Here is a 72,089-nt window from a genome sequence, read left to right on the forward strand (position 1 = left end):
GGCTGAAATAGGAGGATAGCAAGTTCGAGGCCAGGCTCAGCAACTTAGCAAGACCCTCAACAATTTAGGAAGACCCTGTTTCAAAGTCAAAAAAATGAAAAGGGTTAGGGGTATAATTTGGAGATAGAATGACCCTGGAGTTCAACCCCCAGCTCCCCAAAAACAAAGCAAAAATTATAAGTCTTGCACTTACTGAGTATAGCTTATTATGATATAATCCTTAATTTTCTTTCTTTCATTTCTTTTTTATGTGTGTGTGTCTGTGTGTGATATTGAGAATGGAACTCAGGAACATTCTATATCTAAGCTACACCACCAACCCTATTTTTAAATTTTTATTTTGAAACAGTCTTGCTGGGTTGCCGAGAGTCTTATTACTTGCTGAGGCTGTCCTTGAACATGTGATCCTCTTGTCTCAGCCCCCAGGACTACCAAGTACTGGTATTACAAGCATGCACCACCACAGCCATCTCATTTTTTTTTTTTTTATAAATGTAGCAAGGGTATACTCTGCGCTGCACTTTGTCCAATGAAAACTTAGCCACGTCTTTCCTCCTATGGCTTTCTGCTGGGTTCTCAGCAGGGTTGGCCCTCCCATTCCTGCCTACAGAGGACAAGGGACTTCTGGAGCTCAAGGACGACTCACCTTGCCACCCTCCCCGTGGTTCTTGTGGGGCTAAGATCGCAGCTCCCTCTCCAACATTTGCTCTCCTGCTCCCTCCCCCATAGTTTGTTTTTCTCCTTAGCCTTCATCATTGTCTAATATACTGAATATTTAATTTACCTATCTTGTTTGTCACCTGCCCCCCTACCAGGATATACACTCCTCAAGGACAAGGCTCGCCTCTAGCCTCACACCTGGGCTGGGTCATGGGAGGTGTTCAATAAACATCAATGATGATAAATGAACTTCCAGGAAAGGTCCAGATGAATGACCCCTTGGAATGGACCCTCCAGCTCCAGGCCAGTCTCCACCCATCTGGCAGCTGTGCTCCTGATGGCAGACTCACTGGCACAGTGACTCCACCCCTGCTCACGGTCTGATACTAACTGTCCTTTGACCCAGCTGTTTCCTCTCCCTTCTTTCTCTCCTTCCCACAAGCATCCAATGAGAACTTGGACATTTTTGTTCCAGCATGAAACTTTCTTTAAAAACAAATCCTGACTTCCGTGAAGATGGCGACCAAGAAAAGCAGGGCTTAAGAGCCCCACTAACAACCAATCTCTATTACCACAAAATCAGCGCCTTTCATAGCCAGAAAACACCATCACCAGAGAAACAAAAAAAAATCACCAGCCCCAGAGAGGAGGGGGTCTCATAACAGAGCTCAGAGCCACAGAGGAGGTACACCAGCCTCACAGCCGAGGACACAGCAGCAGTGCCTTACTGCCGGCGGCAGCAGCGAGCTCACCGAACGGCTACAGCTACAGACCAACGCGCTCATCAGCCCACCAGGCTCCAGAGAGGAGCAGCAAACAGTGAGCTGAGGTGAGCCGCTGCGGAAGAGCCCAGACAGCGAGCCGAGGTGAGCCACTGCGGAAGAGCTTGGTGGGATTTGGCAGATTTTTCGGCGTAGGGAGCATCTAAAGCTCCCAGCGGCTGGGCTCAGCACACGCTGCAGACTCAGAGTGGAGTTCAAAAACAGAGAAGAAATACGCCAGCCTCACGGCCGAGGGCGTGGCAGCAGCGCCTTACTGCCACCAGCGGCAGCGGCAGCAGCAGCAAATTCACTGAGTCCACTACAGCTCCATCTGCGTACTCAACAACAGTGAGTCAAATTGTGGGCCACAGAGGAGAAATCCCAGTACTGACTCCCAGGGACTTGACCCAGTGGGGGAGTGGCGGTGGCAGAGATATCACACCATAGGAGAACGCACAACCTGGCACCACCCATAGTCTAAAGCAGCCTCTATTGACTCCCTGGGTCTGAGACTTTGCAATACAACCCAGTAAAGGAATAGTGGTGACTGAGATACCACAGACTCGAGATCCAGAGCACCTTAAGTGAAGTCATAGTGACCCAAGGGAAGAACCCAGACAAGGCACAAACTCCCGAAATCATGGGAAAGAGGAAAAACAATGGAGCAATGAATGCCCACCATCCCACAACATCAGAACCCGATAAAACAGAAATTCAGAGATTTCTAGAAGATCAAATCAGGAAAATAACTCTAGAAATAATAGAGGTGTTTTGAAAAGAATTCAGAGAGAGCCAAAAAGAGATAAAGGATGCAATTAATGAAGTAAAGGCCTCAATTCAAAGCACAAACAACCGATTAGACCACATGGAGAATAGAATCTCACTCTTAGAAGATGAGCAATCCAAAAATGAATGCATAGTTTCTAATCTAGAAAAAAATATCCGACAGCAGGAATCTGACATTGAAGAAATATGGGCCCATTTTAAGAGAGCTAACCTAAGAATAATTGGAATAGAGGAGGGAAAAGAAAGTGAAACCAAAGGGATCAACAATTATCTTAAAGGAAGTAATAGCAGTAAATTTTCCAAACATAGAAAAGAGGTCGATACACAGGTCCAGGAAACTTATAGAACTCCCTTTAGACAGGATCGGAGAAGAGGATCCCCACGCCACATAATTGTCAAAATGACCAATGTGGAAGCCAAGCAGAGAATCTTAAAGGCAACAAAAACAAAGGGCCAAGTGACATTCAGAGGCAAGCCAATTAGAATCACTCCAGACTTCCCAAACCAAGTCATGAGAGCCAGAAGGGCTTGGAGTAACATATTCCAAACTCTGAAAGAAAACAACTTCCAGCCAAAAATTTCCTACCCAGCTAAACTTTTTATCAAAGTAGATGGAGAAATAAGAAGCTTCCATGACAAACAGAAACTGAAGGAATTTATGTCTTCAAAACCAGCACTAGAGAAAATACTCAAAGAGATTAACTACAAAGAAGAAATAGGTAACATACACCAGAACCAGAGAAACAAGATTTTCCATCCAACAGACAACTAAGATTAGTTATCTGTGGAGATTCATTATTTATGTTAGTCTTATACCTATCACTAAATTGTATTGTTTGCTTTTATTGTTTTTAGGATTTCTAGTTGGAATATTAATATACCTTCAGATATAGCATTTGGAAATATTTTATCCCATTCTATCAGTAACTTTTAACTCTGTTTACATTGTCTTTGGATATACAATATTTTATTTTTTAGGGAGTTTGTATACTCTTCTGTTGCCTGTGCCATTGAAATCATATCCAAGAAATCACTGCCAATTTCAATGTTGTGAGGTTTTATGACCCAGATTTTCTTCTAAAAGTTTATAGTATTAAGATTTATATTTAGGTCTTTTATCTATTTTGAGTTAATATTTGTATATGGGATTAGGTAAGGGTCCAATTTTATTCTTTTTCATGTAATTATTATTTTTCAACAATATTTAGTTAAAAGATTATTATTTCCTCCACCAAATGTTCATGGAAACCTTGTCAAAAATAACTTGACAATATATGGAAGAATGTACCTCTAGGCTTTTATTTAACTCCAATGGTTTATATATCTGCCTTTAGAACAGTATTACACTGTTTCAATTATTGTAGCTTTATATGGTTTGAAATTAGAAAATATATATCTTCTAGCTTTGTTCTTTTTCAAGATCGTTTTGGGTATCTAGAGTCCATATTCCATATTAGGATAGTTTTTTTCTGAAAAATAAATATATAAGTATATGATAGTTTCACCTAAAAAAAAAAAAGAAAAAAAAATATTCTCTGGTAAGAAAGAAAGCAAAAAGAAATATTAAAATGTTATCTTTAAGTTATCAAAAGCTTGGTATCAGACAAATGAAACTGTTATGTGAGATTATCATTTTTAATTTTGGATAAATTGCTATAATACTAGATGTCAACCACTAAGCCAAGCATGGGAAGGAGGGATGGGGAGGGAATGGGGTGGGGATCGGGTGGGGGCTGACTGGGCGATGTGTGCATGTATGTCTACAAAAGTTTTTTGTATCCCACTATGATGTATGAATACAGTGCACCAATAAAAAATTTAAAAAATAAATAAAATGAAAAAAACAAATCCTTAGCCAGATGTGGTGGCGCACGCTTATAATCCCAGCATTTGTGAGGCTGGGACTGAACCCAGGGAACTCTACCACTACATCCCCAGTATTTTTATTTTTTTAATTTATTTACTTATTTTTGGCACTAGGAACTGAACCCAGGGTCATTCTACATCCAGGTTATACCACTAGCCCTTTTTACTTTTGAAACAGGGTTTCTTTAAGTTGCTGGGAGTCTTTATAATTGCTGAGGCTGGCTTCAGAGCTGTGATCCACCTGTCTCAGTCTCCAGGTACTGGAATTACAGGCATGCACCACCGCACCAGACTCCTTTTCACTTTTTATTTTGAAACAAGTTCTCACTAGGTTGCCCATCCTCCTGCCTCAGCCCCCATGCCAAATGTCTGGGATGACAGGCATGTACAGTTGTACCCAGCATCTCTGTGTCTTTAGGTGGTGGGAAAGGGCAGTATATTAGTAAGCAGGTTTGGAGAAACATGACATGCTGGGATTCAGAAGGCCTGAACTTCAGTCCTCCTTGAGCCCACTGGTCTTGGCCAAAGCCGCTCAGCCCCTCTGGGAGATGACAAAACAATGAACACTGGTGTGCTCCACTCAATGTCTATGAACAGATGGGTCAGCTCTGAGTCCTGTGGAAACCCATCGATTTGTGAAGTGACCACAGCTACCTCTGGTCTATACCTTGCCTTGGCACAGATCCAGGTGAGGGTTGGATTTCAGTGGTACTTGTGCCAGTACTGGAAAATGGCTTCAAAATGTATTTGAAAATAGCTTTGGTGTTAATGTGCCGGCATTGGAAAATGGCTTTGGTATTAATGTATTGGAAAATGAATTTGCTATTAATGTATTGAAAATTAGTGTAAAAATGTATAAAAACAGTCAGGGCCTGGTTACTGCCAGGCACTCAGGCAGCTGTTATGATGCAGGGTTCCCTCACTAAAAGCAATTAGCAAGTAGACAGAAGAGTTGGGACCTACGACCTTCATATTCTAAAAACAGGTTTACATAATAAATAACTTAGAGCAGATAGGCTAGAATCCCCCAAGATTCTGGGAGAAGGGTACAGGCCTCTGTCAAGAGTGGACAGATACCCCTGACTTTGTTAATAATTCTGGTCCTAACAAAGATGTAGGCTTACACCTGCATCCAGGCAGGAAGGTTTTTAGACCCAGCAAGAAATCCTCATAATCGTAAAAAAGGGCCTGCACAGAATTAATAGGCGGGCTCACACCTAGGTCAGAAGAGTATTGGTTAAGCAAGATGAATGATAATGTATCTTTATAAAAACTGTTCTGTATCCAAAAACTTCAGTAACTTATTTTTAAGTTACTCTCCTACACTTTCCCCTTTGAGTGTAGGGCTTTATTAATCTGTCCCTTCTTTCTGTCTTTGTAATAATTTTAAGTTCACAGCAAAAAAAGAGTTTGGGATATTGTTTTTCTAAAGTAGCTCAGAACAGTGATTTCCAGGAAGATGGCAGCCGCAGCAACAATAGCTGACAGCAGCCAAATAGGACAGGTATTCCTCTGAAAAACCCCGGACATCAGATTTTGGTTTAATATCCGATTGGGACAATATATAGAGACATTTATAGCCACAAATTCCTAACTAAAACATAAGAAGAGATGAATCAAGATGGCAGAGACAGTCGAGGCATTGGTGGCCAGTATTTGGGAGAGGTAGATAAAACCAATCCAACTCGCCTTGAACTGTTGGAGAAATCTCCCCAAGAAAAGACTGCTCCTGCCCCTCATGCTCAGGAATTCTGAACAACACACTATGTAAGAAAAATGCTCAGGAGGAGGGCAGCAGCAATGGTCAGTATCGGGAAGAGGCAGGTAGATTCATTCTAATCCATCCTGAACTTTAGAGGAAATCTCCCTGAAAGTAGACTATACCTGCCCCACATGCTCAGAAACTCTGGACAACATACTATGTAAGAAAAATGTTCAGGGTGCATCAGATGGAGCCCTGCATAAGGGGGTCGGCCAACACCGCACGTCCCAGGAGCCAAGGGTGCTCCTGGGTTCCCCCCTCCTCTGCGCTGTGCAGCGCTGGGGCTGGGTGTGCTCAGAGCAGCAGAATCCGCTCTCCATGGTGAAGCTGTGGGCCTCCGCTCTTGGCGGGGAGATAAAACACATTGCTACTAAGTACTTGGGCCCCCAACTCCTGAAAAAGACATGTACTGTCTTCTTTTATTAAAAAATATTGAAGATGGCCGGGCGTGGTGGCACACGCTTGTAATCCCCGCACTTGGGAGGTGGAGACAGGAGGATCGCGCAGGTTTGAAGCCAGCCACGCTGGCTTAGGAGACCCTGTTTCTCAAATATAAAAAAGTATAAAATAGGTCTGGGAGTGTAGCCTGGAGGTAGAAGGGCTTCCAGGAACCTCAGTACCACCAAAAATATAAAATAAAATAAAGTAAATATTGAAGATGGAGGAAGATGGCGGCGGCTGCAGCCGCAGGTGACCACGCCCAGAGCAGTGTAGATTGGTGGTGACTGAATAGGACACGCATCCCTCTGAGAAACCCTGCACAACAGATTTTTATTTAATAGCTGATTGGGACAACACACAGAAACATTTCCAGTCATGACTTCCTATCTGAAATATAGGAGATAGAGTGGAAAATGGCAGAATTAGAGGCAAGATGGCAGCACAGTGCATGCCACTGCAAGAAAAGTGATTTTTGGAGGGATAACCCAGAAGAGATCAGAAAGCAGACTGTTCCTGCCACACATGCACAGGAATACTTAACAACAACATACTCTAGGAAAGACCAAGAAGGCAGCCGCCGTGGCCAGTATTTAGGAGAGGCAGACAGATCCAACCAAATCCACCTTGAATTTTGAAGAAATCTCTCCAAAAGTAGACTGTTCCTGCCCCACATGCTCAGGAACTCTGAACAACATACTATGTAAGAAAAAGTTTTGCAGAGATGGACCAAAATGGAGGTAGCGACAGCGGCGGCCAGTATTCAGAAGAAACAGACAGATCCAATCCAATCCACCTTGAATTTTTGAAAATACCTCCCCAAAAGTAGACTGCTCTTGCCGCAAATGTGCAGGAATTCTGGACAACATACTATGTTTTCATTAAGTGGGAATAAGTGTGGAGAAATAGAAGTTCTAATACATTGTTGGTGGGATTGCAAGTTGGTGCAACCATTTTGGAGAACAGTATAGAAGATCCTCAGAAGAAGGAAAACGAACTTACCATATGATCCAGCAATACCACCTCTGGTATCTACCAAAAAGGATGAAAACCAAAATACCAAACTAATGCATGAACAACCATGTTCATAGCTGCACAGTTCATCATTGACAAACTGTGGAGCCAGCCAAGATGTCCTTCAATGAATGAGTGGATTTCAAAACTATGGGATATGTACACAATGGAATTTTGCTCAGCCATAAGGAAGAATAAAATTATGGCACTTACAGTGAAATGTCACACACACAAAAAAAGAAATCAGATGCTTTTCTTAATGTGCAAAATATTAGGAAGAAATGGGTAACAGGAGGAACTCTAGATGAAGAAGGGACCCTATAGAGGAGCAGTGAAGGTGACATATCTGAGGGGATAAGAGGGAGGATCAGGGAAACTCTTTAAAGCACATGATGTACTTAAACATATCAAAGTCAGGAAGCCAAGCATGGGTAGGAGGGAGGTGGAGGGAAGGGGTTAGAGATTGAGTAGGGGCTGACTGGGTGATGTGTGCATGTATATCTCCACAAGTTTCTTTTTTTTTATCCCATTGAGACGTATGACTACAATGCACCAATAAAAATTTGTTTAAAAAAAATAGCTCAGGACAAGAACCCGCAGCTATATCTCACACTAGTACTGTACCAGTGTGCCATACTGTACACTGTACCACCATAACAGTTTTACCATAACAGTCCTTATGCTCTTAAGCATAAGGAACAGCATGAACAATCAAACCTGGCCTGTAATGAACTCCCCTAAAATGCAATCTGTGGAAGGGATAATTGAACCCATGCTTTCACCTGGAATGTAGAGAGGGATTGCAAATGAGAAAGAGCCAAAGGGGGTTGGGGAGGAATGCTTTAAGGGCCCAGGTGAAACAGGAAGTTTCAAATGCCTCCGGGGCAAGGCTGGGGTGGTGTCTGAGCTCCAGTCACCCCAGCCAGCCTGCTCCCTCCCAGAGTCCACCCTGGAGCGGGAGAGCTCCTTTATGAATCCGGCTGCAAAACAAAACATGAAAATTAGCTGGCCATGGAGGCTCAAGCTTGTAATCTGGATACTTGGGAGGCTGAGACAGGATAGTGGCAGGTTTGAGAACAGCCTCAGCAATTCATTTATTATTTATTTATTTATTTATTTATTTATTTATTTTTATTTATTTTGGTGATGCTGAAACGGGGGGTTTCTTGAGAAGAAACCCAGTGTTTCATCAAAGATGAAATGGAGTTTCTTAAGAAACTCAGCATTTCCTTACTGGGTTTTTGTCTGTGGTGAGTGAAGAATGATACCCGCAGACCACAGGAAGGGGAGTAAATGGCTTATTGGAAGCAGCAGGGAATAGGGAAAAGTGGCCAAACACCCCAAAGGGGCTGTCGGAACTCTGGAGTCCAGCAGCTGCCTTCAGGACAATACTTAAGGGTATCCCAAGCCGAATGCCTTCAGTTGCAAACTGCTTTCTCCCAGGATCCGCGCGATCTGCCAGAAAAGAGGTGCAGGTCACCCCTAGGGGCCCTGGTCAGCCTTGATGTCCAGCAGAGGCCTTCATGTCACTACCCGAGTGTAGCCTGGGCCACGTGGCCATCAGTTGCACTCCACCTTCTCTCAAGGCTAATGTGACCTGTGAGAGAGAGAAAAGCTCCCCAAAGCGGAGGGGTTCCCTGAGAGGGTAAAAACCGTCTTGGTGACTGTGCTAGAGGTTTATATGCCTGCATGTCCTCTGTTGGTTGTGGTGAGTTTGGGATTCTGGGAATTCTGGGAAGCAGCTCTCAGATTTTGCATAGGGTATTTGCATGTCCTTTGAAGGGTCTCCTTTCAGTAGAAGTGTCAGACTTGCTCCAGTGATGTCTCCTGGGTTTGTTGATTAATAAACAGATGGTTTTGTGAAGCTTTGGTCCTTCTTATCTCTGAGCCTTGGAAGTTCAGATATTCATTGTCCCTCAGGAAATTAACATTTTTTTCTACCGAGGCCTCTTCCCTATCTACCTATTTCCTTTCTATCTTCTCAGTTCTGGGGATGGAACCCAGGAACATCCTACTTCTAAGCTATACCCCCAGACCTATTTTATTCTTTTATTTGGAAACAGGGTCTCACTAAGTCTCACTATAGGTCTCACTATAGCTCCTGTCTCAGCCTCCCAAGTACTGGGGTTACAAGTGTGCACCACAGCAATCTAGAAAGACTCTCAGAAACCTAGAAAGACTGTTTCAAAAAAATAAAAAGGAGCCAGGCATGGTGGTGCACACCTGCAATCCCAGTACTTTGGAAGGCTTGTAAGAGGATCACAAGTTTATGGTCAGCCTCAGCAACTTAGTGAGACCCTCTGCACTTTAGTGAGACCCTGTTTCAAAATAAAATATTGAAAAAAAATTTTTTTGTTTAAGAGGTAGAATGCCCCTGGGTTCAATACCCAGTACATAAATAAATAAATAAATAAATAAATAAATAAATAAATAAATAAGCTGGGCATGGTAGCACATGCCTGCAATCCCAGTACTTGGGAGGCTGAGACAAGAGGATCACAGGTTTGAGCCTCAGCAAGTAGTGAAACTCTCATCAAATTAGTGAGACCCTGTTTCCACATAAGAAAAAAATTGGCTGGAGGTATAGCTCAAAGTTAGAATGCCTCTGGGTTCAATCCCTAGTACCAATAAATAAAGTAATTAATTAAAGTAACAAAATTGAGCCGGGTGTGGTGGTACACACTTGTAATCCCAGCATTCAGGAGGCTGAGACCGGAGGATTGCGTTTTGCGACCTGAAATTCTCCTGTCTCAGCCTTCCAAATCCTGGGATTGCAGTTGTGCTATACCATGTGAAGCTTATTTTTTATTTTTGAAACAGGTTCATGCTAGGTTACTGAGTCTCACTAAATTGCTGAGGCTGGCCTTGAACCTGTGATCTTCTGGTCTCAGCCTCCCAAGTGGTGCCCTATTACACCACTCCCTGCTGTTGCTATATAATCATCATCTAATAGATGATTAAACAAAAATCCCAGAGTGATTAGGTATCTTGCCTAAATTCACACAGCCAATAAGGAGCCAGTAGGATTTGCGCCTAGAATTCTCAACTTGGACTACAAAGCTCTATTCCCTGTTAGAAAACTTTTAGGGAGCAGAGAGAGAGTATTTGTGAGCTAGGGCCCCTTCTCGTAGCATTCTCCCACTCAGGAGCGCCTGCCTGGCTCCTGCATGTCCACAAGCCTCGTTTCTATACGCACATCCTCTTTACTGGCTGCTTCATCCGTGTATTTGCATGTCACACTGTAGGAGTTTGAAGGAGCCGGATTTCAAGGCTGCTGACACCAGCCAGAGTTCTTGCCCTATTACTGACTTGCAGGGTGTCCTTGGGCATGGCCCTTGAGAGTCCCCATCTCTCACATGAATAATAGAAATCAGTTTTCCTGTGGTTCCCAAGGAGATCAAGTGCACAAGACCACCCAGATAGTTTAAATGCCTTGTAATGTCGAATGTAATGCTACTGAGTTAGCTAGAGGCAGGAATAATAGGTATAAAATGCACTTAAAATGTTTAAAGGCAGCCAGGCATGATGGCACATGGTTGTAATCTCAATACTTGGGAGGCTGAGACAGGAGGATCTCAGATTGGAAGCCAGCCTCAGCTACTTAGAGAGGCCCTCTACAACTTAGTGAGGCCCTGTTTCAAAATAAAGAATAAAAAGTAGGGCTGAGGGTATAGCTCAGAGATAGAATACCCCTGGGTTTAATCCCCAGTACTGATAATAATAATAATAATAATAATAATAATAATAATAATAATGATGATGTTTAAAAGGCACTTGATGCTTTAGCTTTTGAGAACATGCACAGGCATCAAGTATTTGATTGCACAGGCATCAAATATATTCCTACTCAAGAAGGAGGGTTAGTCATGGATCAGGAATAGGTAAATGCATATGGATTAGAAAATTTACCTGACGTGTAAAACCAGAGCAGGTAGGTTCCCTGTGGTAGTGGAGGGGAAGGCTGGACCCTTGAGGTGGGGCTGAGAGGGAGGGGGTCAGGAGAGTCCAGGCTCAGGGCAGAATCCCCACTTCTTAGCTGACCCTTCTCAGAAGAGACTGAGTCCAAGATTCTGGTCTTTTACTGGGGAGTTTGGAGGGTTTCTGGAATCAGAGAGACACCTCACAAGTTTTGCCTAAGAGCCATTTAGATCTCTTTGGACCACAAAAAGACTAACCTAAGAACTAGAGAGAGTGGGCCAGGGCTATTCTTGGGAACTTAAAACCCAGGTACAGGTTCTTCCATATTTCTGTATTGAGCTTGGTCAGCCTCACCAATCCAGAGCCCTGAAAATCAAGCTGTTCACTTGTCCACCGCATGAGTTTCTTGATCTAGTGCCCTGTAAAACGGCCAGTTGCTGCAACAGGAAGAAGCACTGTTCGGTTTTGTTTTTTTTCTGGGCTTTAACAGGCTCTTAAGACAATGCCCTCACTGTTTCCGATAATGGTACCCTGAAATGACATGCCTACAGCTTCTCACGTGTTCCATCACTTATTTATTTATACTGGGTATTGAACCCAGGGGCATTCTACCTCCAAGCTATGTCTCTACCCCCTTGTTTTTTATTTTGAAACAGGGTCTTGCTAAGTTGCTGAGGCTGGACTCAAACCTGTGATCGTCCTGTCTCAGCCTCCCAAGTAATAGGATTACAGATGTGCATGACTGTGCCCAGCTTTTCATCAGCCATCTTGGACCGACTTCCTAGAGATGTCACTGAAGACTCAATTCTAGGTTGGGCCTTGGGGACACTCAGAGGATAACTTTGTCCCTACCTTAAAGAATTTAGCCTCTAAGAATTTAATGGTGTTTGGTGGCTTCAGGGCTCACCATGAACAGAGAAAAATGGTCCTGGAAATGTCTTCCTTAAGTGTCAGCTGGAGCAAAATAATGCCCCATGATACCCGCTCGTGTCTGGAAGTATTTACTCGGGTCTCTCACTGTATAGATTCGCCTTTGCAGGTGTATTGCATAGTTCCAAGGGATGGGAACGGGAGGTGAGGAGCATCAACCAGTCCTACTACAGCAGGTGCTGTACCAAATGCTCCTCTGACAACGGCGGGCTGGCAGGGGGCTGAAGCTATGGCTCCAGAGCTCAGAGGCTGTGTAAGCAAGTAAGGGAAGGGGCAAGGCAGCCAGCCGGGCTCTGGCTTGTGAAACACCTGGGTGCTGCCTAAGGAATGGGACTTCCTCCTCAAAGCCCCAGGGTGCCATGAAGGATGGAGGACCACTGATCAGATCTGTTGGAAAGCTCACTGTGGGCTGGTGGGGAAGGGGAAGCAAGGACCACGGGACTGCTCCCAGGCAGTAATCCCTTATGTTACCTTATGCTTTAACCTTATGCTTTAACCTTATGTTACCGGGTGGTAATCGCTTTCTCCATTCTTGTTTCTTCCAAGAGAAAGAATTCAAACTGAAGGCAGAAATAGAGGAATATAAAAGATTTGCTTAGGGAAATGGGGACCAGCATAAATGAAGGCTGTGAAGTTACATTCCAAAAAAGGGGGGGGCTTTCTGGAATGGAAACTGTGGGGGCTCTTCATGTGGGAAGCCTTATGTCTCCCTCAGCCCTTTCCCCCAATGCATATGCATCCATGGAGGTCACTATCTCTTTTTGCACCATAGCGTAGCTGTTTCTACCATGTTGGAAACTCCCATGGGAGTCCAGGTGAAACCCTGCAGGTGGTTATGCAAGCAGTTTTCTTTTCTTTTTTTCTTTCTTTCTTTATCTTATGGTAATGAGGATTGAACCCAGGGGCTTACTACCTCGGGGTATACCCCCAGACCTATTTTTTATTTTTATTTGGAAACGGTCTCATTAGGTTGCTGAAAGCCTCATTAAGTAGTGGAGGCTGGCTTCAAACCTGTGATACTCCTGTCTCAGCCTCCCAGGTCCTGGGATTACAAGCATGCGCCACTACACCTGGCTATGCGTGCCGTTTTCTAACTGTGATTCTTTAACTGCAGCTAGGAGGGACTCCTGTACTTCCACCTCTGCAGGCCTGCTTAGCTTTCCTTCAGCTGCACCAGGTCCCTCAGGCCTGTCCGAATTTTGCCCACCTGCTCATACCTACCTAAGAAAATGAAACCAAAGAGAAGGCTCCAAAAAGGCAAATTCATTGTCTCTTCTCTCTTCCCCATGCACATAGAACAACAAGTGTCTCTGGAGTTAAAGCTGGAAGTTTTATTTTATTTTTATTTTTTTGGGCGGTACTGGGGATGGAACTCAGGGGCATTCTACCTCCGAGCTACACCCCCAGCCCCATTTTACTTGGATAATCAAAAGGTGGCTACTTGAACCAGATGACTAAGAGAGGGTTTGGACACAGCTGTAGCAGGTGGCTGCTAGGAGGACACACTTAAAAGGATTTGCCATCATAACATTGCACAGGGTTTTGGATTTAGGCAGCTGGAGTCAGAATTCTGGCTAAGCCATTTACTAATTGTGAGACATTGAAAACTTCATTTAATTTCTCTGATCCTCGTTACTTCATCTTTAAAATTGGTTTTATCATTCATCTCTTGCATGGCTGTTGAATTAGAGTATTCAAAGGGACAAACACAGCCTGGTGTGGTGGTGCTCACCTATGATCCCAGTACTTGGAAGGCTGAGACAGGAGGATCCCAGATTCAAGGACAATCTGTTTCAAAATAAATAAATAAATAAATAACCCTGTTTCCAAATAAAAATAAAATATAGCTGCGGATGTAGCTTGGAAATGGAATACCCCTGATCAACAAACAAACAGCAAAGGGACAAGCACATTATTGGTTCTTAATAAATGCCAGCAAGTGTCACCACTTGGACCTATTAGCTCCCACCAGCTCTCTCCTCCTAGTGGATCAACACTGCCATCCAGTGGCTGAACAGGGAACGACATGTGTGCAGTGTGCTGCCCCACCCTCCTCCCAAAGGGCAGAAGAATCAACCCCTCCTGCAAGCAAACCTCCAGGACTCTCAAGCCCTATCCAGGCACAGTGGCTCATGCCTGTAACATCAGTGTGAGGGGTTGAGATAGGAGGTTTTGAGTCCAGCCTCAGCAACTTAGCAAGACCTGACAAAATAAAAGGGTAACTTTTATTTATTTTAATGCTGAGTGGAGCATTCTGGTCTATGAAACCCCAAATCATCCTTAACACTGAGCAAATGTTAAGGGTTATTTATTTATTTATTTATTTATTCAATTATTGTGGTACTGGGGATTGAACCCAGAAACACTCTCCCTCTGAGCTATACCCCCAGCCCCACTGTGCTTTATTTTATTTATTTTACTTTGGTACTAGGGATTGAACGTAGAGACATTCTACCTCCATGCTACACTCCTAGCCCCTTTAAATTTTTTTTTATCTTGAAACAGGGTCTCACTAAATTGCTGAGACTGGACTCAAACCTGTGACCCTCCTAAGTACTGGGATTACCGGTGTGTGCCATTGTGCCTGGTTTAAAGGTGATTAGTTTATGATTCCCCCTCCAGCCCCAGCTCACAAGGCCCAGCTGCCTGTCAAGCCAGAAGCCATTCAGTTCTCTGTTTCTCAGTCCCCATCATCAGGGTTTGTCCAAATCTGCCATAGGGGCCAGGGAACCATTGCCTCTCCTTGGAAAGTTTTTAGAGAAAATTTTAAAGAACTGTTCCTAATACGCGGGAAGGAGTTTTAACTGTGCTTTTCTTTTCATCTAAAAATTTTCCCATAGAGCCAGGTGTGGTGGCACATGCTTGTAATCCCAGTACTTGGGAGGATGACATAGGAGGATTGCAGGTTCACGGCCAGCCTCAGCAACTTGGTGAGGCCCTCTTCAACTTAGTGAAACCCTATTTCAAAATAAAGAATTAAGCCAGGCTTGGTGGTGCACACTTGTAATCCCAGCATTTGGGAGGGTGAGACAGGAGAATCGTGGTTCTTGGACAGCCTCAGCTACTTAGTGAGGTCCTCCCCAACTTAGTGAGACCTTGTTTCAAAAATAAAATAATAAAAAATAGGGCTGGGGATGTAGCTTGGAGATAGAATGCCCCTGGGTTTAATTCCCAGTACTACAAATTTCCAGTACCACAACCCCCCCCCACACCCCCCCGCCCTCCCCCCCCCCTTAAAAAAAATAGGGCTGGAAGCTGGGTGTGGTGACACATGCTTGTAATCACAGCATTTGGGAGGCTGAGACAGGAAGATTGCAGTTCAGTTCCTGGACAGCCTTAGCTAATACTTAGTATTACAGGATCTCACTGCAACTCAGTGAGACACTGTTTCAAACTAAAGAATAAAAAATAGGGTGTAGAATGCCTCTGGGTTCCAGTCCCAGTACTGTAAAAGAGAAAGAAGAGAAAAAGAAAGAAAGAAAGAAAGAAAGAAAGAAAGAAAGAAAGAAAGAAAGAAAGAAAGAAAGAAAAAGAGAGAAAAAAGAAAAAAATCTTTTTTACTTTTTTTTTTTTTTTTTTGGTGGTACTGGGGACGGAACCCAGGGGCATTCTACCTCTGAGTGACACTCCCTCCAGCCCTATTTTTTCTTCTTTATTTTGAAACAGGGTCTCACTGAGTTGCAGAGAGCCTCACTAAGTAGCGGAGGCTGTCCGCAAACCGCAACCCTCCCGTCTCAGCTTCCAAATGCTGGGATTACAAGCGTGCACCACCACACCCAGCTGTTCTCTTCAACTTTTAAGTGAGGAATTGTTCCCAAGCTCTCAGCCACCATTGGCTGCATGCAGCAGTTTTTCATCTATTCTCATGAAAAGTTGATGAAACATCTTTAGCCACAGCCCAACAACTTTAGATTCCATATACACAGAATTGAAAAGTGTACCCTCTGCTCTAGCCAGGACCAACTACCTACCTAATTTTTGAATCTCTGCACAGAATGAAAAGTATGGGGCCCCTTGTTCAAAGAGCAAGGGAGAAAGATGTCATTAAAAGCATGAAAATAGAGGGCTGGGATGTAGCTCAGTGACAAAGCACTTGCCTGGCAAGTGTACCACCCCAGGTTCAATCCCTACACCAAAAAAGACAAAAAAAAAAAAAAAAAACTCCTTTAAAAAAGCATGAAAATGGAAAACCTTCTCCTCCCTTCTCCTCCATCATCTCTTGCCCTCTCGTGGAGTTTTTTACTTGCTATTAATAGCATTCTTCGTTGGGCTCAGGAATATTTCAGGGTGTATGCAGACCTTTACAGGCACTGGGGACTGAGGGGTGAGAGTTGGGCTGCCCCGTCGCTGCAGTACTTGTGTAGCTCAACCACCCCAGGATGCCTCCTCTGGCTGGCCTCCAGGCTGACAGTCTATGCTCCAACCCGTGAGCCTGCAACCCCTGGGCTTATCTCCATGCCAGAGCAGGCTCAGTGCCTAGATCAGGGATGCATCAGAGGTTTTTCTCTGCTCTTGCCCACCACCATGCCTCCATGCCTTTTTCCTGAGATGCAGCAAGGTGCACGGCTCAACCTAATGCTCCTGCGCTCACACCCAGCCACCTGCAGTAGTGGAGAATGGCAGCAATTGTGGGGTAAAGGAAGGGAAGGGAAAGTCAGACATGGCCTGAGGTGCCCAGACTCAGGCAATGGGCAGCTTAGGAAATTGAGGAGATAGAAAGGAAATAGGCAGATAGGGAAAAAGCCTTGGTAGAAAAAGTTAATTTCCTGAGTTTCCTGAGGGGCGACAAATGCCTGAAATTCCAAAGGCTCAGAGAAAAGAAGGCCAGAGCTTCACAAAGCCATCCTGAGTTTCCTAATCAACAAACCCACCCAGCAAGTCTGGCATTCCTGAAAGGAGACCCTTCAAAGGACTTGCAAATGCCCTATGCAAATTCTCCTTGGAATCTCAAAAGTCACCCTAACCACAAACGGACTTGCAAGCGGTCAGGCATTGGCTAGTCAGATGGCAAAGCGGGGGACTTCCCGCTCGGGACCCTCTCCCCTTTTGGGGAGCTGTTCTCTCTCTCTCGCAGGTCGTGTTGGCACTGAGAGAAGGCAGAGTGCATCTGAAGGCACGTGGCTCGGGCGACTCTCGAGTAGTGACCTGAAGGCCTCTGCTGGACATCATGGCTGACCAGGCCCCTAGGGGTGACGTGTACCTCTTTTCTGGCAGATCGCGTGGACTCTGGGAGAAAGTAGTTTGCAACTGATGGGCACTTGGCTCGGGCGACACTCAGGTAGTGACCCTGAAGGCAGCTACTGGACCCCGGAGTTCCGACCGCCCCTATGGGGTGTTCGACCGCCCCTATGGGGTGTTCGGCCACTTTTCTCTATTCCCTTCTGGCAGATCGTGCGGACTCCGGAAGAAAGCAGCCTGCACCTGAAGGCAATTGGCTTGGGCTACTCTCAAGTATTGTCCTGAAGGCAGCTGCTGGACCCAGAGTTCCAGCCCCTTTTGGGGTGTTCAGCCACCCTTGCCCCATTCCCTGCTGCTTCCAATAAACCTTTTACTCCCCTTCCTGAGGTCTGCAGGTGTCATTCTTCGCTCTCCGTAGACAAGAACTTGCCGGGGTTTTCTCGCAAGAAACCCCCGTTTCAAAATGTCCCAAGGAGAAGCAGACCATGCTTGCGTTGAGACTCTCAGCCTCACTGCCTTGTCCCATGGACTTCACCTACAAATCATAAGCAGGGGTAAGTTATTAGGAATTTCCAGACAGTAACCACAAAGCATTAAACTGCCATTCGGGGCTGCTTTTGAACACGCAGCTCTTCTGTGTGGGGACCTATGAAACTGGCCTTAGCTACAACTTCCAATGCAAGCGGCTTACAGTTTAGAGCCTCGGCAAAGTCACCTGCTCCAATAGCTGCTAGCCGAGCTGAGATGTTTTCTCAGCCTGAACTTAGGAAAAGTATGAAATCTTCTTCTGTAGTGATAAAAACATCAGTGAAGGTGTAAGGAGGAATCCGGAGCCTCCTCAGATTTAGAGCAGTCACCTTACCAGCTGTTCCAGATGCTACAAAACACCTCAGGGTCTCGGGCCTCCAGTTTGTTTGCATCACTAGAAGTAATTTGCATTTGTTTTGGTCCTAAAACCTAGATATGCTTCTATTTGTCAGGCTCTAGAGTCAGACCTATGTTTATAGACCTTTGAGAAAGGTCTATAAACCCAGAAACATCTTCCTTTTTTTCCCCAAGATGAAGTTAAACTCTAATACTTTTTTCTTTTTTTCTTTTTTACTGGGCATTGAACCCAGGAGCATTCCACCTCTGAGCTCCACCCCCAGCCCTTTTTGTTTTGTTTTGTTTTTAAACAGTTTTCCTAAGTTGATGAGTCTTGCTAAGTTGCTGAGTCTGTCCTTGAACCTGCAATCTTCCTGTCTCAGCCTCCCAAGTACTGGGATTACAGGTTTACACCTCCATACCCAGCTAACCATTAGACTGGAAGATTGTCTTGGGAACATCTTCTTTTTCAAGCTCCATTTCCCATCAAAAGAGACTTGATGAATGTGCAAGTGTACTTCTTGATGGAAGATTTTAAAGCCTCTGAGTATAATGAATGCAGATTTTGAATAAGACATTTTAAAGGGATAGAGAAATACTAGTAGGGTTTCCACTCTGGTTTCAGAATACACTTGTAGAGATCTAGTTTCACAAGTATCATACCTTTTTTTTTTTTTTTCAATTACCATTCTCTTATGGTGAGACTGTTACCGGTCCTCCCTGTTGGGCTCCCAAACTGTAACAGTGAGATGTAGCCACGGGTTCTTGTTCTGAGCTATGTCTAGAAAACAATAGCTTAAACTCTTTTGCTATAAGCTTAAGTGATTTTATTATTACAAAGATGGAAAGATAGGACATAGCTTAGAGTAAAGCACGATGCCATAGAGGGTGACATAGTGGGGTTACTTGAAAAGAAGTCACCAAAATCTTTTGGATACAGAACAGTTTGATGCCAAATCTCCTGACCCGACTAGATCTGCCCTTCACCGGGGCAGGTCTTTTGATGTGGCAATTCCTTCCAGTAGGCCTGCCCTGTCTCTGGTACAGACCCCAAGCCTTTTGTTACACCCCAAAATGTGTTCATCTGTTATCAGAGTCTGGGATCTCTTGAAGGCTCATGGCATCCCCCCCACATCCTTGGGGAAGTTTGCTTGTCTTAGAAATGTAAAAGACTCTGGGCTTCCTCTATTTTCTTGCTAATCACCCTTGGTGCCTGGAATTCTGCAGGGTCTCTTCCCTGCCTACCCTGTCTCTAAGCTCTGGCTTTCTATTACCAAAGCTATTTTCAAAGACATTTGGAAGCCATTTCCCACTACTGGCGCACATTTTTTTTGTTGTTGTTGCTGCCGTTGCTATTGCTTTAAGGTGCTGGGGATGAAACCCAGAGGCATTCTACCGAGCCACACCCACAGCCCTATTTTTTATTCTTTATTTTGAAACAAGGTCTCACTGAGTTGCAAAGAGCCTCACTAAGTAGCTGAGGCTGTTTGCAAAGCATGGTCCTCCTGTCTCAGCCTAGCAAATGCTGGCATTACAAGCCTGCACCACCACACCCGGCTACCATCCTTGTATCATAAAAGAGAATCATGGAAATTATTTACATGAGGAAAGATTTCATAACTTCATTGGAATAGACAGCGTCACAAGACGCCGTTTCAAAAGTGATTTATTTCAGTCTACATACTTTCCATGAACATTTTCATCTCTAAATAAGAAATGTCCCTTGTTGCCTAGAACTACTTTGGTGCCTTTTCATATTCTAGGAGAAGAACTTTATCTCCACCATTCACACTAACTGAATCTCTCCACCCTTTCCTGTAGAGCCTGATCTCATAGCTATTACTGTTGTTTGTAATGCTTTTCCTTGAGATTTTTCTGGAAGCATACTGCCTCCTTTGGTTACAGTTTCGGCAGCACCTTTCAACCAACACTTGGTCAAAGAGTGGAAGAAACTTTCTAAATGCTTGTCTTGCCCTGACTTCCATAGCTGTAGGTAGGACTCTGCACTAGCACAGCAGACACAAGGAGACCTGCAACCTGGCCTCAGGACGTGTGAAAAGATGATGCCATGTTTTAACAGCCAAACACAACACCAGGCAACTGAGAGCACCTTGCTTGAAGTATGTGGTCTTCCAGGTCTATCTGAAAGAATTCCAAATCTCTGCTGGGCCCCATTTATAGAAACCAGCACTAGTAGAAATGGCATTTCCTGCTCCGCAGTGCCAGGGCCATGGTACACAGAGTAGCAGGAAATGTCCTTTCAAGGGCCAGCAGGCAGCAAGAACACGGTGAACTCTTCAAGGTGCTTGCAACCCAGATCAGGAAACACCCAGATCAGGGTGTTTCCGAAAACACCCCTGGGAGCTTTAGGGAGGGGCCTGCAATCAGGTAGGTGGGTGGTGCTGGGGCCATTGCTAAATTCGTGACATTTTAATTCAAAGCCAAAAGATACCAAGGGTTACTTTCTGAAGGGGTCTGGTTGTTAGAAAATCATTCCATATTTGATTTGTCTCCATCTGGAGACCATTCCAGTCTTTTACAGATAAGGGAAAGGATTTGGAAGTCATCCTCCGTACCATGTGGCTATACCACACTGCAGTCAGCAGAGGACAGTACTGCATTTTGGAGTAGCAATCTAAGACCTAGGAAAGATGTGTGTGTGTGTGTGTGTGTGTGTGTGTGTGTGTGTGTGTGTGTGTGTGTGAGAGAGGGGGGGGGAGACTTTGTGATAGTGTGTGTGATACTGTGTGTGATACTAGGAATTGAAGCCAGGTGCATTCCACCTCTGAGCTACACCCCCAGCCCTCTTTTTATTTTTTATCTTTAACTTTGAAACAGTGTCTCACTAAGTTACAGAGGGCCTTACAAAGTTGCTAAAGCTGAGAAGGAACCCATGATCCTCCTGCTCACCCTCCCAGGTATTGGAATTTTAGGTTTTAAGTGTGTGCCACCATGCTTGGGTCTCTGGCTTTTTTTTTTTTTTTTTTTTCTTTTTTGTACTGGGGACTGAACCTGTAGGGGTGCTGGAAAGCAGGCTGGAAGAAGTGCTTTCCCCCCCTATATGAGAAGTTAACTAGAGAAGTCTTCTCCCATATTAGGATTAGAAATAAGGTATTAAAATATAGTTAAGATAGAAGTAGGGTAGGATTGGAAATAAAATCAAGATCCATCCAAGGACAAGGGTAGGGGACCCACAAGGTCAAAGCCTCTAATCTCCAGCTTGTCGGCCAAGGTCTTTGTAAATGGGACCCCATCCCCATATCTCTGAGCTAGATCAGCAAACAAGGCCAGGCTAATCTGCTCTCCAGTGCAGAGATAAGCCTGGCCCAGCCAAGGTGGGTGGGAAAGGCAGAGCAGGCTCTGACGTGTGTGGATGCATGTTTTAAAATTATTGGTTGTACTTGTTTGTCCTTGTATCTTATTGGTTGTATTCTAAGGTTGGCGGGCTCTGACGTGTGTAACCACTCCCTTGTGTGTAACCACTCCCTCCTAGGGTTATAAAATTCAGAGCGTGGAGTGGGGAGGGGGCGAACCTCGGCCATGGTGTCTTGGTCTCGACCCCTGGCTAGCCGGGACAATAAACCTCGCTTGCATTTTTACATCTCTTGTGAGTCCTTCGATATTTGGGTTGGTGGGCAATTCTTGGACCCTTCAAACCCAGGGGCATTATACCTCTGAGCTACACCCTCAGCTCTATTTTTTTTTTTTTAATTTTGAAACAAGTTCTCATTAGGTTGATGAGAGTCTCACTACTCTCCCAAAGTATCCTCAAACCTGCCATCTTCCTATTTTAGCCTCCCAAATACTAGGATTACAGGCTTGTGCCACCATGTCTGGCCCTATGAAAGATTCTCCTGTATCAGCCTTCCAAGTATTGGGATTACAGGTATATGCCTCTATGCCTGGCTCTATGAAAAAATTTAAATCAAGAATTTGAGCTGGGCATGGTGGTGCACACTTGTAATCCCAGTACTTGGGAGGCTGAGACAGGAGGTTTGCTGCCAGCCTCAGCAACTTTAATGAGCTTCCTACCAACCTAGTAAGACCCTGTTTTAAAAAAAAAAAAAATGGGGCCAGGTGTGGTGGCGCACTCTTGTAATCCCCGCACTTGGGAGGCTGAGACAGGAGGATCGCATAGGTTCAAAGCCAGCCTCAGCTACTTAGTGAAGTTCTCAGCAACTTAGTGAGACCCTGTTTCCAAATAAAGTATAAAAGAGGTCTGGGAGTATAGCCCAGAGGTAGAAAGCCCCTGGGTTCCACCCCCAATACCACACACACACACACACACACACACACACACACACAATTTTAAATAAAAAATAAATAAAATAGCTGGGCGTGGTGGCGCACGCTTGTAATCCTGGCGCTTGGGAGGCTGAGACAGGAGGATCGCACGGGTTCGAAGCCAGCCTCAGCTACTTAGTGAGGCTTTCAGCAACTTAGTGAGACCCTGTTTCCAAATAAAATATAAAAAAGATCTGGGAGTATAGCCCGGAGGTAGAAAGCCTCTGGGTTCCACCCCTAGTACCACCAAAAAAAGAAAAAAGAAAAAAAAATGGGGATGCAGGGCATGGTGGCGCACACTTGTAATCCCCACTCTTGGGAGGTGGAGACAGGAGGATTGTGCAGGTTCAAAGCCAGCCTCACCTGGTTTAAGAGATCCTGTTTCCAAAAATATATAAAATAGGTTTGGGAGTGTAGCCCAGAGGTAGAAGGCTCGTCGGTTCCATCCTCAGTACTACAAAAAAAAAAAAAAAAAAAAATGGGGTTGGGGGCTGGGCGTGGTGGTGCAAGTTTGTAATCCCAGTATTTTAGAGGCTGAGACAGGATCGCATGGGTTTGAAACTAGCCTTAGCTGCTTAGGCTCTTTGCACCTTAGTGAGACCCTGTTTCCAAATTTAAAAAAAAGAGACTTCCGGGAAGATGGCAACCGAGAAAAGCGGGGCTTAAGAGCCCCGCTAACAACAAATCTCCATTACCACAAAATCAGCGCCTTTCATAGCCAGAAAGCACCATCACCAGTGAAACAAAAAATCACCAGGCTCCAGAGAGAAAGCGGACTGAGAACAGAGCCACAGAGGAGATACACCGGCCTCACGCCCGAGAACGCGGCAGCAGCGCCATACTGCCAGAGGCACCGGCGAATTCACGGGACGGCTACAGCAAGCCGAGGTGAGCCACTGCGGAACAGCTAGGCGGGATTTCTCCGCGCAGAGAGCATCTAAAGCTCCCAGTGGCCGAGCTCAGCACACGCTGCAGGGATTCAGAGTAGAAATCAAAATCAAGAAGAAAAATGCCAGCCCCATAGCCAAGGGCGTAGCAGCGGCACCATATTGCCACCGGCGGCAGCAGCAGCGAATTCAGCGAGGCCAGTACAGCTACATCTGCATACTCAAGAACAGTGAGTCAAATTGCGGGCCACAGAGGATAAATCCCAGTACTGTACTCCCTGGGACTTGACCCAGTAGAGGAGGGGCGGTGGCAGAGATATCACACCATAGGAGAACGTGTAACCTGGCACCCCCCACAGTCTAAAGCAGCCTCTATCGACTCTCTGGGTTGGAGACTCTGTGATAAAACCCAGTAAAGGAGTAGTGGGGTCCGAGATACTACTGACTCGAGATCCAGAACACCTTAAGGGAAGTCATAGTGACCCAAGGGAAGAACCCAGAGAAGGCACAAACTTCCGAAATCATGGGAAAGAGGAATAATACTGGAGCAATGAATGCTCACAACCCCACAACATCAGAACCCGATAAAACAGAAAATCAGAGATTCCTAGAAGATCAAATCAGGAAAATAACTGTAGAAATAATAGAGGTGCTTCGAAAAGAACTCAGAGAGAGCCAAAAAGAGATAAAGGATGCAATTAATGAAGTAAAGGCCTCAATTCAAAGCACAAACAACCGATTAGAACACATGGAGAACAGAATCTCGCTCTTAGAAGATGAGCAATCCAAAAATGAACTTATAGTTTCTAATCTAGAAAAAAATATCCAACAGCAGGAATCTGATATTGAAGAAATATGGGCCCATTTTAAGAGAGCTAACCTAAGAATAATTGGAATAGAGGAGGGAAAAGAAAGTGAAACCAAAGGGATCAACAATCTCTTCAAAGAAGTAATAGCAGTAAATTTTCCAAACATAGAGCAAGAGGTCGATACAAAGGTCCAGGAAACTTATAGAACTCCCTTTAGACAGGATCGGAGAAGAGGATCCTCACGCCACATAACTGTCAAAATGACCAATGTGGAAGCCAAGCAGAGAATCTTAAAGGCAACAAAAACAAAGGGCCAAGTGACATTCAGAGGCAAACCAATTAGAATCACTCCAGACTTCCCAAACCAAGTCATGAGAGCCAGAAGGGCTTGGAGTAACATATTCCAAACTCTGAAAGAAAACAACTTCCAGCCAAAAATTTCCTACCCAGCAAAACTTGCTATCAAATTAGATGGAAAAATAAGAAGCTTCCATGACAAACAGAAACTGAAGGAATTTATGTCTTCAAAACCAGCACTAGAGAAAATACTCAAAGAGATTAACTACAAAGAAGAAATAGGTAACACACACCAGAACCAGAGAAACAAGAGTTTCCATCCAACAGACAATTAAGATTGGTTATCTGTGGAGATTCATTATTTATGTTAGTCTTTTACCTAACTCTAAATGGTATTGTTTGCCTTTATTGTTGTTAATTTTTAGGATTTCTAGTTGGAATATTAATATACCTTCAGATATAGCAATTGGAAATATTTTATCCCATTCTATTAGTAACTGTTAACTCTGTTTACATTGTCTTTGGATATACAATTTTTTTATTTTTTTATTTTTTAGGGAGTCTGTATACTCCTCTGTTGCCTGTGTCATTGAAATTATAACCAAGAAATCACTGCCAATTTCAATGTTGTGAGGTTTTATGACCCAGATTTTCTCCTAAAAGTTTATAATCTTAAGATTTGTATTTAGGTCTATTATCTATTTTGAGTTAATATTTGTATATGGGATTAGGTAAGGGTCCAATTTTATTCTTTTCCATGTAATTATTATTTTTTAACAATATTTAGTTAAAAGATTATCATTTCTACCACCAAATGTTTGTGAAAACCTTGTCAAAAATAACTTGACAATATAGGGAAGAATTTAGCTCTAGGCTTTTATTTAACTCCAATGGTTTATATATCTGCCTTTAGAATAGTACTACACTGTTTCAATTATTGTAGCTTTATATGGTTTGAAATCAGAAAATATATATCTTCTAGCTTTGTTCTTTTTCAAGATCGTTTTGGGTACCTAGACTCCATATTCCATATTAGGATAGATTTTTTTCTGAAAAATAAATATATAAATATATGATAGTTTCACCTAAAAAATAGAAAAAAAATATTCTTTGGTAAGAAAGAAAGCAAAAAGAAATATTGAAATGTTATCTTTAAGTCATCAAAAGCTTGGTATCAGACAAATGAAACTGTTATGTGAGATTATCATTTTTAATTTTAGATAAATTGCCATAATACTAGATGTCAACTACTAAGCCAAGCATGGGAGGGAGGGATAGGGAGAGAATGGGGTGGGGATTGGGTGGGGGCTGACTGGGAAAAGTGTGCATGTATGTCTACAAAAGTATGTATCCTACTATGATGTATGAATACAGTGCACCAATAAAAAATAAAATTAAAAAAAAACATATATATATATATATATATATATATATATATATATATATATATATATATAATAGGTCTGGGAGTGTAGCCCAGAGGTAGAAGGCCCTTGGGTTCCATCCCCCAGTACCACAAAAAGGGGGAGGAGGCTAGAGTGTTGATCAGAGGTAGAACACCCCTGAGTTCAATCCCCAGTTACTGCACAGACAACAACAAAAAACGCCTTGAGCAAAAGTGCACCATCCTAGATCCACAGAGATAACAAACAAGCACACACATCATCATCCTCCCTCCCTCTCTCTCTCTCTTTCTCCCTCTCTTCCCATGTCATTTGAAGCCTGCTCTTTCTCTATGTAATGCAAGCCTTTGTTGCTGGTGAAAAGGAATGTCAAGCATCAGTGAGCAGGTGAGGAAAACACTTCAGGAGGGAGAGAGCCTTCCCAGCACACCTGCCAGCAATCCCACCCTAAAGGCAGAATCAGAGTGCAGGTCCCTCACCGCCAGCAGCTCTAGGTGAGGCCCCGCCTCCCAGGGGCTCTAGGTGAGGCCCCGCCTCCCAGCAGCTCTAGCATGAGGCCCCCCTCCCAGCTCGGCACCCAGCTCTCCCCCGTGGTGACAGTCGCAGCTTCCAGACTCCTTCCTGGCCGTGCCTATGCCAGAGCCACTAAGGGTCTGCCAGGTGGGTGCCAGGGAACTTCCTTATGAACGTTTTCCTTCTCATCATCCCACTCCACAGCTGGCGTTCACACAAGCTGTGAGACCTCTCCTTGACCTTTCCTTTGGGACTTTTCTAGAAACCCTTTCACTGGTCTTAGAATCTTAAATGGGTAGTCAGGCATGGTGGCACATTGCCCTTCGTGACTCAGTGAGACCCTGTTTCAAAACATAAGTATTTGGAAGGCTGAGACAGGAGGATCATCCATCTGCAGGTTGGAGACCAGTCTCAGCAATTTAGCAAGACACTTAGCAATCTAGTGAGACCCTGTTTCAAAACAAAAAATTGGTCTAAAGCCAGGTGTGGCGGTGCACATCTGTAATCCTATTACTTGGGAGCCTGAGACAGGAAAATCACAGGTTTAAGGTCAGCCTTACCAACTTAGCGAGGCCCTCTGCAACTTAGTGAGACCTGTTTGAACAAAAGGGGGGAAGCTGGGCATGGTGACACACACTTTTTGTGTGTGTGTGTGTGTGGGGGGTCTTGGGATGGAACCCAAGGCCATTCGATCTCCAAGCTACACCCCCTGCCCTATTTTTTATACTTTATTTTCAAACAGGGTTTCACGAAGTTAAGAGCCTCACAAAATAGTTGAGGCTGTCTGCGAACTGCGATCCTCCAGTCTGGGCTTCCCGAATGCTGGCTACAGTGACACACACACTTCTAATCCCAGTACTTGGAGGCTGAGACAGGAGGATCACAGGTTCAAAGCTAGCCTCTGCAATTTAGCAAGGCTCTCAATAACCTAGTGAGATCCTGTTTCCAAATAAGAAATAAATCAGGCTGTGAGTATAGCTTGGAGGTAGAATGCTTCTGGGTTTGATCCCTAGTGTCAAAAATAAGGGGGCTTAGGGATGTAGCTCAAAGGTAGAATGCCCCTGATTCGGATTCGGTCCCCAGTAATACACACACACACACACTGGGTCTGAAGTATAGCTTGGAAGTAAAGTTCTGCCAAGTTCAACCCCCAGTACAAAAAAAAAGTCTAAACCGGATGTGGTGGTGCACACTTGAAATCCCAGCATTTGGGAGGCGGAGACTGGAGGATCATAGTTTGTAGACAGCCTCAGCTACTTTTAGTGAGGCCCTTTACAACCCAGTGAGACCCTGGTTAAAAAAAAAATGACTAAAAATAAATAAATAAATAAATAAATAAATAAATGACTAAAAACTCGGGCTGGGGGTGCAGCTCAGAGGTAGAATGCCCCTTGCAGCCTGCTGCCCTCACAGCCCACTTCTGCAAGGGTGCGGGTCTCAATTAGAAGCCCTAATAGGGAAAACAAAAATCCACTCACTGTTCAAGATGAGATGCTCACATTTTAACCAGCTGAAGATAACCCCAAAGAATTTACTTCTGAAACAAGGCTCCTAGTTTTTTGAAAATATATGTTTGAACAGAGAAAACTAGGCCATCTAGGAGGCTGACTCTAACCAGATAACACAAGGCCAGCTTTGGTAAGCAACCCACTGCCAAACTGTTTCCTTCACAGACAGTGCCAGTGACCTCATTGCGGAGGCTGCTTTCTCAGGTGTCTGTTCTAAGCACAGACTCTCCCCTGACAACTTTGCTGTTGATACTCAGTCCCTCCGGAGCAGCTCCCCTCTGGGCCATGCTGGGCTAAGCTCTGAGAACACCTTGGCTGAGGAAACCGTGATGGCCCAAGGAGCCTCCCTCAGCTCTGTGCAAAGGTTTTCTCTATATCTGTGGTTGTGGGGGACAAGGCCTGTAACGCCTCTTTACCTTTGTGGTACAGATAACTCCCCAGATCTCAGATTTCTTTGGCTACTGCTCCAGCCCACTCCTTCCGGGAGCTACCTCCCCTCCCCACGCTTCTCTCAGGGACTTGAATGGGCTATTTCAAAAGTCCCATTGTGTTGAGCAACACTGCGGGCTGAGAGACATCACGTCAGACTATATTACACTCCACGTTACAAACTTCTTTGTGAGGGTTTTGTTTTTGTTTTTGTTTTTGGTATTTGAAATTAAACTCAGAGGCATTCTACCTCCAAGCTACACCCCTAGTCCAACTTTTTATTTCCTATTTGGAAACAGGGTCTCACTAGGTTGTTGAGAATCTTGCTAAATTGCTAAGGCTGGTTTTGAACCTCTGATTCTGTCTCCCAAGTAGTGGGATTACAAGTGTGTTTCACCATGCCTGACTGTGAATTTTTTTTTTATTTTGTGTGGTATTAGGGATTGAACCCAGAGGCATTCTACCTCCAAACTCCAATCTAGCCTTATTTTATTTTATTCCTATTTTGAAACAGGACTCATTAAGTTGATGAGAGTCTCCCTACTTGTTGAACTGTCCTTGAACCTGTGATCCTCCTGTCTCAGCCCCCCAAGTCCTGGGATTACGGAAGTGTACCACAATGCCCAGCTTGCATGCAATTTATTTATTGATTGATTGATTGATTGTGGTACTGGGGATTGAACCCAGGGGCATTCTACCTCCAAACTACACCACAGCCTGATTTTTTATTCTTTATTTTTGAAACAAGGTCTCACTAATTGCAGAGGGCCTCACTAAGTATCTGAGACTGGTTGCGAACCGGTAATCCTCCGGTCTCAGCCTCCTAACTACTGGGGTTACCACGCCTGGTTGCATGTGATTTTGAACTTGAAGCCATTTATGTCTCATCAGCTCCCAGGGAGCTGGGCTCTTCACAAGAGCTGTGAAGGTAAAGGAGAAGACACGGAGCCCATCGTTCTAACCGGAAACAAGCAGACTAGAAGAAACGTGCAGGCTTTCTCATTGTACAGGAAGAGACTGGTTCAACTTAGTTATGGCCATCAACCTGTGTCATCATGGCCAACAATCAATATGTAGATAACTTTTTTTTTTTTTTTTGGTATTGGGGATTGAAGCCAAGATACACCCCCAGCCCTGTTTTATATTTACTTTGAAACAGGATCTCACTAGGTTGATGATAGTCTCACTACTTGCTGAAGTTGTTCTCGAACCTGCAATTCTCTTATCTCAACCTCCTAAATTCTGGGATTACAAGTACCACTCTGCCTGGATTTATAGATAACATTTTGATTTGATAATCCTAGGACCAATTTGTGAAAAGTGCATTCTACAGTATGATAATCCTGATTCAGGAGCCAGTGTTTTCACACTGAATTAACAAGGCAAATAAAAAAACACTGTGTTTAGATATTAGTCCTGGAGATGATGAAACAGGAGGATGGATAACAGGTTCGTGGCCAGCCTCAGCAATTTAGCATGCCTCTCTACAAGTTAGTGAGACCCTGTTTCAAAATAAAAAATAAAGAAGCCAGGCATAGTGGCTCACACTTGTAATCCCAGTACTTGGGAAGCTGAGACAGGAGGATCACACATTCACAGCCGGCCTTAGCTAGTTACTGAGGTCCTCCAAAATTTAGTGAGACTGTTTCAAAATGAATAGAAAAATAGTGCTGGGGGGTATAGCTCAGAGATAGAATGCTCCTAGGTTCAATCCCCGATACCATAAACAAACAAACAAACAAATAAATAAATATTAAAAATCAAGACCAGAAGCTGGGCATTATACCCCTGTAATCCCAGCACTTAAGAAGTTGAGACTGGAGGATCATGGTTCTCGGACAGCCTCAACTACTTAGTGAGGCTCTCTGCAACTCAGTGAGACTCTGTTTCAAAATTAAAAATTAAAAAAAATTAGGGCAGGGGGTGTAGCTTGGAGGTCAAATGCCCCTGGGTTCCATCCTTAGACCCACAAAAAAAAAAAAAAAAAAAAATCAAGGCCTGGTGTGATAGCACACGCTTTTAATTCCAGTATTTAGGAGGCTGAGACAGGAGGATCACGGTTCAAGGACATCCTCAGATACTTAATGAGGCCCTTTGCAACTTAATGAGACCCTATTTCAAAATAAAGAACAAAATAGGGCTGAGGGTATAACTCAGAAGTAGAATGTCCCTGGGTTCAATCTCCAGTACCATAAATGATTAATTAATTAATTAATTAATTAAAAAATAAAACAGTACTGGTGTGGTGGCGCACGCTTGTAATCCCAGCATTTGGGAGGCTTAAACAGGAGGATTGCACAGGTTCGAAGCCAGCCTCAGCTACTTAGTGAGGCCCTTTGCAACTCAGTGAGACCCTGTTTCAAAAATAAAGAATAAAATCTAGGGCTGAGGGTGTTGCTCAGAAGTAGAATGCCCTTACTAAGGTTTAATAGTTTACCTGGATGATCATTCAGAAGCAAGCTACATACAGGAAGTCCCTTGGGACTGGCATAAAATCTTAGGTAAAAACAGAAATGAGAACAACCTAAAACTTGTGATAAAAATGGTTGTTCATTGTCATAAAGACACACGAAGAGAAATTTAAAAACCAGATATATAGTGGCATCTTTGAGGGCATCACAGTGAAACTGGGGTGTCTCCTCTTCTTAGGGTTCATGTTTTTTAGGTCTCAGTGAGTGAAATCTAAAGACTAGTGAAGGTTATAGAAATATGAAAGCTTAGCTGGGCATGGTGGCGCAGGCTTGTAATCCCCACACTTGGGAGGCTGAGACAGGAGGATCGCACAGTTTCGAAGCCAGCTTCAGCTACTTAGTGAGGCTCTCGGCAACTTAGTGAGATCCTGTTTCCAAATAAAAAAATATAAAATAGGTCTGGGAGAGCTGGGCATGGTGGCGCACGCTTGTAATCCCAGCATTCGGGAGGCTGAGACTGGAGGATCACGGTTCGCGGACAGTCTCAGCTACTTAGTGAGGCCCTCTGCAACTTAGTGAGACCTTGTTTAAAAAATAAAGAATAAAAAAAAAAATAGGGCAGGGGGTGTAGCTCAGAGGTCAAATGCCTCTGGCTTCCATCCCCAGACCAGCAAAAAAAAAAAAAAAAAAAAAAAAAAGGTCTGGGAGTATAGCCCAGAGGTAGAAAGCCCCTGGGTTCCACCCCCAGGACCACTAAAAAAAAAAAAAAAGAGAGAGAGAGAGAAAGAAATATGAAAGTTTTAGAGCCAGGCATTGTGGTGCACACTTGTAATCCCAACATTCAGGAGGCTGAGACAGGAGGATCGAGATTCGAGGACTGCCTCAGCAACATAGCAAGACCTTGTTTCAAACCGGAGTTGGGCATGGTGGCCCACCCTTGTAATCCCAGCATTTGGGAGGCTGAAATGGGAGGTTCACAGTTTGAGGACAGCCTCAGCTACTACTTAGTGAAGCCCTTTGCAACTCAGTGAGACCCTGTTTCAAAATAAAGAATAAAAAAATAGGGCTGGGGGTGTAGCTTGGAGGTAGAATGCCTCTGGGTTCCATCCCCAATATCGCCAAAAAAGAGAAAGAGAGAGAGAGAGAAGGAAAACAAATGAAAGTTTTAAACCAGGCATGGCGCACACTTGTAATCTCAGTACTTGGGAGGCTGAGATAGGAGGAGCACAGGTTCGAGGCCAGCCTCAGCTACTTAGTGAGGTCCTTTGCAACTTAGTGAGACCCTGTTTCAAAATAAAGAGTAGAAAATAGGACTGGGATATAGCTTGGAGGTAGAATTCCCCTGGATTCCATTCCCAGTACTGAAAAGAAAAGAAAAGAAAAGAATATAAAAGTTTTATTTTATTTTTTGATATATTTTTATTGGTGCATTATAGTCAAACATCTTAATGGAATAGAAAAATTGTAGAGATACACATGCACAGATCACCCAATTAGCCTTTATCCAGTCCCTGTCCCATTCCCCCCCATTCCCATGCTTGAGTTAGTGACTGACTTTGATGTTTAAGTACATCAGGTGCTTTAAAGAGTTTCCCTCTTCCCCCCTCCCATCCCCTCAGATAGGTCACCTTAATTGCTCCTCTATAGGGCCCCTTCTTCATCTAAAGTTCCTCCTGTTACCCATTTCTCCCTAGTTTTCACATGTTAGGGAAAGCATCTGATTTCTTATTTTTTGTGACTTTCCCTGTAGATATCATAATTTTGTTCTCCTTTATGGTGGGTAAAATTCCATTGTGTACATATCCCATAGTTTTGTAATCCACTCATCTGCTGATGGACATCTTGGATGGTTCCATAGTTTGGGAATGATGAATTGTGCAGCTATGAACATAGATACTCGTGCATTGGTTTGATAGTTTGGTTTTCATTATTTGGAATGATACCCATAGGTGGTATTGCTAGGTCATATGATAAGTTTGTTTTCATTCTTCTGAGGATCTTCCATGCTGTGCTGTTTTTCAAAGTGGTTGCTTTAATTTGCAATCCTTCCAAATAATGTATTAGAGTTTCTACTTCTCCACATCTGATCAATTACAGTTTATCTCTTCCTTGGAAGTCCTACTTTTATTTTCCACACTATTTCCCATTTGCTGAAATCGTGACAGCCAGAAGGTGAGTGACTTTGACAAGATGATCCACTCACACCCAATTATTTAATAGAGGTTATTTGGATCTGGAGATCTGCTGAGAGATGGGATGAGGTGGCAGCAGCTTCAAGTGCTTCCTGACTGCACAATTGCAGGGACCCGCTGGCCCTTTGCTGTGCAGCAGGCCCTGGTCCAGCCTCGCCGCTTGGCAGGCCCCAATCCCAGCCTCGCAGGCCCTGGGACCGGCCTAGCTGTGTGGCAGGCTCTGGTCTCCATCACTCTGGGCAGGGCATCTACAGAGGTTCCCATTTTTTCTTCCATATTTTTTTTTAAGTAGGAGAAAACAGTATGTGTCTTTTGCAAAAGCTGGGAGCCTGAATGCCTAGTAGCAATGAATTTTGCCCCCCCCCCCCCCAGGCGGAGGTCCACAGCTTCACCATGGAGAGCGGGATCTACTGCTCCAAGAGGACCCTGGCCCCCAGCGCTGCGCAGAGGCCATGAGCACTGATGTCTCTTGGGATGCGTGACACAGTGGCCTGACCCGGCTATGCGAAGCTCCCTCAGATGCACCCGAAACATTTTTCTTACATGGTGTATTGTCCAGAATTCCTGAGCATGTCCAGCAGAAGCAGTCTACTTTCGGAGAGATTTCTTCAAAAATTCAAGGTGGATTGTATTGGATCTGTCTGCCTCTCCCAAATACTGGCTGCCACTGCCTCCATCTTGGTCTCTCTTCTATATATATATATTCTATATATATATTCTATATATACATATATATATATATATATATTTTTTTTTTTTTTTACTTTTTTCCAGGTCTGAGGATAGAACCCAGAGGCATTCGACCTCTGAACTACACCCCTTGCCCTATTTTTTATTCTTTATTTTGAAATGGGGTCTCACTGAGTTGCAAAGAGCCTCACTAAGTAGCTGAGGCTGCCCGCGAACCACGATCCTCTGGTCTCAGCCTCCCAAATGCTGGGATTACAAGTGTGCACCACCACGCCAGGCTTCCTCTTCAATATATTTTAATAAAGGAAAACACAGCGTGTCTTTTGCAGAAGTTGGGAGTCTAAGTACTTAGCAGCAATGGATTTTATCTCCCCACCAAGAGCAGAGGCCCACAGCTTTACCATGGAGAGCAGGATCTGCTCCTCCGAGGGCACCAGGGTCCCCAGTGGAGAATAAAAGAGCATGATGGCCAGGTGTGGTGGCACACGCTTGTAATCCCCACGCTTGGGAGGCTGAGACAGGAGGATCGCGTAGATTCGGAGCCAGCCTCAGCTACTTAAGTGAGGCTTTCAACAACCTAGTGAGACCCTGTTTCCAAATAAAATATAAAAAAGGTCTGGGAGTGTAGCCCGGAGGTAGAAAGCCTCTGGGTTCCATCCCCAGTACCACCAAAAAAAAAAAAAAAAAAAAAAAGAGCGTGACGGCCAGGAGTGCCAAGGCCCCAGAATGTGTGGCTGGGCATCCCAGCCCGGCCATGCTGGACTCCCTCCAATGTGCCTGGAATATTTTTCCAGAGTATATTGTTTTGTTTGTTTGTTTTTTGTGGTACTGGGGTTCTTGGAAGCCCTTCTACCTCCGGGCTACACTCCCAGACCTTTTTTATACTTTTTTATTTTTGGAAACAGGGTCTCTTAAGCCAGCGCAGCTGGCTTCGAACCTGCATGATCCTCCTGTCTCCGCCTCCCAAGCGCAGGGATTATAAGCATGCGCCACCATGCCGGGCACAGAGTATATTGTTAAGAATTCCTGAGCATGTGTGGTATGAGCAGTCTACTTTCTGATTGCTTCTGGGATGTTCTTCCAAAACTCACTTTTCTTGCGGTGGCAGGCACTACGCTACCATCTTGCCTCTAACTCTGCTATTTCCTACTCTCTCTCTTATATTTTAGTTAGGAAGTCATGACTGGAAATGTCTCTGTATGTTGTCCCAATCAAATATTAAACCCAAATCTGTTGTCCATGGTTTCTCAGAGGAATACAAGTCTCTCATCCAAGTACTAACCAGGCCTGACCCTGCTTAGCTTCCGAGATCAGACAAGATCGGGTGCGTTCAGGATGGTATGGCCGTAAACAGTAATACATGTCCTACTCAGCCGCTGCTGATACTGGGGGTTGAACCCAGAGGCATTTGACCTCTGAGCCACCTTAAACTGTGTGTGTGTGTGTGTGTGTGTGTGTGTGTGTGTGTGTGTGTCTGGGGATGAAAGGCAGGGGCATTTGACTTCTGAGCTATACCCCCTGCCCTATTTTTTATTCTTTATTTTGAAACAGGGTCTTACTAAGTTGCAGAGGGCCTCACTAAGTAGCTGAGGCTGTCCGCAAACCACGATCCTCCAGTCTCAGCCTCCAGAATGCTGGGATTACAAGCGTGCACCACCACGACTTGCTAGAACATTTTTATGTATGTATGTATGTATTTATTTTGTACTGGAGATGGAACCCAGGGGCTTTCTATCTCTAGGCTACACTCCCAGACCTATTTTGTATTTTTATTTGGAAACAGGGTCTCACTAAGTTGCTGAGAGCAGCACTAAGTAGCTGAGGCTGGCTTCGAACCTGTGTGATCTTCCTGTCTCAGCCTCCCAAGCACTAGGATTACAAGCATGCACCACCACGCCTGGCTAGAACATTTTTAATGTACAAAATGTTTCAAAGAAAAGTTTGTACAAGTTATCCCAGTACTTGAGAGGCTGAGACAGGAGGATCAGGGGTTCACAACCAGCCTCAGCAACTTTGTGAGGCTTTCTGCAATTTAGTGAGAACCTGTGTCAAAATAAAGTAAAATAAGCCAGGCATGGTGGTGCATATTTGTAATCCCAGCATTCAGGAGTCTGAGACAGGAGGATTGTGATTCACAGACAGCCTCAGCTACTACTTAGTGAGGCCCATTGCAACTCAATGAGATCCTATTTCAAAATACAGAATAAAAAGTTAGGGCTGGAGGTGTAGCTCAGAGGTACAATGCCCCTGGGTTCCATCCCCAGTACCGCAAATAAAATAAAATAAAATAAAATAAAATAAAATAAAATAAAATAGCCGGGCATGGTGGCGCATGCTTGTAAGCCCAGAGCTTAGGAGGCTGAGACAGGAGGATCACGCACGTTTGAAGCCAGCCTCAGCTACTTAGTGAGGCTCTCAGCAACTTAGTGAGACCCTGTTTCCAAATAAAATATAAAATAGGTCTGGGAGTATAGCCCGGAGGTAGAAAAGCCCCTGGGTTCTATCCCCAGTATCACCAAAGATAAATAAATAATTAAAATAAGAATGGGGGTGTACCCCAGAGGTAGAATACCCCTGAGTTCAATATCCAGCACCAGTAAACAAACAAATAAATAAAATGATTGTACATGTTTTTTTGTTTTTTTGGCTTTTTGCAGTACTGGGGATGGAAACCAGGGGCATTCGACATCTGAGCTACACCCACAGCCATATTTTTTTTTATTCTTTTTTTTTTTTTTTTTTTTGGTGGTACTGGGGTTCTTGGAAGCCCTTCTACCTCCGGGCTACACTCCCAGACCTATTTTTTATATTTTTGAAACAGGGTCTCTTACGCCAGCGCGGCTGGCTTCGAACCTGCGTGATCCTCCTGTCTCCGCTTCCCAAGCGCGGGGATTACAAGCGTGTGCCACCACGCCCGGTCTTTTTTTTTTTTTTTTTTGCAGGTCTTGGGATGGAACCCAGAGGCATTTGACCTCTGAGCTACACCCCCTGCCCAATTTTTATTCTTTAATTTGAAATAGGGTCTCACTGAGTTGCGGAGGGCCTCACTAAGTAGCTGAGACTGTCTGCGAACCACAATCCTCCGGTCTCAGCCTCCTGAATGCTGGGATTACAAGCGTGCGCCACCACACCGGGGCTTTTTTATTCTTATTTTGAAACAGGGTCTCACTGAGTTGCAAAGGGCCTCACTAAGTAGCTGAGGCTGTCTGCAAACCAGATCCTCTGGTCTCAGCTTCCCGAATGTTGGGATTAAAAGCGTATGCCACCAAGCACAGCGCTTCTTGAGTTTTGGGGGTTTTTTTGTTTGTTTTTTTTTTTCCTGTTAATTTAGGATTGATCATAATTGGGTTTGGGGAACCCATGGCTTTTGCACAGTTTTCATCTTTAATGTGAATAATGATCTGTGGCTGCTCAGGGCCTGATTCCCTGGTGCCCATCAGTCTCACCTTCCTGCTCACATCCCAACCTCACAGAAAGGGGGTGCGGATGCTGCTTTAAATCTTCCGGTTCCCAGGTCCTCGCCCTGCCTCAAGAGCAGGCCAAGAATGGCAGAAGACAAATGCTAAAGAAGCCAGAGAACCAGGTGGGTGCCAAGCCAGGAGGGCCTGCAGGACACTGACAAGGTGTTTTTATCTATTAATATAAATAAAAATATTTATATTTTTAATATAAATATATTAATATAAATAAAATATTGTATATTTTATTAATATAAATAAAAATATATTAATATAAATAAAAATATAAATAAATATTAATATAAATATTATAAATATTAATATAAATATTAATATAAATAAAAATATAAATAAAAATAAATATATTTATTTTTGGTACTGGGGATTGAACCTAGGGGTATTCTACCTCCAAGCTATACTCCCAGCCCTATTTTTACTTCTTATTTTGGAACAAGGTTTCACTAAGTTGTAGAGGACCTCACTAAATTGCTGAAGCTGACTGTAAACTTGGGATCTTCCTGTCTCAGCCTTCCAGATACTGGGATTACAAGCATGCTCCATGCCTGGCCTTGACGAGGCTTTTAGGCTTGAGTCTAATAGTCTCTGAAGGAGTAAATCAGACGAGAGCCATGATTATATCTGCATTTTGAGAGTGTCTGGGCTGCAGTGAAGAGAATGAATGAATTAGAGGATCTGAAATCCTGGGAGATTCCAGGGGACAGTCACTTGAACTAGAGGGATGGCAATGGAGTCAAAAATAGTAGATGAATTTAAGAACTATTTAGGAGAGAAAATCCAAAGGCCAAGTGAACAGAGAATGGGTCCAACATTAGAAACTGGATTTTTAAATATGTTTTGTACCTATTACGATTTTGTCTCCTTTGAAGTATGAGGTATCCAAAAAGGTAATGGAATAAAAGAGGAATCTAACATTTACCAAGAATTTCTAAGCCGGGCGTGGTGGCGCACACTTGCAATCCCAGCATTTGGGAGGCTGAGACAGGAGGATCAAGGTTTGCGGACAGCCTCAGCAACTAGTGAGGATCTTTGCGACTCAGTGAGACCTTTTTTCAAAATAAAGAATAAAAAATTGGTCTGGAGCCAGGCATGGTGGCTCACTTTTCTAATCCCAGCGCTTGGGAGGCTGAGACAAGAGGATCACACAGGTTCGAAGCCAGCCTCAGCTACTGAGTGAGGCTCTCAGCAACAGAGTGAGACCCTGTTTCCAAATAAAATAGGTCTGGGAGTGTAGCCCAGAGGTAGAAAAGCCCCTGGGCTCTACCCCCAGTTACCACACACACACACACACACACACACACACACACACACACAAATTGGGGCTGGGAGTGTAGCTTGAAGGTAGAATGCCCCTGGAGTTCCATACCCAGTACAAAAAAAAAAAAAATTCTAGCTAGGTGTGGTGGTGTACACTTGTAATTCCATCATTTGGGAGGCTGAGACAGGAGGATCACAGTTCACGGACAGCCTCAGCTACTTAGTGAGGCCCTCTGCAACTCAGTAAGATCCTGTTTCAAAATAAACAATAAAAAATAGGGCTGCGTATAGCTTGGAGGTAGAATTCCCCCCGGTTCCATCCCCAGTACCATAAAAAATAAAAGAAAAAAAAAAGAAAAAAGAAAAAGAATTTATAGCCAGGAATAGTGGCATACTCTTGTAATTCCAGCATCCAGGAGACTGAGACCAGAGGATCACGGTTTGCAAGACCCTTTCAACTCAGTGAGGCCCTATTTCAAAATTAAAAAGACTAAAAAATAGGTTTGGGTGTTGAGGGTGTAGCTCGGAGGTAGAATGCCCCTGAGTTCCATCCCCAGTGACAAAAAAAAAAGAAAGAAAGAAAGAAAAAGAAAAAAATTTCTATTAAGGCCAAACATGGGAGGCTGAAACAGGAGGACCCCAGGTACAAGGCTAGTATGTACTAACTTAGTAAGACTTTGTTTAAAAAAAAAGGTGGAGGGGAGGCTGGAACTATAGCTTAGAGATAGAACATACCTCGAGTTCAATTCCCAGTATCACCAAATACCCTCGAGTTCAATTCCCAGTATCACCAAATAGTCGAGATGGTACACACTTGTAATCCCAACTCCTTGGGAGGCTGAGACAAGAGGATCCCAAATTCAAGGCCATCCTGGGCAATTTAGCAAAACCCTATCTGAGAATAAAAAATAAAGGGTCAGAGCCAGGCATGGTGGCATATGCTTGCAATTCCAGCATTTGGGAGGCTGAGACAGGAGGATCAAGGTTCTTGGACAGCCTCAGCTACTACTTAATGAGTCCCTTTGCAACTCAGTGAGACCCTGTTTCAAAATAAAGAATAAAAATTAGGGCTGGGGTATAGCTCGGAAGTAGAATGCCCATAGGTTCTATCTGCAGCACTGCAAAAGAAGAAGAAAGAAAGAAAGAAAGAAAGAAAGAAAGAAAGAAAGAAAGAAAGAAAGAAAGAAAGAAAGAAAGAAAGGAGAAAGAAAAAAGAAAGAGAGAGAGAGAGCAAGAGAGAGAGAGAGAAAGAAAGAGTCTGGTGTGGTAGCACATGCTTGTAATCCCAGCATTTGGGAGGCTGAAACAGGAGGATATGGGTTCACAGCCAGCCTCAGCTACTTAGTGAAGCTCTCTGCAACTTAGTAAGACTCTGTTTCAAAATAAAGAATAAAGCGGGCATGGTGGCGCACACTTGTAATCCCAGCATTCAGGAGGCTGAGACTGGAGGATCGCAGTTTGTGGACAGCCTTAGCTATTTAGTGAGGCCCTCCACAACTTAGTGAAACCCTGTTTCAAAAAAAGAATAAAAAATAGGGCAGGAGGTGTAGCTCGGAGGTTGAATGCCCCTGGGTTCCATCCCCAGACCTGCAAAAATAAAATAACATAAAATAAAGAATAAAAAATAGGTCTGGGAGTGTAACTCGGAGGTAGAATGCCCCTGGGTTCAATCTCCAGCACCACAAAAATAAATAAATAAATAAGTAAATAAATAAATAAAATAAAAATGGCTGGAGTTCATGGTTCAGTGGAAGTTCACTCCTGGGTTCAATCCCAAATTCTGTAACAAAACAGCAGCAAAGGCTTTGGAAGCCAGGTGTGTTGGCCCCTGCTTGTAATCCCAGTACCTGGGAGGCTGAGTCAGGAGGATCACAGATTCACAGCCAGCCTTAGCTACTCAGTGAGGCCCTCTAGAACTTAGTGAGTGAGACCCTGTTTCAAAATAAAGAATAAAAAACTAGAGCTGGAGGTATAACTCAGAGGTAGAATGTCCCTGAGTTCAATCCCTAGTACTGAAAAGAAAAAAAGCTTTGGGGTAGAAGCTGGAGAGACAATAACCAAGGGACACCGGAATAGAGTCGGATAGAAGAAATAACTTCTTTCTTTTCTTTCTGTGGTGCCTGGCCTTCTACATGTGAGGCAAGCTCTCTTACCACTGAGCCACATCCCCGGTCCTAGCTCTAAAGTTCTATAGCATAGTAGTAGGTAACTGTGGTTGTCAGCGATTAACTGGATAGTTCAAAATAGCTAGAGAGGAGTGTGTATGTGTGCATGTGTATACGTGTGTGTGTGTGTGTGTGTGTGTGTGTGTGTGTTGCTGGGGATTGAGCCCTGTGGCATTCTATCTCCAAGCTAAACCCCCAGTCTTGTTTTATTTTTATGTTGAAACAAGGTTTTACTAGGCTAATGAGAGTCTCACTACTTGCTGACACTATCCTCAAACCTGCGATCCTCCTATCTCAGCCTCCCAAGTACTAGTATTACAGGCGTGCACCCCAGGCCTGGCTGATAGGGAGGATTTTCCTTGTGGTACTAGGGGTTGAACACAGAGGCCTTCTACCTCTGAGATACACTCTCAGCTCTATTTTATTTTTTGTTTGAAACAGGGTTTTGCTAGTTTGCTGAGTCTCATTAGATTGTTGAGCCTGGTCTCAAACCTGAGATCCTCCAGTCTCAGCCTCCCAGGTACTGGGATTACAGGCATGCACCACCACACCCAGTTGAGAGAGGATTTTAATGTTTCCAACACAAAGAAATGACAAGTGTCTGTGGTGATAGATGTGCCAATTACTCTGATCTGATCATTACTCATTGTATACATGGAGTAAGATGTTACACTGTATTCCATAAATATGTACAATTAGTACGTTAAATCAGGTTTAGTGGCACATACTTGTAATCCCAGTACTTGGGAAGCTGAGATTGGAGGACTGCAGGTTCTCAGCCAGTCTCAGCAACTTAGTAAGGCCCTCTACAACTTAATGAGACTCTATTTCAAAATAAAATAGGATGGGGTGGAATTGGATAGGGGCGAAACGGGTGATGTATACATGTATGTCTACACACGTTTTTTTACCCCAATATGATGTATGAATATAATGCACCAATAAAAATTAAAATAAAATTAAATAGGGTGGGGAGTATAGCTCAGAGGTAAAATGACCCTGGGTTCAATCCCCAGTACCACAAGAATAAAAAAATAAATAAATAAATAAATAAACAAATAAAATTACACCTGGGCATGACAGCACATACCTGTAATCACAGTATTTAGAAAGCTGAAACAAAGATTGCAGGTTCAAGGACAACTTCAGCAACTTAGTAAAACCCTGTTTCAAAATAAAAAATAAAATAAAATTACAGGGGTGTATCTTAGTGGTAGAATGTCCCTGGGTTAAATCTCCAGTACCAAAATTTAAAAATAAAAAGTGAAATTAAGAAGCCAGGTGTAGTGCCCCATGTTTGTAACCCTAGTACTTGGGAGGCTGAGACAGGAGTATCTCAGGTTCAAGGACAGCCTTAGCAATTTAGTGAGATCATTTCTAAATAAGAAAGAAAATTGGAGCCTGGCGTGGCAGTGCACGCTTGTAATCCCAACATTCTGGAGGCTGAGACAAGAGAATCGCGGTTCGCAGACAACCTCAGCTACTTAGTGAGGCCCTCTGCAATTTAGTGAGACCCGTGTTTCAAAATAAAGAATAAAAAATAGGGCTGGGAGTGTAGCTCAGGTAGAATGCCCCTGGGTTCTATTCCCAGACGCCCCCCCCTCAAAAAAAAAGAAATAAAATTGGTCAAGGTGTGTAGGTCAGTGGGCTCAATTCCCAGTACCATAAAATAAAAATAAATTTAAAAATCATATAAAAAGCCGGGCATGGTGGCGCACACTTGTAATCCCAGCATTCAGGAGGCTTGAGACTGGAGGATCGCAGTTCGCGGACAGCCTCAGCTACTTAGTGAGGCTCTCTGCAACTCAGTGAGACCCTGTTTCAAAATAAAGAATAAAAAATAGGGCAGGGGATGTAGCTTGGAGGTCGAATGCCCCTGGGTTCCATCCCCACACCCGCAATAAATAAATAAATAAATAAATAAATAAATAAATATCATATAAAAATTTTGAGTTCGACTGGGAGCGGAAAGCGGACCCCAGAGAGCCCTGAGCAGCCCGGGAGGAGCCGCAGCCTCCGCTGCCGGCCCCAGTCTTGATCACCGCAAACATGACCGGCGAGGCCCAAACCCAGGAAGCCGCCCGCCCTGTTGCCCACACCAAGCCCGGCAACCCCGCAGGGAGTGGAGGCCCATGGCCTCACAGGCGGCGCCTGCCAGCAGGGACAAGAAAGTCATCACAATGAAGGTTTTGAGAACGGTAAAATGGTTCAGTGTAAGAAACGGATATGGTTTCATCAAGAGGAATGACACCCAGGAAGATGTACTTGTACACCAGACTGCCCTAAAGAACAACCCCAGGAAGCACCTTCGCAGAGCAGGAAATGGAGAGAGTGTGGAGTTTGACGTTGTTGAAGGAGAAAAGGGGGCAGAGGCAGCAAATGTCACAGGCCCTCGTGGAGTCCCACTTCAGGGCAGGAAATAGGCAGCAGACCGTAACCATTATAGACGCTCTCCACGTCAGGGGTCCTCCACGCAATTACCAGCAGAATTACCAGAATAGTGAGAGTGGGGAAAAGAGCAGGGATCGGACAGCGCTCCTGAAGGCCAGGCCCCCACCGCGGGCCCCACCGCAGGCGAAGGGGGGGAGACCTATGGGCATGACCACAGCATTCCAACCCTCAGGTGCGAGAAGTGATGGAGGGTGCTGACAACCAAGAGCAGGGAAACAAGGTAGACCAGTGAGACAGAATGTGTATGGGGGGTACAGACCTCGACATCACAGGGGCCTCCCTGCCAAAGACAGCCAGAGAGGATGGCAAGGAAGAGGATGAGGAAAGCCAAGGAGATGATACCAAAGGTCAGCAGCCACCTCAAGTTCGGGACCACAGCAACTTCAATTACCTGCGCAGACGCCCAGAAAACCCTACACCAAAGATGGCAAAGAGACACAAGCAGCGGATCCACCAGCTGAGAATACTGGCTCCTGAGGCTGAGCAGGGCAGGCTGAGGAAATGCCCACTCACCGTCTCTACCACCATCCGCTTAGTCATCCAACAAGAAATGAAAATGAGATTCCAGCCATAAGAAATGAACAAAAGAATGGAGCAGGAGACCTGAAATGCTTGCTTTTTGCCCGTTGACCAGATAACTAAAACTATCTGAATTATCAATGCATGTCTCTTTTTGGTAATTGTTATGGTTGGGGAACTGTTCCGCGGACCCTGTTAGGCTGCCGAAACTGTTCCAGTAGCCACGGGATCTTGTTCTGAAGTAGGTATAGATAAAGCACTAGTTCAAATTCTTGCTGAAAGCTTAAATGAATTTATTATTACAAAGATGGAAAGATAGAATATAGTTTAATACAGCCCTATACTATCCTTAACCCAGCAACTGTTATGGTTGTAATTTTTATGGAGCCACTAGAAAGAGGAAAAGATAGAATATAGCTTAGAGGAAAGCACTATGCCATAGAGTGACATAGAGGGATGACTTGAAGTCACCGGAGGCTTCTGGACCCAGAGCATTTTATACCAATAATCTTCTGACCCAACTAGATCCACCCTTTCTCCCGGGGCAGGTCTTTTGTTCTAGGTTTCTTTATTAGGACCAGAATGATCCACAAGGTCCAGGGCCACATGGTATCTGCTCCCCTTTCACAGAGGTCAGTACCCTCCTCCCATACTCTTGGAGAATTCTTAGCTTTTGCTTGATGCCATTTATTATGTAAACCTGTTTTTAGAATGTGAAAGTCATAGGACTCAACCCCTCTATCCACTTGCTAATTACTTTTAATGAGGGTACTTTGCATTATAACAGCTACCTGAGTGCCTGGCAGTAACCAGGCCCTTACTGCTTTTCTTTTTACAGATTTGAACTCCATTTTCGATAAACCAAATTTTGATAGATATTAGTACCAAAAGTACTTTTTTTTTTGGTGGTACTGGGATTCCTGAAAACCCATCTACCTCTGTGCTACACTCCCAGACCTATTTTTATATTTTTATTTGGAAACAGGGTCTCTTAAGCCAGCGAGGCTGGCTTCGAATCTACGCGATCCTCCTGTCTCTGCCTCCCAAGCGCAGGGATTACAAGTGTGCACCACCATGCCTGGCCTACCAAAAGTACTTTTTTGAATATTTTTAGGCCATTTCATAATACTGGTACAGTAATGACAAACTTGTTTTTTTTTTTTTTAAAAAAAAAAGCCTGTTTTTGCTCAATACACCTTTAAAGATTTTTAAACTGTTTCATATCTGGTCAAGTTGAGATTTTTAAAAACTTCATTTTTAATTTGTAATAAAAGTTTACAACTTGACTTTTTCAAAAAAAAAGCCAACAAACTGCAAGCAGCTATTAATAAAGGGTTTAAATAATAAAAATAAAAAAATATTAAAAACCGGCACAGTGGCTTACACTTATAATCCCAGTACTTTGGAGGCTGAGACAGGATGATCACAGGTTTGGGCACAGCCTCAGCAAGTAGTAAAATTCTCATCAACCTAGAGAAACCCTGTTTCAAAATAAAAATAAGCCAAGTATGGTAGCACATACTTGTAATCCCAATACTTGGGAAGCTGAGACAAAAGGACTGCAGATTTGAGGACAGCCTCAGCTACTTAATGTTACGGTTTGGGGGAGAGTATGGTTTGGGGAAACTGTTCCCGGGGACCCCTCCTAGGATCCCAGACACACTTTCCCCCAACCCATAACAAAACCCAAAACAACCAAAAACAGGAAAAAAAAAAACTGCGGGTTCTTGTCCTAAGCTAAGAATAAATATGCATAGCTTGGACAGTTGCTGAAGATTTAAAGAAGTTTATTAAAAAGATAGAAATACAGAAAATAGAAATACAGCTCCATACCAGACTGGCATGGAGGGGTGACTCGAAATGAATACACCAAAAGGATTGCGCGTGGACCGGACTTTTATACCCATGACCTCCATCTTGTTTACGTAATTCTGACGTAGTGAACGTCCCTGTAAGGTACCTCCCCTTAACTCTGTAAGGTACCTCCCCTAGCAAGGTGTGGCAAGGTGTCTCCTTTCATGAAGGTCGACCCCTCCTACCATCTTAGCTAGCTTATCCAATCATGTAGATCTGTTTTTAGATAGAGAAAGGCCTAGTTCTCCTCTCCTATTGACTTGTTAATTACATGTAGCTAAGTCAATCTAAGTTTCTATAGCTGTTTGCTTCCTGACCAAAGCCAAGCCTTTCTCTGTCCAGGTCTGCCACCATTTTGACACAATTATTTTACAAATATATTAATAATCATAGTGAAGGGTCTGAGAATCACCCACCAACCCAAATATCGAAGGACTCACAAGAGATGTAAAATGCAAGCGAGGTTTATTGTGCTGCAGCTCTGTCCCCGCTAGCCAGGGGTTGAGTTTCGACCCCTCCCCCCTCCACGCTCTGAATTTTATAACCCTACGAGGGAGTGGTTACACCCGAGGGAGTAGTTACACACGTCAGAGCCCGCCAAAAGTTCGAGTCCGCCAACCTTAGAATACAACCAATCAGATACAAGGACAAACAAGTACAACCAATAATTTTAAAACATGCATCCACACAGTCAGAGCCTGCTAAGGACTGCTTATCTCCCTTATGGTATGTGTTCGTTCCCTAGAGCTGCCTTTCCCACCCACCTTGGCTGGGCCAGGCTTAACTCTGCACTGAAGAATCTGCCTGGAGAACAGATTAGCCTGGCCTTGTTTGCTGATCTAGCTCAGAGATATGGGGATGGGGTCCCATTTACAAAGACCTTGGCCGGCAAGCTGGAGATTAGAGACTTTGACCTTGTGGGTCCCCTACCCTCCTCCTTGAATCCTGCAACCTGGGCAGCTGGGCTTATGGATCTTCACTCTATTTCCAATCCTACCTTTCTTCTATATCTTGACTCTATATTTTAATACCTTATTTCTAATCCTAATACGAAAGAAGACTTCTCTAGTTAACTTCTCATACTGGGGGGAAAGCACTTCTTCCAGCCTGCTTTCCAGCACCCCTACAATAGCTTTCTCAAATCTTCCTAGGCCATTCCCAAAACTGGTACACTTAATGAGGCCCTCTGCAATTTAGTGAGACTCTTTCAAAATAAAGAAATAAAATTGGGCTGGAAGCTGGGTGTGGTGGCTCACACTTGTAATTCCAGCATTTGAGAGGCTGAGACAAAAGGATCCTGGTTCAAGGACAGCCTCAGCTACTACCTAGTGAGGAACTTTGCAACTCAGTAAGACCTTGTTTGAAAATAAAGAATAAAAAATAAGACTGGGGGTCTTAGATATAGATATGCCCCTAGGTGCCACTTCCAGTATAGAAAAAGAAAATTGGACTGGGGGCATAGCTTGGAGATAGAATACCTCTGGGTTCAATTCCCAATACCAAAAATAAAATCAAATATAAGAAAGGAGACCAGGAGTGGTGGTGCATACCTATAATCCCTATAATCTCGGTACTTGGGAGGTTGAGACAGGCGGCTCACAGGTTTGAGTCCAGTCTCAGCAATTTAGCAAGATCCTCAGCAATTTAGCGTGACCCTGTTTCAAAATAAAAAATAAATAAAGTAGGACTGGGGTGTGGCTCAGCTGTAAAATACCCCTGGGTTCAATCTCCAGTACCGGAAAGAAAAAAAAAAATATATATATATATATATAAAATTAAATGTACCAGTATGCCGGGCGTGGTGGCACACACTTGTAATCCCCGTGCTTGGGAGGTGGAGACAGGAGGATGGCACAGGTTCGAAGCCAGCTGCGCTGGCTTAAGAGACCCTGTTTTCAAATAAAAAAATATATAAAATAAGTCTGAGAGTATATCCCTAAGGTAGAAGGAGGAGGAGGAGGAGGAAGAGGAGGAGGAGGAGGAGGAGGAGGAGGAGGAAAAAATAAATGTACCAGTATTATGAAATTACCTAAAAAGATTCAAAAAGAAGTTTTGGTGATTAAAATATGTCAGTTTATAGAAACTGGAGTGCAGACCTGTAAAAAGGAAGGGCCTTGGGCGTGGGTACTTCCAGGAATCAGGCAGCTGTTATAATGCAAATTACGCTCTGTTAAAAGTAATTAGCAAATGGGTAAGAGGGGTTGGGTCCTAGAACTCTCACATTCTAGAAGCAGGTTTGCATAAGAGATGATATCTAGCTAAGGATTCCCCAAGAGGATGGAAGGAGGGGATTGACCTTTGTGAAAGGAGGATACCACACGGCCTTTGACCTTGTGAAGCATTCTGGTTTAAACAAAGATACCTAGGACCAACAGGTGGGAAATTAAGGGGCAGACTTTACCTATGTCATAGGAGTACATAGTAGAGCAAGATGGAGGATGTCACATCTATAAAAGGCTGTTTTATATTTTGGGTGACTTCGTTCAGGCTACTCCCTCATACTATCCCTGGATAGCATGGGGCTGTAACTGTCTTCTGTATTTCTATCTTTTTAATAATAAACTCATTTAAATCTTCAGCAAGAGTCCAGACTAGTGCATATCTATCCTTAGTCCAGGACAAAACCCCACAGTTTTATGGGAGCCTAATAGAGATCCCCAGGGACAGTTCCCCCAAATGGTAACAGTCACCCCAAAACTGTAACATTAAACAAAAAAAAAATTTTTAAAGAGGGCTGAGCACTTTGGTGCATGTGTGTAATCCCAGCTGCTAGAGGTTGAGGATCACAAGTTCAAGGCCAGCCTAGGCAATGTAGTGAGACCTTAACTCAAAATAAAATGAAAGGAAATGGCTTGGACCATGAGAGAATAAATTTCTATTGTTTTAAGCCACTAAATTTGTGCTGTTTTGTTATAACTAATACAATTCCTAAAACTTCCTTTTTCTATATACCCAGGTCTTTAGGAGGTAAAGAAGCTCTGCCCACCAGCCTGAAGGAGTACTGACAGCAAAGCCTTACAGTGACAAAACAAATGCCTGGAGATCCAGAGCACAGGAGAAAGGGAGCCTGGAACAGGTTGGACCGGTTATCTCATAAATCTCAGTGACCTGAGTCCCATCCAGCCTGAAGTTTAAAGTTACTTGACTCGGAGCAGAGCAGGGCTGTGTGCAGCACTGGTGCGTGGCCCTGCTGCCCTGGCCACTAGGATGAGCCAGCGGCCTGCGCCTTGGAGGATCCCTTCTGCCCAGCCTCACCTCTGTGCAAGGTATAATGGATGGGTCAGCACTTAGTCAAGGAGTGAGTAACAGGCTGCGAGGGCTCAACGTTCAGAGGGTGATTCACGCCACTGCCACTGCGAGGAGGCGCTACTTCCCTGAGGGGAGGGGATGTCTTACCACCAAGGCCCCACTGTGGACTTCAACCCAGAGAAGATATGTGGAAAGATCCATCCGGAAGGCTGTGGGAGTTTTTCTGGGGAGTGTTTCATCAATAATGGGGCGATGCTCTCTGTCAGGTGGGGAGGAACAAAGCTGTCTACCCCTGGCTTATAGGGAGGGGGATTCTCTGGGCTCTTGAGATCCCTTCTCTTCCCTTCTGGCCATCCATTGGGGACAGTGTTCATCATCACCTTTTTGCACAGGTTGAGGAGTGTGAAGAAGGTACACAGAGGATGTAGAACACCCACGGAGCTCTTCTCTACATTTTGCTAGATAGATGGCAGCTTGAAAAGGCACAGGCAGGCCCCTGTCTAATTTGTAGGATCCAAGGCAAGAATGTGGCTCTCATATCTAAATCCCATTTACATTGCCAAAAAATGACACCCAGAGCCCCACATAGGCCTCACTAGTGGCATGGCCCATAGTCTAGAGAAGCACTTCAGAGCAGGAGCCATATAAGTCTTGAAAGTGAATTTGACCCTTTTATTATGGTTTGAGACTATGTTATGGTTTGGGGAAACTGTCCCCAGAGACCCCTGTTAGGGCTCCGGACACAGTTTCCCTCAGAACACAAAAACAGAAAAACTGTGGGTTCTTGTCCTGAGCTAAGGATAACTATTCAATAGCCCGGACTCTTGCTGAAGACTTAAAAAAGTTTATTAAAAAGATAGAAATACAGAAGATAGTTACAGCCTCACGTTGTAACACAAGGTGGTGGTTTGAACAAATTCACCAAAGATACAACATGTGGACCAGACTTTTTTATACACATGACCTCCATCTTGTTCACATAATTCTGACGTAGTAAACGTCCCTGTAAGGTACCCCCACCACCCCCAGGTGTACTTTCCCGCTTAGGTGTCTTTCACAAAGGTCAATCCCCTCCTCCCATCCTAGCTATATTATTATGTAGATCTGTCTTTAGAAAGAGAAAGTCCTAGCTCCCCTACAGTGGGACTCTCTGAGGCCTCAGACCACAAGGAGGAACCTCCTTACCTAAGTCTTTCGTAGGATTGAAGAGGCACACTCACAAACTCATATAAAGTGACTGAGTTTCTTGCTTTTTTCCTGATAGCTAAGTCTGTCACCATGGCCATCCTGTGTGGAGAATTTCATGAAGGGCAACTTGTCTGAGAGACATTTGGTGATGTCTAGAGACATTTTCAGTTGTCACAAATAAAGGATCTAGTGAGTAGTGACCAGAGATGTTGTATATATTCTACAATGCTATCCCACAGAATAGTTCTCCATAACTGATTCAACTCCAAATAGCAATCGGGTTGAAGATTTTTTTTTGTGGTTGTTTAATTCTTTCTTTGGGGGTGTACTAAAGATTGAACCCAGAGGCATCCTACTTCCCAGCTAAACCCCTAGCCCTTTTTATATTGTAACAGGGTTCTGCTAAGTTGCTGAGAGTCTCACTAAATTGCTGAGGTAAGCCTTGAAATTGTGATCCTCCTGTCAGCTTCCCATAGGCATGCACCTTCATGCTGGGCAGTGCTGAGGTTTAATAAATGATTTTTATTTTTTTATTCTTTATTTTGAAACAGGGTCTCATTAAGTAGCTGAGATTGGCCTCAAACCCAGATCCTCCTGTCTCAGCCTCCCAAGTACTAGGATTACAAATATGTGCCACCATGCCTGGCTTCATTTTTTTAATTTCAAGGTAGGGTCTCGATAAGTTGTCCAGATTAGTCTTGAACTGCAATTCTCCTGTCTCATTCTCCTGAGTAATTGGAATTGCAAGCATGTACCACTTTGTCCAGGTATAAATGAAGTTTTAGTATCTTGGGAATGTGTATTTTAACTTGCTTCAAGATGCTGAGCTGGGAAGACTTAAGACCATAAGAAAAGCTTCAAAACAAGAACCCTGAACTTTCAGAAAAGTAAGTCAGAATCAGCTGCAAAACAAAGCATGCCTGTAATCACAATACTTGGGAGGCTAAGGCAGGAAGTTGCAGGTTCAAGGCCAGCCTGAGCAAACTAGCAAGGCCCCAATTCAAAATTAAAAATTAGAAAATGGGCCGGGGTTGTAGCTCAGAGGTAGAACACACTTGGGTTCAATTCAATACTGGAAAAAAAATTCAGCAACAAAACAATGTTTGTTTTTGCAGTACTGAGTATTGAACCCAGGCATTCTACCTCTGAGATACACCCACAGCCCTATTTTAGGTTTTGGTTGTTTGTTTGTTTGTTTGGTTGTGTGTGTGTGTGTGTGTGTGTGTGTGTGTGTGTGTGTGTGTGTGTTACTGGGGACAGAAATAGAACCCAAGGGCCTTCTACCTCTGGGCTATACTCCTGACCTACTTTTTATATTTTACTTGGAAATGGTCTCACTAAGTTGCTGAGAGCTTCGCTAAGTAGCTGAGGCTGGCTTCGAACCTGCGCAATCCTCCTGTCTCAGCCTCCCAAGTACTGGGATTATAAGCGTGTGCCACCATATCCAGCTTCCTATTTTAGTTTTTTAATTTAAAATGATCTCACTAAGTTGCTGAGGCTGGCCTTGAATCTATGATACTTCTGTCTCAGCCACTGCTCCTGACAGCAAAACAACTTAAAGGTGATCTTGGGATTGTACTGTCAACCTGAACAAATGGGCTTAGAACCCAGCAAGTAGCCATGTCAAGCTCCTGAAGGACAGCCAGTCCTGAGCTATTGATCCCTTTTCTTTGTGCAATTCTGCCACCCACTGTGCTCACCATCCTCTGCTCAGGAGCAGCTGTCCTTGCAACAAAATCCCTAATACTTTAGCTAATTGTCTCGAGTTTTCCTTGGGGTTAACGCTCACCTTGCCTCTCTGTACTTTATCAGGTATACAACTCAGGACACAGACAGAATTTACACTTAGATCTGTGTGGCCTCAAAGGCCACACTCCACTGGACAGCCTCCTTCTCAGAGCAGCCAGGGGTTTGGGATGGATTCTTTGAACACTTTAGCAAATATTCCTGGCCTCCCACTAGCCCAATGAAGAACGTCCTCCTCCCTGGGCTCATGACAACTTTGGAAGCAAGCATACTATGAACACTTAATGTTTCCAGACCTATAATTACCAGTAGCTGTTTCTGTTCTCAGCCTGTGAGGAGGCAGAGCCAAGTCCAAGACCATCTTCCCTTTGGAATTCTAAGGCAGATCCTCTAGTAGGTCTGGGATTTAAAGGCTTTTCTGGCTCCTAAAGTTTACTCTGTTTCCAATAACATTTCTCTCTGAAATATTGCCTTAATAATTGGCTAAGCAGAGTGTTAGGAAATATAGGGACAAGGAAACATAGGTCAACAGCAAGGAACAGGCTTTATTTGGGGGAAAAGCCTGGAAGGGAGGAGGAGGAAGAAGAGGAGGAGGAGGAGGAGAAGAAAGAGGAGGAGGAGGAAGAGGAGGAGGAGGAGGAGGAGGAGAAGGAGGAGGAGGAGGAGGAGAATCTAAGCAAAAAAGAAAAACAGCACATTTTTGTTTATTTTCATGATGTGAGGAATCCATCAGAAACCAGGGTTTGCATGTGACAGAAAAGCACTCTACCACTGAGCTACACCTCCAGATCCTAAGAGCACACTGTTTTTTTTTGTTTTGTTTTGTTTTGTTTTTATGGTTCTGGGGTTCCTGGAAACCCTTCTACCCCGGGCTACACTCCCAGACCTATTTTATATTTTTATTTGGAAACAGGGTCTCTTAAGCCAGTGAGGCTGGCTTCGAACCTACGCAATCCTCCTGTCTTCGCCTCCCAGGCAATCAATTAGTTTTTTTTTTGGGGGGGGGGTAGTGAGGAATGAAATCAGAGGTCTTCTACCTTCGAGATATACCTCTAGCCCTATTTTTATTATTTATCTTGAAACACGGTCTCACTAAGTTGCAAAGGACCCACTAAGTGTCTGAGGCTGGCCGCGAACCACGATCCTCCTGTCTCAGCCTCCCAAGTACTGGGATTACAAGTGTGGGCCACTGCGCCTGGCACCCAGCTCTGCAATCGATTCTTGATGCACTGGGGTGGAGGGAATTCTCCCATTTTAGAAATCTCTAGCTTCTTTTCTCCTGATCTCTTTTTCATTAATTCCTTTAGCAAATATTTATCTGGTGGCATCTGCTAGATTTCAGACACTGTGCTGTGCACAGGTGCATGGCTGTGAAGAGCCATTTTCCTGTATAATATTAGCCAGGTAACACAAACATTTTAAATCTCAATCAGAAAAGAGAGAAGAGAAGCTGGGTGTGGTGGCGCATGCTTGTAATCCCTGCATTTGGGAGGCTGAGACAGGAGAATCTCAGCTTGCAGCCAGCCTCAGCTATTTAGTTATGCCCTTTGCAACTCAGTGAGACCCTGTTTCAAAATAAAGAATAAAAAATAGGGTGGGAATGTAGCTCAGAGATGGAATGCCCCTGGGTTCCATCCCCAGAACTGCAAAGAAGAAAAAGGAGGAGGAGGAGGAGGAGGAGGAGGAGGAGGAGGAGGAGGAGGAGGAGGAGGAGGAGGAGGAGGAGGAGAAGGGGAAGGAGCTGCTGGTGGTCATGGTGGCATACACTTGTAATCCCAGCACTTGGGAGGCTGAGAAAGAAGGATCACACAGGTTCGAAGCTAGCCTTGGCTACTTAGTAAGGCTTTCAGCAATTTAGTGAGACCCTGTTTCCAAATAAAGTATAAAATAGGTCTGGGAGTACAGCCCAGAGGTAGAAAAGCCCCTCAGTACCACAAAAATAATAAATAAATAAAAGAGAGAGAGAGAGAGAGGATTATTTATTTATTTATTTATTTATTACAGTATTGGTGATGGAACCCAGGGGCAGTCTATGTCTGAGCTTTTTTGTTCTTTATTTTGAAACAGGGTCTCAGCGAGTTGCAGAGGGCCTCACTAAATAGCTGAGTCTGTCCACGAACTGCGATCCTCCCATATCAGCCTCCCAAATGCTGGGATTACAACCGTGCGCCACCATGCCCGGCTGACCCTGTTTCCAAATAAATTATAAAACAGGGCTGGGGGTATAGCACAGAGATAGAAAGTCCCTGGGTTCCACCCCCCAGTTCCACAAGAAAAATAAAAGAGAGAAAAGTATTATTTATTCATTCTTTTTTCTTTTTTCTTTTTTTTTTTTTTAACAGTACTGGAGATGGAACCCAGGGGCATTCTACCTCCAGGCTACACTCAGCTCTATTTTTTGTTCTTTATTTTGAAACAGGGTCTCAGTGAGTTGCAGAGGGCCTCACTAAGTAGCTGAGGCTGTTAGTGAACTGCAATACCTCCTGTCTCAGCTTCCCGACTGCTGGGATTACAAGTGTGCACAACCATGCCTGGCTGAGAGAAGAGTATTAATAAAATATTTTCTTTTTCTTTTCTTTTTTTTTGGTGGATCTGGGGATGGAACCCAGGGACATTCTACCTCCTAGCGACACCCCCAGCCATATTTTTTTATTCTTTATTTTGAAACAGGGTCTCACTAAGTTGCAAAGGGCCTCACTAAGTAGCTGAGGCTGACCTTGAAACTTGATCCTCCAGTCTCAGCCTCCGGAAAGCTGAGATTACAAGCGTGCGCCACCACACCCGGCTTTAATAAAATATTTTCTATGCAATTTCACCAGAATAAAAAAAAAAAAATCCTTGAAAATAACTCTTCATGTTTCAGTTGTTTAGAATGGTTTGTGAGGGAGCCTTTAAAAAGTGAGTGTCAAACCAGGTGTTGTGCTGCACACGTCTAATCCCAGCCTTCAGGAGGCTGAGACCTGAGAATCCAGGTTCATGGATAGCTTCAGCTACTTAGCAAGGCCCTATGCAACACAGTGAGACCCTGTTTCAAAAATAAAATAGTAAAACATAGGGAAAACATAGGGCTGGGAGTATAGCTCAGAGGTACAATGCCCCTGGGTTCTATCCCCAGTACCATAAAATAAATAATTAAATTAATAAATGAATGAATAAATAAATAAATAAATAAATGTAACGTTGAAATTGAGTCAGGGGTTGCAAAGGAGGCAAAAATCAGCCAAGTTTTTGTGTGAGATTAGCCTCTTTAATTAAACTAGCATCTTTAGGTGAGGTCTGCCAATCATGGGGAAGAGGACCAATGACCAGCCAGCAGAGTCACAGTCAGCAGAGTAATGCTGCAGTGAGGAAGTGAGGGTATTTATGTAGCCGGGGTCTTGGGGTGGGGCTAGTGGCATTGGAATGCTGGTCCTCTCCTGACATCTGGAGTCCGCCTCGCAATGTCTGGAGTCTCATGATCTCTGGAGTCTTGCGATATCTCCGCTTCTGGCTTCTGGGGTTCTGCCTCCTCCCGACCTATAATCCCAGCCTTTTGGTGATAGTGGGTGAAAACCGAGTCAATAACTACTTCCTGTGGTCAGAGGGAGCATCGTTATAGGGGTCTCATGGCCAGGAGAGGTCAGATCATTCAGAAAAGGGCAGGTGGGAGTATAGCTGCAGCAGGAGTTGATTGGAGGTTACCCTGGACAGCTCAGTAATGCACATTTGAATGAACTTTAGCAGACAAGGGGCTTAAAAGAAAAGGCAAGTCGTGAGAATGGATCCCAGGAAAGGAAGGAGCCCAGCAGCTACTGGCCCTTGGAACCCTTCCAGATATGAGGTAGATTGTCAATATCATGTTTTTAGATATACACTTAACCTGACCAGAATTTAGACGTTTTCCTCCACTACACCAAATTTGTTAATGTAATAGCATTTTTCCCTAAGAAAGAAACACACTCTTTTCAGCAATGAGTAAATATGGGTCAGTCTGGTCAAATGGAAAACATGCTATTGGGTCAAGAGCATCAGTAACAGACTTTAGAGAGAGAGTTTAATACTATGGCTGTCTGGCATCCAGAGAGGGAGAGCACTGCACTGATCCCACTTTGTGGTCGGTCCAGATTTGTGGAAAGGGGGCAAATAGGTCTCTTGCACGGTGAATTTCCAGACATGAACAGATGGGCCTTTCCTAAAGAAATGCCAAGGGCCTGTGCTACCTGTTGAGTAACCTTAGAAATAAAAGTTGATACATTATCAGACTATAAGGAATTAGGGAGTGCAAACTGAGGAATGATGTCCAAGCAGAGAGCATTGGCCACCATGCTGGCTGTCTTGTTTTTTGAGGGGAAAATCTCTATCCAATTGGTTAGGGTGTCAACCATGGTAAGAAGATATTTTGGTTGTTTGTGAGAAAGAAGGATTGGCTTACCTGCTATTTTGAGTTACCCTGGGCTCGGCAAGGGTGATGAGGTTGAGGAGTCCAGGAGTCGTCAGTCTTTGGCCAGGCCGAGTAGGGCCAGCAGCAAAGCCTGGTCTGGAAAGGTGGTCCCCCTGTGTTGAGGCACCTGGGGCTCACCACTTTTCCAAGGGCACTGTTCCAGTGACCCTTCTGGCCTTATGTTGGGCATGGTCTATTTGGTGGGTATGGCTGAGAACAGTGCTTAACCCAGTGTCCTGGAGGTAGTTGTCATTGCTATCCCCCAGCCCTAGGTGGTGCTCATTGTCCAGAGGGCTGAGTTACCACCGCCAGCCGCAGAGCTGAAACTGCCTTTTGGTGGAGTCAGATTATATGCTCCATTTTAGCCTGTGCTTCTCAGGAATTAAAAACTTTAAATGCCATGTTCACCAAATCTCAAATAGAGGTCTGAGGGCCCCTTAAGGGAGGACAGTGGGGTGGGGGGCAGTTAGGGTGAGAGGGGGCTCTGATGGTTGGTTGAGATCAGAGAGGGAGGAATAGATATGGGGAACTGGGGTGAAATCAGAAAATGGCACCTGTAACCTGGCAAGGTCACAAGATGGCGACTGTGCGCTGTCACCAGATGGTGACCAAGATGGTAACTGTGTAACATCACAAGGTCGCAACTGTGTAATGCCACAAGATGGGGACTGTGACCTAGCAGAGTTAGAAAATGGTGGCTGACAGGAAAAAATGGCGGTTGATGGGGGAGAGGAGTCAGTGGTACGGAAACGCAACAAAAAAGAAGGCCTGGACATAAAGTACTTCCAGCCATAGACCAGACCGCTTGCAAAAGTTGCTGAGATCGGTCAAGATATTAAAATCCAAAGTTTTGTTTTCAGGCCAATGTGATCCATTATTTTGGAATTTTGGCTTCCCATGTATGGTCTGCGGGCAAAAACGAACAGGACAAAAACGAACAGGAAACAGGCATCCCCAGTTATCCTGATTAATGTCTAGAAACGGGGGCCAAGAGAACAAGAGGACATAGAGGGATATCTCCACTCCCTTCTCAGGGCCAGAGGAACCAAGAGGACGGGAGGGATTTCTCCATTCCCTTCTCAAGGCCAGAGAACGACCTGGTCATCTGGAGGCAGCTCTGATGCAGCTGCGCATTTGGACAAACAGAGAAGCTGGAGGCAAGAAGCTGGAGGACACGCTGACCAGAGGAAGGGAACAAACTTCCCTTTTATCTCTTATTGAAGTAACACCATTTGGGGTCTCTCAACATCTCTGCTTCTGGCTTCCAGGGTTCTGCATTCTGTCTCATGAGGGAAGGGGGAAGGACCCAATCTATCAACCAATAAATAAACAAATAAATAAATAGACTAAGAGCCAGATGTGGTGGTGCACGTTTATAATCCCAGCGTTTAGGGGGCTGAGACAGTAGAATTGCAGTTCTCTGACAGCTTCAGCTACTTAGTGAGACCCTGTTTCAAAATAAAGAATAAAAAATAGGGCTAGGGGTATAGCTTGGAGGTAGAATACCCCTAGGTTCCAACTCCAGTACCGCAAAATAAATAAATATATTAATTAATTAATATAAAAAGACTAAAAAATAGACCTGGGGTGTAGCTTGGAGGTACAATGCTCCCAGGTTCAAGCCCCAGTACCTCAAAAAAAAGTGAGTGTCAAGCTAGCGAAACAGGGCTTCTTGAGAAGAAACACTGCGTTTCCTTAAGATGAAACGGAGTTTCTTGAGAAGAAACTCGGCATTTCCTTACCGGATTCTTGTCTGCAGTGAGCGAAGAATGACAACCGTGGACCACAGGAAGGGGAGTAAAAGGTTTATTGGAAGCAACAGGGAATAGGGAAAAGTGGCTGAACACCCCTAAGGGCTGTCGGAACTCTGATGTCCAGCAGCTGCCTTCAGGACAATACTTGAGGGTAACCCAAGCCAAATGCCTTCAGTTGCAAGCTGCTTTCTCCAAAAGTCCACACGATCTGCCAGAAAAGAAGTGCAGGTCACCCCTAGGGGCCCTGGTCGGGCTTGATGTCTAGCAGAGGCCTTCAGGTCACTACCCGAGTGTAGGCCGGGCCAAGTACCTTTAATTGCACCCCACCTTCTCTCAAAGCTAACGTAACCTGCGAGAGAGAGAGAGAAAAGCTTCCCAACGGGGAGGGGTTCCCAGAGTGGGTAACCGTCCTGGTGACTGGTCTAGGGGTTTATACATTTCTGCAAGTCTTCTGTTGGTTGGAGTCTGGAAGACAGTTCTTAAAATCTGCATAGGGTGTTTGCATGTCCTTTGAGGGGTCTCCTTTCAGTAGGGGTGGCAGACTTGCTCCAGTGATGTCTCCTGAGTTTGTTGATTAGTAAATAGATGGTTTTGTAAGCTTTGGTCATTCTTATCTATGTACCTTGGAAGAGCTGGTTTCTTTTAGGAGCCTTGGAAGTTAATTAGTTTTCGTTGCCACTCAGGAAATTAAGTTTTTCTACTGAGGCCTCTTCCCTATCTGCCTACTTCCTTTCTACCTCCTCACTAGGTGTGGTGGCTTATGCTTATATAATCCCTTGGGAGGCCAAAACAGGAGGACCCCCCTAAACAGTGAAGTGAGAGACTCAGCACCTAGACAGACCCTGTTTCAAAATAAAAAATAAAATAAAAAAGAGTTGAGGGTGTGGTTCAGAGGTAGAATGGTAGAATGCCCCTGGGTTCAATCCCCAAAACTAAAAAAAAAAAAAAAAAAATTAACTGGATATCATGCAGGGCACAGTGAGTTTCACACATCTATTCTATAATCCCAGCTATTCAGGAGGCTGAGGCAGGAGGACAAGTTTGAAGCCAGTCTGGGCAATTTAGTCAGACTCTCTCAAAATTAAACATTTTTTAAAGGTCCATGGTTCTGGTTCAGATATAGAGCACTTCTGGGTTTTGATCCCAGTGCCATGAAAAGAGAAAGAAAGATGGGAAAAGGGAAGGGAAGAGAAGTGATTGGTGTTTTGTTTGTTTTGTTTTGTTTTGTTTTTGGTGGTACTGGGGATGGAACCCATGGGCCTTCTACCTCCGGGCTATACTCCCAGACCTATTTTATGTTTTTTATTTGGAAATAGGGTCTCTTCGAACCTGTGTGATCCTCCTGTCTCAGCCTCCCAAGCACAGGGATTACCAGTGTGCGCCACCACGCCTGGCTGTGACTGGTGGTTTTTAGAAATGCTTCCATCTGGTACGTTTTCCACAAGTAAATAGTATCCATTTCCTCAACATCTGAGAACTACTAGCAAGCACTGGTTTTGGTGAGAAGTAGAACAAAGCTTTCTTTCTACGGAAAGAATATATTAGCTTAATGTTGCTTTTTAAAAGTTTCCACTAACCTTAAAAACATTGAGAGCTAAGAAACTGGATTCTGGGGTGAAGGGCAAGGGAATCCCTGGGCTTGGCCGCACAGCTACAGCAAGGACAAAACAAAAGGAAAGTGGGGCAGTGCTTGAAATGCTGGAGTCCTGGCCCTGCAGGGAGCCCAGGAGAGGCCAGCATCACCATCACCGCCCTTTCCTGCCTTCCCCTGGGTTCCGCAGACAGAGGAGAGGGGAGGAGACTTGGGAACAAAGAGCTAGAGCTGTAGAAACTAGCCCTGGGTGAGGATGCCACAGTTACCCCATCTGAGTTTCTGCTATAATAGCTTATCTCACCCAGTGGATGTTAAAAATTAATCCAAGCTGTCAAAGGACTAAGGAAGAGAAAGCACTGAAGGACCTCCAGGCACCTGCTCATCCAGTCGGCCTGCCTGCTGAGACAACCCAGGGGACAGGCTCTCACCCAGCTCCAGCCTGGCTTTCTTTGAGGCCCCCCTTCCTTTCCACGTCTCCCCTCCCACCCCCCCTCAGGTCTCTGGGCCAACCTCCTCTCTGGCTTTCATCCTATCATTTATGGCCCTGGGTGGGGATAAATGCCTATGGCAGAAAAAAATGTTCCCTGACACATAGGTGTCACCAACCAAAGGTGGGTAAGGAGTTTGATTTTGTTATTTGATGTTGTTTAAAGAAATCTAAACATCAGGAAAAAGAGGCTAGTCTAGAAGACACTTGAAAACTTAACAGAGACTCTGCAAGCTGTGGAGGCCATTTCATTTCCTCAGAGTGCAGTGAAGCCATTTTCTAGTCTAGCTTAACATGTATGACAATTTCTAGTATTTAGAATATTTGTAACTAACTTTATCACACACACACACACACACACACACACACACACACACACTCAGAAAGCTAAATGTAATATAGAAAATAAATTTGTTGAGCAGATTGTGAATTTAAATTTTGCAATAAGCCTGGCACAGTGGCACATGCCTATAATCCTAGACTGACTAGAGGGTCACAGGTTTGAGGTATTTATTTATTTATTTATTTATTTATTTATTTGGTGTTGTACTAGGGATTGAACTCAAGGGCATTCTATATCCAGCCCTATTTTGTAAATTTTTCAATTTGAAAGCTGAGCATGGTGGTGCACGCTTGTAATCCCAGCATTCAGGATGCTGAGACAGGAGAATTGCGCAGGTTCGAAGCCAGCCTCAGATACTTAATGAGGCCCTTTACAACTCATTGATACCCTGTTTTGAAATAAAGGATTTTTAAAAATAGAGCTGGGGATGTCGGCGGGAGGTAGAATGCCCCCGGGTTCCATCCCCAGTGTTACGAATTGGGAGAATATGGTTTGGGGAAACTGTTCCACGGGAACCCCTGCTAGGGTCCCAGACACGCTTACCCCCAACCCATAACAAAACCCCAAACGACCAAAAACAGAAAAAGACCGTGGATTCTTGTCCTAAGCTAAGAATAAATATGCATAGCTTGGACAGTTGCCGAAGATTTAAAGAAGTTGATTAAAAGATAGAAATACAGAGACAGTCACAGCCCTGTGCCTGAGAGAGATGGGCACAGGGGGGCAATTCAAATGAAAAATACCAAAGAACTCCAGTTTAGTGAGTGTTTTTATCCCGCCCAAGTCCGCGGCAGGTCCTTTGATCTGTAGATATGCTAGCCTGTATCTCTAGCCCAGTCTCTGCTGTCTCCAGGCAGATTTTCCCCGGAAGGGGGGGTGCAGCCCCCGTCTTGTTCCATCCCCCAAGATGTGTGAAATTGTTTCTCTGTGATCTGGGATTTCCTCCCATCTCTGGCTCCAGCTTTCTTTCCTTTTCTTTAGAAATGTAAATTACAGCCAGGGGTGGTGGCGCAGGCTTGTAATCCCCACCCCTGCGCTTGGGAGGCTGAGACAGGAGGATCTCACAGGTTCAAAGCCAGCCTCAGCTACTTAGTGAGGCTCTCAGCAACTTAGTGAGACCCTGTTTCCAAATAAAGTATAAAATAGGTCTGGGAGTATAGTCCGGAGGTAGAAAGCCTCTGAGTTCTACCCCCAGTACCACCAAAAAGAAAAAAAGAAAAATGTAAATTACAAGTCCCTCTTTTCTGCTAGCCCTGGCTTTCTTAGTATAAAAGATATATTTTTTAATTGGAAATCTTTTCCAATACTGATACATTAATACATTTTAAAACCTCTTCCTAATACTAGTACACCCAGTACCCCAAAAACTTATTTTGAAAAATTTTTAATTTTTATTTATTTATTTATTTATTTATTTATTTATTTATTTTTGCAGTACTGGAGATGGAACCCAGGGGCATTCTACCTCTGGGTTACAACCCCAGCCCTATTTTTTATTCTTTATTTTGAAGCAGGGTCTCACTGAGTTGCAAAGGGCCTCACTAAGTAGCGAGGGTGTCCTCGAACCGAGATTCTCTTGTCTCAGCCTCCCAAATCCTGGGATTACAAGCATGTGCTACCACGCCCAGCTTTTTATTTTTATTTTTATTTAAACAGGGTTGATGAGAGTCTCATTATTTGCTAAAGCTGTCCTCGAGCCTGCAATTCTCCTATTTCAACCTCCCTAGCACTGAGATTACAAGTGTGCACCTCCATACGCAGCCAGCTATATTAATTTAGCAAGATCCTGTTTCAAAACAAAAATAAATAGATCTGGGGGTATAGTTCAGTGGTGGACCACCGTTGGGCTCAATTCCAAGTACCACCACCAAAATAAATAAATAAATAATAAATAAATAAATAAATAAATAAATCGCAGAAAATAAACAAAATGCCAGTTCTACAATTGAGTGTTTAGTTATCTACCTTCTCTTTTTATTAGAAGTTTTTGTTTTGTTTTGTTTTTTGCAGGTCTGGGGATGGAACCCAGGGCCATTCGACCTCCGAGATACACCCCCTGCCCCAATTTTTTATTCTTTATTTTGAAATAAGTTCTCATTGAGTTGTAAAGGGCTTCACTAAGTATCTGAGGCTGTGTGTGAACCGCGATCCTCCTGTCTCAGCCTCTCCAGTGCTGGGATTACAAGTGTGCACCATCACGCCCAGTTTATTAGTAGTTTTGCTGAGTTCTCTTCTGATTGATGGAGAGCAATCCTGGCTCTTTCAAGACTCCTAGCAGATTCTATGGATTCTTGGAACACAGGGGCATTCTACTTCCAAGCTACAAGCACGCACCACCAAGCCCCGCTTTCTATGGTTTATTTATCAAGAGTGAATATTTGCATTGACAAGACCAGCCTCTTAAAAACAACCAGTGGGCCGGGCATGGTGGCCCACACTTGTAATCCCAATTGTGGGCCACCACCCCTGGCTTTTAAAAAATTTGAAACATGGTCTTGCTAAGTTGTTAAGGCTAATGTTAGTAAATAGAGGGCTAAAGGAAAAACAGAGCTCTACAAACCAGAACAGGCTCTTTAATTGGAGTGAAGCCCAGGGAGGGGGCTGACCAGGAGAGAGGGGTCCAGAAGAGTCAGGAGCTCCCTTCCTTACAGACTAGGGGCTTTTTATGAGGCATTAGGAGGGAGGGAAGAACAAGGCAGTCCTGTATTTCTCCTATAGGTGAGCTTGACAAGGGGCCAGGACAGGTACATCTGGGAGGCTGGGGGAGGGGGATGTTTAGGGGCATTTTCCTGCTTTTTCAGAAGTTTTTGATCTCTACCTCCTCAGACCAGGCCTTACAGCCAGACTTCACAGTGTCCACTCTAACATTGTTTTTTTTTTTTTAGGGGAGTTTTTGGTATTTTGTTTCTTGTTTTGTTTTGGTACTAGATACTGAACCCAGAAGTAGTCTATCTCCCAGCTACACCCACAGCTTTTTTTTTTCCAGCACTGGTGATTGAACCCAGGGGCATTTTACCTCTGAGCTACACCCCCAGCCTTATTTTTTATTCTTTATATTATTTATTTATTTATTTATTTATTTATTTATTTGGTGGTACTGGGGATGGAACCCAGAGGCTTTCTACCTCCAGGCTATACTCCCAGGCCTATTTTATACTTTATTTGGAAACAGGGTCTCACTAAGTTGCTGAGAGCCTCACTAAGTAGCTGAGGCTGGCTTTGAACCTGTGCAATGCTCCTGTCTCAGCCTCCCAAGCGCGGAGATTACAAGCATGTGCCGCCACATCAGGCTTTTATTCTTTATTTTTTAAACAGCTCTCACTAATGTTACAGTGGTACAGCAAAACTATACCAAAAAGCCGTGGTTCTTGTTTTTAGCTATCTTAGCAAAGAATAGCCAGAATTCGTTTTTTTTTTTCTGTAAGCTTAAGCAATTTTATTATTACAAAGGCAGAAAAAAGGGACTGATTAAAACACTATACCCAAAGGAGGGTGTAGTGGAGTAGTTTGAAAATAAGTTACTGACGTTTTTGGATATAGAACAGTTTTTATAAAGAATGCTATCTCACATCTTTGCTTAACCAATGGTCTTTCTGACCCAACTAGATCCACCCCTTCTCTGGGGCAAGTCTTTTGATGTGGGGATTCACTATCTTACATCCTGTCTGACCAAAAGTCTTCTTCTTACAGGTATAATCTTTAAGACCCCAAAATGTGTTACTTCGATAATTACTGGTTATTGAAGTCAGGTATCTCTTAAAAGCTTCTGCTCTCCTCCAACATCCTAGCCTGTCTGCTAAAAGTTACTTGTCTTTAAAATGCAAAGGCCCTGGGATACCTCTTTTCTTGCTAATCCCCTTTGATACTAGGTACTCTGCAGGGTTCCTTCCCTATCTGAGCACCTGCCTGCACCCAAACTCTATTTTAAAATTAATGCCAAAGCATTTGAAGTCAATACATTTTTAAATTAGTATCAAAGATGTTTCCCAATATTGGCACAACTAAGTTGCAGAGGGCCTCACTAAGTGGCTAAGGCTGGCTGCAAACCTATGATCCTCCTGTATACTTGTATACAAGTATACATGCTTATAATCCCATAGACTGGGATTACAAGCATGCACAAGTACACACCATCATGCCCCGCTTCTTTTCTCTTCTTTTCTTTTCTTTTCTTTTCTTTTCTTTTCTTTTCTTTTCTTTTCTTTTCTTTTCTTTTGCGGTACTGGGGATAGAACCCAGGGGCATTCTACCTCCAAGCTACACCCCCAGCCCTATTTTTTATTCTTTATTTTGAAACAGGGTCTCACAGAGTTGCAAAGGGCTTCACTAAGTAGTAGCTGAAGCTGTCCTTGAACCATGATCCTCTCATCTCAGCCTCCCAAATGCTGGGATTATAAGTTTGGGCTACCACACCCAGCTCTGTCTTCTTTTCTTTTGGTTTGAAACATGGTCTTCCTATGTTGCTGAGGCTGTCCTCAAATCTGCCTTCCTTTTATTTTAACCTCCCAGTAAGATTTCCATTGTCATATATCTATTTCTATAAGCCTTTTTTATTAAATTGTCTTTAAAAAATATTCTTGTTTAGAATCAGCTCAGTGGCACATGTGGGTAATCCCAACTATGCAGAAGGCCGAGGCAGAAGTATCATAAATTTAAGGCCAACCTGGCAACTTAATGAGACCCTGTCTCAAAATAAAATAAAAAGGAATAGGGATGTAGTTCTGTGATACAGCACTTACATGTATGAGGCCCTAGGTTCAATAAAGATGCTTAAACTGGGTGTGTTGGCTTATACTTGTAATCTCAGACTTGGGAGGCTGAGAAAGAAGGATTGTAGGTTTGAGGCCAGCCTCAGCAATTTTGTAGGACCCTCCACCACTTAGTAAGACAGTTTGAAAATAGATAGGGCTGAGCCGGGCGTGGTGGCGCACGCTTGTAATCCCAGCATTTGGGAGGCTGAGACCGGAGGATCAGGGTTCACGGACAGCCTCAGCTACTTAGTGAGGCCCTCTGAAACTTAGTGAGACCCTGTTTCAAGATAAAGAATAAAAAATTGGGCAGGGGGTGTAGCTCCGAGGTCAAATGCCTCTGGGTTCCATCTCCAGACCTGCAAAAAACCCAAAAAAACAAAAACAAAAAATAGGGCTGAGGGTATAGTTTAGAGGTAGAACAACTGGGCTCAATCCCCATTGCTACGAAAGGAAAAAATCTTAACAATGATGCTTAATTATTAGCCAAAATGCTTTCTCAGCTGAAATGTTTGCTCACTGATCTGCCATGAATGCTTTCAAATTATACTTAGTCTCTTCAGTGTTCAAGAAAAGATTAGTGTCCTGACTGAACTTTGGAGCCTTGAAAGAAAAGTAATAGTCTGCTGGAGGTGCAGCTCAGTAGAGCATGTTGGAGGCGCCGGGGTCGAGTCCCAGCAACACACACACAGGAAACTGTGGGTACCTCAAGAGTTCTTCTCCTGAAACTCAGTTTGCTGCCCTAGTACTGCTGCCTGGTATAAATATGTAACTATTTCTTTCTTAGGTTCATGTATGTATTTAATCTCTCCAAACTTCTTAAAAGACTTTTCTGCTTCAAACATGTCCCTCAAATCATGTGTCTGTGCCTTGAATTCCCACCATCACTTTGTATAAAACATTGTCTCCAGAAGGCCTGTATTAAAATATAAATATCTAAGCTGGGTGTGGTGACTCATGCTTGTAATCTCAGTACTTGTGAGGCTGAGACAGGAGTGTATGGCTTCAAGGACAGCCTCAGCTACTTAGTGAGGCCCTTTGCAACTCAGTGAGTCACTATTTCAAAATAAAGAATAAAAAAATAGGGCTGGGACTATAGCTCAGAGGTAGAATGCCCCTGGGCTCCATCCCAGGACAGCTAAATAAATAAATAAATAAATAAATAAATAAATAAATAAATAAAATATCTAGCCAGTGTGGTGGTGCACACTTATAATCCTAGTACTTGGAAGGCTGAGACAGGAGGATCAGAGTTTCCAGGACAGCCTCAACAAGTAGTTAGATTCATCAACCTAGCGAGACCCTGTTTCCAAATAAGAAATAAAATTGGTCTAGGGATGTAGCTCAGAGGTAGAAAGCCTATGGATTCAATTGCCAGTACCACACAAAATATATATAAAATATAAATATCTGCCAGGTTCAGTAGTATACACACCTGTAATCCCAGCTACTCAGGAGGCTGAGGCAGTAAGATGCAAAGCTCGAGACCAACCTGAGCAATTTAGAAAGATCCTGTCCCCCAAATAAAAAGTGGTTGAGATATAGCTCAGTGGTAAAGTGCCCTGGGTTCAATCCCTGGTACACAAACACCTAACCTGGGATGTGTAACTCACCAATATATTGTCTCTCTAACAGTTTTCCAGAAGAGAGCTTAGTCCTGGGATATCGTCCCAGGAAAGAGCTAGAGAACCTGGGCGCCCATTTCAAGAATTTTGAGGAAGCCAAGTTCTATGAGGGCTGTTAACAGATACTTCACTGGGCTGGGCCCATGGGGTGGGGCAACGGAACAACTAACTGGGCTAGAGGGCATCTTAACACAATTAGGGTTTATCTGTAGCATAGAGCCATTACAAACCAACCCAGTTCTATTAGACATGAACAAGTATTACAGTGAATTCCTGCCTGCCCTTGGTGGACAAATGACTGATCAAGGTTACACCTGGTGGTTACTAGAAGCCAAGCCAGTGTTCTCAGCCGATGCTCTATTTTCAGAAATACCTGCCATTTCTATTGATCTTATTGCAATTGCAATGAGAACTAGAGCAGGAAGCACAGAGAAATAATTGCTGGAATAACCAAAGGTATTTTTTGTTTTGTTTTGCTTTTTGATTTTGCAGTACCAGGGATGGAACCCAGAGGCATTATACCTCCAAGCTGATAGGTCGGGTCCCTCCCTTCCCAGCAGCGGGGAGAGGAGGTGGAAACCAGAAGCCAGAAGCGGAGATATGCGAGAATCCAGGTGCCTCAAGACTCCAAACATCACAAGACATACTCCAGATGGCGTGAGACTACAGATATCACAAGAGAATTGGCATGCCTATAAAACATCGGTACTTCCGCTCCACCACGTGACTCAGCCAGCTGACTGGGACTACTCTTTGTCGGTCCCTTCCCCCATGGCCAGCTGACTCCCCGAAGGTGCCGGGTTCTTGATTAAAGCCGTTGTTAATAACCTGATTGGTGCTTGCCTCCTTTGTAATTTTCCCAAACTCTATTTTTAACGTTTCACAAGCTACACACCCAGCCCTATTGTTTAGTCTTTTTAAATTTATATTTATTTATTTATTTGTTTGTTTGTTTATTTATTTATTTATTTATTTATTTATTTATTTATTTTTGTGGTACCGGGAACCCAGGCGTATCCTACCACTCAGCCCTATTTTTTTTTTTTTTTTTTTGGTGGTACTGGGGTTCCTGGAAGCCCTTCTACCTCTGGGCTACATTCCCAGACCTGTTTTTATATTTTTATTTGGAAACTTAGTCTTTTTATTTTTGAAACAGGGTCTCACTGGGTTGTAAAGTGCCTCGCTAAGTAGCTGAGGCTGAAGCCAGGCGTGGTGGCGCATGCTTGTAATCCCAGCATTTGGGAGGCTGAGACAGGAAGATTGCGGTTTGAGGACAGCCTCAGCTACTTAGTGAGGCCCTTTGCAACTCAGTGAGACCCTGTTTCAAAATAAAGAATAAAATATAGGGCTGGGAGTGTAGCTCAGAGGCAGAATGGCCCTGGGTTCCAACCCCAGTACCTGAAAAAGAAAAAAAAAAAAAGAAAAAAGTAGCTGAGGCTGCCCTGAACCATGATCCTCTGAATCTTCCAGTCTCTGCATCCCGAATGCTGTGATTACAAGCCTGCAACATTACGCCTGACTATAATCAGAGGGTTTTATGAACTCAAATTATCATCTCCAAATTGCCCTTGAGAATATGTGGAAATGACTGGGCTTGGTGACACATGCCTGTAATCCCAGTTCTTGGGAGGCTGAGACAGAGGGATTACAGGTTCAAAGCCAGCCTCAGCAATTTAGCAAGACCCTGTTTCTAAATAAATACATAAGTAAATAAATACATAAGTAAATAAATACATAAATAAATAAGGTAGGGATATAGGTTGGAGGTAGAATGCTTTCGAGTTCGAACTTCAATTAAAAAAACAAACAAACAGAAAAAGGATATGTGGAAATGACATGGCTCTGAACCCACAGTCAAGAGCATTTCTGAATTCTGAGTGGCCTTCTGTACACAAACACCCTATGCCTATGTGTTACATGGTAAGGGCTTTATGTACACAATTCCGGGGTATTTTCCTGGACCCTGCTTGCTAGGATGATGAAAGTGAGTAGCAAGACAATGGCCACCCAGGCAGGATCACCTGCCCTCAAGCAGCTCCCCAGGAGGAGACAAGGAAGGTTCCTGTGGTCACCAGGGTTTGGCTGCTTTATTACTCTTTTTATGATGAATGTTTTTACAAGATGTAAGTAAGCAAAGTACAAACATCTTCATGGCCATTTGGATAGAAAGAGTGACACCCATGTGAAGGAATAAATCTCTATAAAGATGAGCACTTAGTCACAAGCTCCTCTGGGGATCAGCTGGAAGATAAAGGCCAGAACTTAATTGATACACAATAAGCTTTGCTCTAAGTTTTGACTACTGAGACATAACTGCAGAGTTGAGAGCAGGAAGATTATGAAGAGCCATGAGAGTATCAGCTACAGAGTCCTCTGGGATCAAGCCTGTCCATCGCTCTCCAGAAATGGGATCTTACACACTATGTAACTTTGCTAAACCAGTTTTCTCTTTGTTATTCATATTTGTTCCTGGTTTCTGTGAAGATTAAATGAGATAGGAAAGCAACCTAGTGAGACCCTGTTTCAAATGAAAAATAAAAGCTGGGTGTAGCGCTGCATTCCTGTAATCCCAATACTTGGGAGGCTGAGACAGGAGGATTGCAGTTTGAGGACAGTCTCAGCAAGTAATGAGACTCTCATCAATCTAGCAAGAGCCTGTTTCAAAACAAAACAAAAAGGCTGAGAGTATTGCTCAGAGTTACAGGGCCCCAGGTCAAATCCCCACTGCCATACATACAAAAAATATAAGGCTGAGCGTGTAGTTCAGAGGTAGAATGCCCCTGGATTTAATCCCCAGTACCACAAAACAAATGAATAAGTTATCTAAAACTGGATAGCAGCTAGCCAATGCCGAGGTTTTTGTTTTGCTTTGTTTTGTTTTTTGCTATGCCTGTGTCCTTATCCATAACTACATATTTCCACTGGTTAGTAATCTTCATTCACTGGGCCCCTGCTTTCTCCTACAAAGCCTCTTATACCTTAGTATAGGTGCAAAGTCTAGACCTTACCAGCCTTTATCGCTCTAAGATATTCTTTGGGTTATTTCTATCTAGCATTAGACCCCCAAACTAATTTTCTTGGTCAATGGTTTTGTTTTGTTTTGTTTTGTTTTTGTTTCTTTGTGGAACTGAGAATTGAACCCAGAGGCAGTCTGCCTCTGAGTTACCCATCCCCTAGATTGATTGATTGATTGATTGATTGATTGATTTTTGCAGTATCAGGGATGGAACCTAGGAGCACTGTACCTCCAAGCTACACCCCCAGCCCAATTTTTTATTCTTTATTTTGAAAGAGGGTCTCACTGAGTTGTAAAGGGCCTCACTAAGTAGCTGAGGCAATCCATGAACCACTATCCTCCTGTTTCAGCCTCACAAGTGCTGGGATTATAAGCATGTGCCACCATGCCCAGCTTTAGAACAGTTTTTTTAATTTTTTTTTTTTTTTTTTTTTTTTTTTTTTGGTGGTACTGGGGTTCCTGGAAGCCCTTCTTCCTCCGGGCTACACTCCCAGACCTATTTTATATTTTTGAAACAGGGTCTCTTACACCAGCACGGCTGGCTTCGAACCTGCGCGATCCTCCTGTCTCCGCCTCCCAAGCGCAGGGATTACAAGCGTGCGCCACCACGCCCGGCCAGTTTTTTTAATTTTTATTTTTATTTTTTTAATTTAAAAAAAATTTTTTATTGGTGCATTGTGCTGCCGCATATCATGCAGATCTTGAGAAAGCTCGACCAGGGGATCCGCAATGGCGTAGATCCCCCATGAAGTATGTCTAGCATTCCTTTCTTCATAAAATTATTTTAGGATTATTTGGATTAATATGTATAATTGGAATTTTATGTATAAACATTATAACGAAAACTGATGGGCAGCGGCTTGTGAGAGACTCAGGCAGCAAAGATTTTTTCCCAAGGATAAAGATATTGGGCCAAATATTAAGTTCAAACTGACCTTAGTTAGAGCCACTGTATCAGACTAAGTTTGAGTCAGCCTTGTGAAGTGAGACAAAGCATACTATTATTATTTAAATGTCTGACATTCTTTCCCTAAACTTTATAGAAAATAATAACTTTTCCTGTCCTTGGCAATCCTGTTTGCATGGCTATGCCATTGTTTTTCTGCCAAAAAAAAGTATAAAAATTTTAACAAATCCTGAATAAAATGGAGAAGGTTGAATCTAATTTGTGTGGTCATCTTCTCTCATCGACCTCGGCTTTCCCTCATCAACACACGAACCTCGACTCTTGCTAGGGCTGGACCTCGGCAGCATTGTATTCATACATCATAATGGGGTAAAAAACTTGTGTGGACATACATGTACACATCGCCCATTTAGCCCCTACCCAGTTCCCACCCCATTCCCTCCCCATCCCTCCTTCCAATCCTTGGCTTAGTGGTTGACTTCAATATTTTTAAGTACATTGTGTGCTTTAGAGAATTTTCTTCTTCCCCCCTCTCATCCCTTCAGTTAGGTTGTCTTGTTTGCTCCTCTATAGGATTTCCTTTTTCATCTAGAGTTCCTCCTATCACCTATTTCTCCTTAGCTTTCACATATTAGGGAAAGCATTCGATTGCTTTTTTCTTTTTTTTTTTTTTTTGACTGACTAATCTCACTTAGCATAATGTCCGCCAGTTCCATTCATTTCCCTGAAAATGATGCAATTGTGGGGTTTTTTTTTATGGCTGAGTAAAATCCACTGTGTACATATCCCACATTTTTGTAATCCATTCATCCTGTTGCTGGACATCTTGGCTGGTTCCATAGTTTGGCTATGGTGAATTCTGCAGCTATGAACACAGATACACATGCATTAGTTTGTTAGTTTTGTTTCCTTTATTTTGGGTAGATACCCAGAAGAGCTATTACTGGATCAAATGGTAGATTTGTTCCCATTCTGAGAATTCCCCCATACTGTTTTCCAAAGTGTTTGCACTAAATTTGCAATCCCATCAACAATGTTTTAGAGTTCCCACTTCTTCACATCCTCGCCAGCATCTGTTGTTGTTTGTGTTTTGAATGGTTGCCATTCTAGTTGGGGTAAGGTGAAATCTCAGGGTAGTTCTGATTTGCATCTCTCTGATTGCCAATGATATTGAGCATTTTTTCATGCATTTACTTGGCCATTTGAATTTCTTCTTTCGTGAAGTGTCTATTTAGTTCGCTTGCCCATTTTTTGATTGGATTGTTTTTTGTAGTGTTGAGTACCTTGAGTTCTCTGTATATTAGTCCTCTGAGGAGTAGGTGGCAAAAATCTTCTCCCATTCTGTTGGCTCTCGATTGAGGTTCTTGACAGTTTCCTCTGCTGAACATAAGCTCTTCAGTTTCATGTAATCCAATGTATTGATTCGCCTTTTAGTTTGTTGTGCCTTTGGGGTCATTTTGAGAAAGTTTTTATTTGTGCGTATGTGTTGCAGGGTTGGACCTATGCCCTCTTCAAGGAGCCTCATGGTCTCTGGTCTAATTTCCAAGTCTTTGATCCATCTTGAATTGACTCTTGTGCAGGATGAGAAAGTGGGATTAATTTAAAATTTTCTGCATATGGTTAACCAGTTTTGCCAACACCATTTGTTGAACAGGCTATCTTTTTTCCAGTGTATATTTTTAGCCTCTTT

General features: G+C 43.7%; 2 pseudogenes across 2 annotated transcripts; one reads left to right on the forward strand and one right to left on the reverse strand.

Moving 5' to 3' along the window:
* Positions 1–19,848: 19,848 nt before the first annotated feature.
* LOC308273962 (10 kDa heat shock protein, mitochondrial-like) lies at positions 19,849–20,162 on the reverse strand (annotated as a pseudogene). Its single transcript has one exon. The product of its transcript is annotated as a 10 kDa heat shock protein, mitochondrial-like (transcript).
* A 22,385-nt stretch (positions 20,163–42,547) lies between these two features.
* LOC308273963 (Y-box-binding protein 1-like) lies at positions 42,548–43,523 on the forward strand (annotated as a pseudogene). The gene has a single exon. The product of its transcript is annotated as a Y-box-binding protein 1-like (transcript).
* Positions 43,524–72,089: the final 28,566 nt, after the last annotated feature.

This window comes from Muscardinus avellanarius (genome assembly GCF_963383645.1).
Source record: "Muscardinus avellanarius genome assembly, chromosome: 15".
NCBI lineage: Eukaryota > Metazoa > Chordata > Mammalia > Rodentia > Gliridae > Muscardinus > Muscardinus avellanarius.